This window comes from Zootoca vivipara, chromosome 7 (assembly GCF_963506605.1).
Source record: "Zootoca vivipara chromosome 7, rZooViv1.1, whole genome shotgun sequence".
NCBI lineage: Eukaryota > Metazoa > Chordata > Lepidosauria > Squamata > Lacertidae > Zootoca > Zootoca vivipara.
Window position 1 is genome coordinate 75,367,557 of NC_083282.1, and position 72,089 is coordinate 75,439,645.

Below are 72,089 nucleotides of genomic sequence, written 5' to 3' on the forward strand. Positions count from 1 at the left end.
GGCTCCAGTTGCAGGTACCAAGCAGTGAAAGGCTTATAAAATATGGTGCCATAGACAGACAGCAGGTAGACACCAGGGTAGTATTTTTTCCAGATCAGATTACTTAGAATTCATAAGTCGCTGAAAATGAATTTGGGAAGCAGGAGTGATGACATTTTGTGCCTTTCCCACTTGCTTTTTCTACTTTAATCAAATTATATTGTAAATTGGAGGAAGAGGAATACATTATCTCTGCCCAGCAGCCCATGTGTTGGAAGAAGCTTCAGCAAAATGCTTAGCCATGTTTGAGGAACATCCGCAAAACATGGGATAACAATTTGCCCAGCCTTGGGTTTTATGATTACTTTTTCTCTTCTAAAGGTGTTTGTAGCAAATAGGCTGTTATTTGCTTTTAAAATGTGACAGCCTGTTTCCTGGCTCCCTAGCTGCCAGATGTCCAATTTCAGTATGCAAACTGCTTTATAACTATGTATGTATTTTCTTTGAGAGACCTCGGTGGCCTTTATTTATCATGAAGCACAAAATCTGGTCCTTTTGAAAAAGGCAGAGATTGTTGCCAACCCCATCCCCACCCCATAAACCCTGCTTCATACAAATATGTTCTGCTGTCTCATTCTTGTGCTTTGTTCCGTACAATGTGATGGGGGAAAGTAGGTAGATTTACTTTATGTGGCATATATAAATATATGAACTGGGATTGACAGGGCTTCTTTAGGTATTCCCCAAAGCCTGTGTGCATCCACTGTGGGGTTTGTTTGTTTTTTAATTCATTTGAACATCTGAAACTCCATGCCAAATCCCAAGCTGCCTTTGAAACTCATCACTTTCATGTGCAGTTTGCCATTCGGCACGTCATGACTGCAGTTTAGTGTACAGAACTGTTCGGGCAGTTCTCTGGATCATAACCGTATGTGTAGTATGTAGATCCTGAGGGCTTGTGCAAACATGGTTATCCCTTGGTCGCTACAACATGTAGTAACTGCTGTGTTTACATACAGGTAGCCACAGGCCTACCTCCAAGAAGTAATGATAAGTAATCCAGTAGAGCAAGAACGGGTTACGTTTGATAATGAGCTCCCAAGCACTTTCATATTCCCTGCCGTATCTTTCTAGAGTCCCGAGAACCCCAGCCTTCTGTGTTTTTAAAATGGCAATTTTCTAGCCCTCGTTGTTCCAAAGATGAGCTTGACCGTGACAAACTTTTAAAATGCACAAACATCATGCCTCAAATCCAGAGCCCCGTGTGAGCTCAGGTGCACAAATGATGGAGACTTTTCATTTGCTTCAATGGAAGGGGCTCTGTGTACATGCATTCGTAAGCTGTCCTCTCTTTTAAAGTGAGTGGAAAGGTCTTATTGGTAGGGGAGCTGCATGTGCGCAGCATAGTGCTGGCGTCCTCAGAGAACCAATGGATCAGAACAAATGTATGCACAAGCCTGCTGGGTTTTTTGCTTCCCAGCACGAGCAGGAACAGGTTTACCTCAAGTTTGCATGCCTTCAAAAGTAGGTTTCTGTTGTTTAATTTTTCAGGTCTTACAAAAACGGAAAATGTCGTCGCCACCAGCAACACACCTTAATCACAAGTTTTTAAAAAATAATTTTAAAAGTGTATGGCAATTTGTATAATATCGTCCAGGAGTTTTCATCAGTTGTTCTGCTGGATTATGTGCAATAATAAAATGTTTTCTTTTGCTCACATTACCCACTGTAAATTTTTAGATTGGTGGCTGTTAGAAATGGTACATCTCTGATATTATGCATTTGAAGTTAAATGTTAACTAGTCTTGTTCCACAGAAACTGCAAGCCACAAATCTAGGTGCAGCCCCGTCAAAGTTAAGTCGTTTTCAGTACCGTAGCTTTCAATAGGACCATTTGAATACATAATAAAACCTCTCCCGTTGAAATAAATAAGGTGGAATCATGTCCCAAGAGATTTGGGGTTCAACCGATTTGTGTGTCAGGTTGTTATATAAATTGCAAATTATAACATGCTAGTGAGAACTTAAGTCAGAATGCGTGAGATCTGTTTCATGGTGACAAAGTGGCTTGATCCCAGCTGAGAAAGTAGGTGAGTTAAAACAAATGTGCGAGGAGAGGGTAAGAAAGGCGCATTTATTTATTTATTTATTTATTTATTTATTTATTTTAAAAGGTCAGGCAAATTAGGGCATAGTAAGGTCACCGTGTGCTTGAAGCAAAATTATGTAAAAACGTAAAACTCGGGAACTATATTCTAGGGGTTGGAAGTCTGTAGGAAAGCTACTATTCAGTGCTACCCTAGCAGGGAAGGACAAGTTTAGCCTTCTTTAAAAGCACACCCACCCCACAAGCTCTCTCCCCCCCTTCAGTTATAAAGGTTAGGCTGTTGTTGCCGGAAAAAAGATTCAGCTAAAAGTTCCAGCTGCCAGTACAGATTAAAACCAGCTAAAATCTACCCTAGTATGAAAGGTAGAGCACAAAGTACCTGCAGGGTAACTGGAATGTTAAAAATTGTGTTGTTGCCAGTACATAAAACAAAAATAAAGTAAGATCTAGTCAGTCCTTTTCAGTAATATTACTAATAGTGTGCAAACAGGACCACAAAGAAGGAAGGTTGGAAGGTCTATCCGGTAAGACAGGGTTTCGAAAACTTGGGTCTCTTCCAGCTGTTCTTGGACTGCAATTCCCATCCTCCCTGACTATTGGGTCTTGCTAGCTAGGGATGGTGGGAGTTGTAGCCTAAAAACAGCTGGAGACCCAAGTTTGGGAAACCCTGCCCTAAAGAACCAGCTGCCATTGTCCACTCCCCATTTAAACAACACCCATTGTCCACTCCCTGTTCCCAGGGAGATCATAGAATCATGGAAGAGACCACAAGGGCCATCCAGTCCAACCCCCTGCCAAGCAGGAAACGCCATCAAAGCATTCCTGACAGATGGCTGTCAAGCCTCCGCTTAAAGACCTCCAAAGAAGGAGACTCCACCACACTCCTTGGCAGCAAATTCCACTGCCGAACAGCTCTTACTGTCAGGAAGTTCTTCCTAATGTTTAGGTGGAATCTTCTTTCTTGTAGTTTGAATCCATTGCTCAGTGTCCGCTTCTCTGGAGCAGCAGAAAACAACCTTTCTCCCTCCTCTATATGACATCCTTTTATATATTTGAACATGGCCATCATATCACCCCTTAACCTTCTCTTCTCCAGGCTAAACATGCCCAACTCCCTAAGCCGTTCCTCATAAGGCATTATTTCCAGGCCTTTGACCATTTTGGTTGCCCTCCTCTGGACACGTTCCAACTTTTCAGTATCCTTCTTGAACTGTGGTGCCCAGAACTGGACACAGTACTCCGGGTGAGGTCTGACCAGAGCTGAAGCTCTCTCTCTCTCTCTCTCTCTCTCTCTCTCTCTCTCTGTGTGTGTGTGTGTGTGTGTAGTCGTTTTGGCTACATAACCAATGGAACCTGCAACCTGAACATCGGAAAGAGAGGGAATGATTATCTGATTCCCATCGATGTCCAAGCCACCACAAAATTCTGGAGGAACATTGGGGGGGGGGGGGGATATAGATGAAATAAATAATCACATTTCTATGTATGCTAATTTGTGGCTGGAGTAACTTGAGCAGATTTTAAACCAACAGGAATGACCAATAAATCTTGTCAGGCCCCCTCCAGGTTGGCTATGGGGTAACTTCAAGCAAGAGGAGCACTTGAATGTAAAGCGAAGTAACAATTTCAGTCAAGGGCTTTTGAGTAAGTGCTGTATAGGCAATGAAGGGGTGGCAGAGGCACCCGGTCGCCTCATTCAAGAGCATAAAAAGCAGGTTCATGTACTTGCAGCCTTCAATGACTGGAGAGAAGTCTCCAGGTGCAAAACAAGGAGATGAACTGCAGTGGCTGGTGAAGGAACATGGGAGACACTCCAACCCACTGACACATCTGATTGCTGTGAGATGATACGACAAGGATAAGATTCCATGCTTAATGCCTTGAAGAGATTCCAGGCCAGAAATACTAGCTGCAACAGAGTATAGAGAAGCTATAAAATAACGACTCCTTGGTAGAAGGTAGGTCTTGCCCAAGACAGCTGCTATTCCTAAGTAGCCTCATAATTTGTGCTGTGGGGGCCCCTAGTGGAAATGAGAGGCCATTTCGTGGCTCCTCCAAACGGTCTGCTGATTCAGCATTCACCCTGATTTGCTTGCACTCAGGTCACATGCAGACCATTTAAAGCACTTCTGCCACTTTAACCATCATGTGACGGCAGCACCCTTAAAAAACTACAGTTCCCAATATTCTTTAGGGGAAAGCCATGCATGTTAAAGCACAGTGTAAGAGTGCTTTAACATGTATGGTGTGGGTGGTGGATGTGACCAAAGCTTACATGTTTTAGATTGTTTGGCCTTTATTTGGCATTTGTTCTGATTTGTTTATGGTGTGGTTATATGACATGCTGCATTCCACACTTTTCAATGCATTTCCCCGTCACTTTCCTAACAGCAAAAGAGTCGTTTTCCCCCTTGAAGTGGATTTTTTGGGACAACGAAGCATTTTCATCCACTTTGATTGTACAAGTCCAAAGTTCCAGTATGTATTTTAATCCCTCCTGCAAAATACTGACTGCTTTAATAATATTGGCTTCCCCCGAGAAGACACTCACAGAAAGTGACATTTCAAGCAGGTGTGCCTTACCTCCAACTATTCTTATGCTTCGGGGCTAAATTCATACCTCAGTTATTCAACTCTCTTCACACTCTTCCATCAGCTTCCATCAGAGGGTTTGAGTCACATTTCCTGGTCTTGAAACAACCAATCTCCCATCATATCCCATTATCATATCTCCAGATCACCAAATATTTTTTTATTTTAATTTTTTAATAAATAAATAAATAACATTGTGTCAATACACAATGCAATGTAATATGAATTAAGAAATTACTAGGATGTAAAGGAAAGTCAACTGAACAGGAAGGCAAAATAGAAAAGGGGATGTCATCTATATAAGATGGAAACAGATATTGTATTACTAGCTGGCCTGGCCACGCGTTGCTGTGTGTTTTTGTATAAAATGGACCTTTTCCTGTTAAATGAACCTTCAGAGTCTCCCTTTAGAGTCCACTCACCTGCCCTGTCCCAACCCTGACTCCCCTACTGTAAGTTTCAAAAATAAGACTCCCCCCACCCACGCGTGTTCCTGAAAATGTCCCCACCCCCCACTGCTTTGGCTGACTCAGGGTCTTACCCCCATGGCTATGTGTTTTCCCCCTCCCTTTGTTGTGCCTCATCCCTGTGAGCCCCTTCCCTGTTCCAACCCACCCCCCACTGTTTTGGCTGACTCAGGGTCCTCCCTTCCCCCCATGGCTATATGTTTTCCCCCTCCCTTTGTTGTGCCTCATCCCTGTGGCGCCCCCCCCCCATTGTAAAAAGCCCTATTCTGTTTGTTTTCCCCTGCTTAACAAAGCTGCGGTCTATTGAAAAAACTGGGCCTTCTTGCTGCAAAAGGACTGTTTACAGTTGGTTGCTATGGAATTTTGTGATGTCATCTGGTGGCGCAGCTTTGGAGGCAGCAGCATGCGATCTGCCTTTCTATTGGATGCTGCTGGAGTCTTCAGAGCTTCTGGTGGTGACGTCTAATTTGGGCGCCACTTTTTGTGTTTAATCATTATTTTAGGTGTGGTTTTTTTGGGGGGGGGGGAATTATGCCAGATCCCTCCGATGGGCATGGAACGTTGTGGCCAAATTTGTTACATTACGGTTCAGCAGTTATGGAGAAAGGCTGTGACCTCCACCCGTGCAATGCCTACATTTATATATATATAGATATAAACGTACCTTGCATCCGACCTCATGAGAAGAGAAGACTCCCTGGAAAAGACCCTGATGTTGGGAAAGATGGAGGGCACAAGGAGAAGGGGACGACAGAGGACGAGATGGTTGGACAGTGTTCTCGCAGCTACCAACATGAGTTTGACCAAACTACGGGAGGCAGTGGAAGACAGGAGTGCCTGGCGTGCTCTGGTCCATGGGGTCACAAAGAGTCGGACACGACTAAACTACTAAACTACAACAACACCTTGCATCCCAGTACCATATGAAACAATCCTATTCCTCTTCTGAAAGATTTTCTTTAGGTGCTTCCATGTTACACCAACAACACCCAGGTTAGGTCCTAACTACACATGATGCTCACTGTGTTGCCTTGGAAGGATCTGTATCTTGAAAGGGGAATATAAAGAATTGTAATAATAAACAAGCACCTACCCACCTTCTTACAGTAAAAGTTCCTCCTGCACTGCAGTCAGCCTTGGGGGAAAGCTTCTCTATTAATAATACAAATAAACAAATGAAAAATAAATCAACAAATCCTTCACGGATCCTTCACATTAAGTGATGATGCCACCCCTTAAGTGAAGTTCACCCCATTTCTGCATCAGTTTCGGGTTTCTCCTAAAAGGTCTGCAGAAAAAAATTGTACACTTTTTGTGTGTGTGAACATTTTACTGAATATACACATTTTTATATGCCATTTTCCCTAATGCATGCATATTTGCACACAATTTTCTCAGATATATATATATATATATGTTATTTTTACCCTGCTTCTTGTATACATTTCGCCCTCGAATGTACACATTTTCTTACGTATTTCTTTGGTAGGAGAAGTGCATCCTGAAATTCAGAGAAGTGCAAATTGTCAAGCTTATCTGCATTTCGTTTCAACGTATTGATACCGGAAGTGTGCATTAGGGAGGTCCGCATTAAAATCCAAATTTCTCCCCCACTATGCTCATGATTTCCAACCTGTGCACTGGTATCCTCTGCTTGAACAGGGTGACGACAATGCTTTATCTGTAGATTTTAAACCGCTTCAGCATTCACATCTGCAAAGCTAACAAATGTTTATAGGGCATATGCACTGCAACATACACATTGATGAGAGCTCATCCCAAGTACTTTGCACAGAGATTTCTGATTGAAGCACACAAGAAGGCTCATCAGATCACAATTCCAAGCCCTGGTGAAAAGGTCCTTTGTGAAGCCTACAGTGGTTGTTGTTGTTGTTGTTGTTTTTGATGTATGAATGAGCTATGAGATTGGGTGAACATCCATTGGTCACAGAGCAGAGGAGTATTCACAAGATGCCTGTCACCTTGGTGTCTAGCTTCCATGAAGGGATATTGTTTTAAAGAAGGGTTTCTAAGGCAACCTATCTATGTTGTCTGCCTTATCTATGTTGTCTGACACCACCAGGTGCCATAGAAAAGCACTAGACATATCAAGAGATCCAACGCACCCTGGTCACCATTTCTTTCAGCTCCTGCCATCGGGACGGAGATATAGAACTATGCAGGCAAGAACGAGCCGTCTCAGGAACAGTTTCTTCTCTAGAGCGATTTTGGCCTTAAATGGAAAGCCTGGACTTTGAAGTCATCTTATTTTATTTGTTATTTGTATTATATTTACTGTTTTTAATTAGGTTTTGTAATTTTTGGATTATGCGGAATGCTTTATCTGAGTGGATGTAGCAACCGAGTAATTTTGTTGTTCCCGCAAGGGGAGAATGACAATAAAGATATCTTATCTTATCCTTGCCTCATTTTTATCTCTGGTTCCCAGAATGACAGCAGCACCTTAAGCAATTGGGGAGAAAAAGAAAAACATTCCATAGAAGAGAAGACACTACAGTGGAAATATGACAACCAACACACATATTCTAGAAGTGTACTGGAGTATGCCAACTCCCATCAGCCCCAGCCAGCATAGCCAAGGATGAGGGATGATGGGAGATGTAGTCCAGTAACATATGGAGTGCCACAGGTTCCCTGTCCCAAAGTTAGTATTTTGGTATGTGACTCACATTTAGGTTTTGCACCAAGCAAAGGTGGGCTACACCACTGGTAGCATCACCCTAGGAAAGTGGTCTTTCTTTAACATTAGCCCCTAATGCCTCTGTTTTCTGGAGAGAGAAGATTGCATAAGATTGAGTCTGATGAAGGCAACCCTTGAAGGAGCTGCCCAGATCCTGGTTTGCAACCCTGGTTCATATGGAGCACTTAAACCACAGTCTCCCAGTGTGGATGTCATGGGAAACTGTGGTTTAAAAAACCAAGAAAAGCCAGGAAACTGGGGATTCTAGTTCAAAACATCTGGAGGGACTAGGTTGGTTAGAAACATAGGCAAGAGACATTTCTGATACAGTCGTACCTTGGTTTTCAAACAGCTTAGTTCTTGAACATTTTGGCTCCCGAACTCTGCAAACCTGGAAGTGACTGCTCCGGTTTGCGAACTATTTTTGGAAGCCAAATATCTGATGGGGCTTCCACGGCTTCCGGTTGGCTGCAGAAGCTTCCTTTGGTTTCCAAACATTTTGGACTTCCGGAACGAATTCTGTTCGACTTCTAAGGTACAACTGTATTTCTGATAAACCTGCTCTTAATCCACTATAGCATAGTCAAATTGTCCTCATGTCAAAACGTATTTTAAAAACGTTTGCCACCCTTGGACAACAGAGCACAAAAGCCATGTCCCTGTCTCTCAATCATTCCTGCTCCTTTAAAAGCTTGAATATTCTTGGGGGGTTGTGGTGGGCAGGGATGCAATTCTTCACAAACAGAACTTCCTTTCAAGTCAAATTTTTGTCCTGATAAAAGGCAGACAAAGAATTGGCTCCCCGCAGCAAGCCAGACATGAAGGAAGGCTTTTGTTTCTCTACGAGCCCACAATGGTCATTGTTCACCAATAATACTATGCAATAGAGCAGACTTACAAGATACAGAAAGGGAATCCTCTTCTTATGTTTCCAATTCAATAAAACGACTGGAGCAGACTTTCTTCTTCATAATAATAACTCCCCTGCCTGGGTTGATGGTCTGGAACTTCAGAGATCTGAGGCCGATGCATTGCACTGTAGGAATCTAAATCAGCATGCTTTTTTTCTTTAATGAAGAAAGCTCTACACAGGAACTACCCAAGTGGGACTACCCAAGTGGGAAATAAAATAAAATTGTGTGCAAAAATAAGCTTAGTATATTGGCTGGTGGTGTAGACTCTTTTCATAATTGTTTAACTTTTAGTCCATGATCTTGCCTCCTTTAAGTGGGGTTGTCAAAATTGCTGCAGGCCCTGCTCCTATACCAGGAGTTTAGGAACCATGTGCCTGTGGGCTAAATCAGACCTGGCATGCTTGTCTCCCGATTGCTCCTTTGGAAGCAAGGCATGCTGTCAGCACCAATCAGCTGATTGGTGGTGGTAGCAAACCTGGGTGGGATCTGCTGTGCTATGGGGTTCCTGATTGGAAATGCCCTTAGCACAGCCAGTCCCTGCCCCTGATCAGCAAGGACAGCAAGCCATGCTGAGATTGCTGCCTCCAGTAATCTTGTCCCACAGCTGTTGAAACAACCCTAGAAAGAAGCAATACTTTTATGGTTTAGCTTTAGCGGAATCACATATTGCACACAAACAGAAGTATTTCAACAAAAAAGGAAGCTTGTTTGGTATTTTCACACAAGATGAACCCAAACCATTAGATGAATTGCTCTATCAAGAGCCATTACATTCTCATAAATGAGTTCCCAGCACTCGAGAGTCTAAAGTCCCTGAATATAATGGCTGCTGTGACTAATCCAGAGCAGCAATCTCTCTGTATGAGAGCTTTTATTGGCTGGATCTATTAAGACAAAGAACAGCAATCACTGGTAGAAACTAGTTACAGGTAGGTAGCTGTGTTGGTCTGAGTCGAAACAAAATAAAAAATTTCTTCAGTAGCACCTTAAAAACCAACTGGTCATTCAAAATCTTCAAGCAGGGATAGAATGGAAGGGACAGAGGGAAGCAGCAATAACCAAATCTACAGTAGTAATATATGTCCCATTGGCTACTTACCTACTTTGGATCATCTCTATATATAAAAATGTAAAAATCATGAAAGTGTCAGCCGCACTTTTCTCCGTAACCGCTTGACCGATTGTCCTGAAATTTTGACACAACGATCCAGGCCACTCCCCGAGCGTTGTTGGGGACAAAAATCCCTCAAATTTCGCATCTGGGCAGGTAGAAACCTGGTTTTCCACCAAGTCAAACAGCACCCTCAAGTGGCGTTATACCCTCCTCCACCCCCTCCCTTCCTGTGAAATCTAAGCCACACCCACAAACCAAATGACATCATCAACCAAGCAACTGAAACCACCAAGGCGGCCATTATCAGACCCCTAGGCTTCTGTCAGGCTGCTAGGCACTGACGTGTCTTTTTTAAAAAAACAACAACCATGCACTTTCTATCCCCAGTTTAAGTCCTCAGATATTTGCAGTGGCTACCCCCCACCCCATTTACAATCCCCTACCTTCCCCTTGCCACTTCCTGAGTTTTTTATGGAACTGAACAACTTGGGTGCTTCAGAACGTGCCTTCTGTTGCCAGGCCCTTGCAGGGCCAGACAGAGGCCCGGGCCAGGTGACCGAGCCCCCATTTGGATTCAGAGGCCTGCGCCAAGTGGCCCATATGACCCCCCTCCTTCTGTCTGGGCCTGTCTGTTGCTACGGGGCTGTGGGGCTTCGCTATTTGACCCCCCCCCCGGTCGGGATTTTAAAAGTATTTCTCTGCGTCCCAGGGCACAACATTACCCCCGATCCTTAATCTAAATATATAGAAATGTTCACAATGTGTGCGCAGGGGCCAATGAATGCAGATACAGGGGGGAGGGGACAACAGAGGGCTCAGACAAAAGTAAATACTGGGAAATGGAACCCAGAAACTGACATTTCCTTCTCCAAGGGTGGAGGCCAATGTAGGAAGATACCGGGGGTAGGGGCCAACACTCCCCAGGGACAACAGAGGGCTCAGACAAAAGTGCATGCTGGGAAATATAACCTAGAAGCTGACAGTTCCTTTTTGAAGGGTGGGGGGCCGGGGCCAATGTATGGAGATACAGGGGGAGGGGCCAACACTCCCCAGGGACAACAGAGGGAAGGGTATCCTACCAAAACAGAGGGATGAGCCAGGTTGGAGGGAGGAGGGGCAGGATATGTCATGGATCGGGACAGGGTGGGGTGGGGAATCACAGGAAAGAACCACAGCAACGTGTGGCCGGGTCAGCTAGTAATGTATATAAAGTCAAAGATTTGGGGGAAAATTCATTCACTGTTTTACGAGCTGCAATAAGGAGCGTATAATCACTATGCGACTCCGAGTATATTTCACCATGACTGTGTAAAGTGTCATGGTGCTGCTTTAAATGTATCTCACAGGTGGGGCCATAGTCTGAGAACAGCAGGTCTGAGTACAGATGGTAGGTTTCTAAGGGCTTTTGTCTACAGCACACAGGGCCGTCTTAACCTTATCAGGCGCCGTGGTGCAGCGATCCCTCAGGCGCCCCCCATCCCACCCTCACATTTCCCTCCGGAGGAACGGAGACTCCATTTTCCAGAGGCGCCGCTCCCCCCCCCCGACGCTGCCATGCCGTGCCTTCTGCTTCTTGCCCTCTGTGGGCGGCAGCGGCGACGCCAGACTCGTGCTCCCCCGGCAGTGCCAGGCACGGCAGGCCATTGGAGGGGGGGGCCTGATGGACGGGGACGCTGCCAGCTGTGCTCCACCTCTGCCTGCTCTGCTGAAATGGCTGCATGGCGCTGCCGTCCTGGGAGCCCTGGCTGCCGCACCGATGGGAGGCTCGCGGCCGGCTTCCCCACAATGGCACCCGCAGCCCAAGAAGAGGCGGGCGAGGGTGGCCCTGCCGGCGGGGCACTGCCACTCGAGCTGGCGTGCAGGGAAAGGCTGTCTGGCAGGCACTGCAGCGCGCCGCCCCCTGGCGGCCCGGCGCATTGCGCCACCTAGCCTTGCCTTAGGGCCGGCCCTGACAGCACAGTTGTATTAACTCCTTTAATAATTTTGTCCTCTTCCTAGGCAATCCTGGAAACTGTAGTTCTAGAAATGTGGGTCTCTAACTGATCTTTTTGTGGGAAGGTTAGACAAAATGAATTTGCTGGTATATGATTGAATCCTACCTGAAAATAGAGTCAGTTTTTTCAGTGTTAAATCCTGACAGGTAATCTTTGAAAAGTGTTTCATTCTCCTCAGAGTAACTGGAATTCCAGATGCTGTGTGCATCCTGTATTTAATTGAAGTATAAAGTTTTAAACTTGTGCAGAACCATCAGCTCCTCCTGGTGAGAATGGTCTGCAGTCCAGCAGGGGACTGACGATCCCTGAGAAGAGATTAATGAAAATATACAGAGACCCTGATTACACAACACAATTATGCAAAGCCAGCATTAATTAATGAAGTGCTTGGGAAAGTTTCAAACTTTTGCTTGTTATTTCTGGAAGGAAAATTTGAACAGCCTTTTTCTTCAGTATTGATCCCATTCATTATCTCATTATTACTAGGAATCCAGAAAATGTTGATCCCAGTTTGTTGCATTCAGGGTCTGTCCAAGATGTTTCACTATCTGAGATAGAAAACAATATATCCTGCCCTCATTTCATGTGCTTTTATACTATTGTTTGACTGGTTTCATGTTAAATTTTTGTTTAAATGATATTATTAATCTGCTTATAAATTTTATTAATATGCATTGATTGATCATAGACACCTTACTAGACCCAGCAGAAACATTTCAACTAAAACAGAACTTATCAAACCCTAGGGAGCCTATGAAGTTTATTTTGGATGGGGGTTGGGGATTCTCAGTGACAAAATCCGGTTTTTTAAATTCGACACGAAACCAGTCAAATAGTAGTCTGTATGAAAGCACATTAAATAGTTGGCTTCCCCCTCAACTGCCATGTCCTTTTGCGACATAAGATGCCTTCTGTTGCTAATGGCAACAACTGGGGGGGTATCAGCATAACCTCCCTAGGCCTGACAATTGTGGAGGCACCTCAACAGTGATTTGTTTAAAATTATTTACAGCTCCTCCTTCACATGCAGAGTGTGTGTGTGTGTGTGTGTGAGAGAGAGAGAGAGAGAGAGAGAGCATAAATTCAAATATTTCCATTGTCTTTGAAGAAAAAGAACGACTACTACAGTACTACAGAAAGATGCATTTAGAAAAACATGCATTTCCACTAATTTCAGCCTGGCAACTTGAGTTTCATCTATTCATGAATATCCACCAGTTCCCCATCACATACCACATTTATACATACCATTTGCCTTACCTTCATTTGAAGTCTCCCATTCATACACACAAGCATATGTCAGCCAACATCTGTGAGGAATGCCGATGGACATATTCACTCATCTTTCACTCTCCGTTCATTTACATCAGTGCCCCAGTTTTAACCCACTGATATCCACCTGTTTCTGCCCACCAGCTTCCAGATGCTAATGCCAACCAGCTTACATCTGCAAACACCAACCTCCTTCAGCCTCGTGGCATCCACTGGTTCCCAATGTGATCTCAACCACCTTCCACCCGCCAACACCAGCCAGCTTTTGCTAGGTCCATCGCTAGACATCAGCCAGCTTGCAACTGTGAATAGCAGCTGCCTTCAAGCTGTGATCCTGCTCAGGAAGTAGACTTGCTTTATGGTCACACCACAGCACCCCACAGCCAGGTGACTGCCTCCATCCACCTGCCACTTCTCCCCCAGGTGGAAGAAGACTGGGCAGTGCTGAATGTCAGAGCTGTTGCCCACTGTGTTCTGATGGGGGAGAGGAACAGGCCCACCTTCATATCCACTCAGCTGCCATGTTCTTTTGTGACATCACAGGTAGTCCGTAGCCAACGGCAACATCTGGGGGGCATCATCATCATCATCTCCTCGGGCCTCACAATTGTGGGGGCATCTCAGCAGTAATTGATATGTGTGCTTGTTTATTATTTAAAACATTTAAAGACCTACGTGGACTGATATCAGGGAGGGCACACTATAAAAATGTTATTGGGGACCTCTTTCAGCAAAAGGGCCACATTCCCCTTCAGAGAAACATTCCCTCCCTCACAGGAGGGAGGGGCAACAGGTGGGGCCACAGGTGGAGGGGACCAGTCAATGTGTCTCTTACCTTGTACAGTAGGCTCCATTTCAACTATGCGGAAGTCAGAGGTTTCTACGGCCCCCCCAGCTCATATTTCAATCCCCTTAAACAAGAAGCACTATGAAAGTTCAAGGAAACATTCCAAACAAGCAAAAGCACTTGAGGGTGTGGAGTACAGCTGTTGAGGGGTTTGACTTGGAGAGAGGGCTGCACTTGACTCATGGGCTGGAAGTTACTTACCCCTGTCATAAAACCCAAGGCTTATATCCAACATTAGTTGTATTCAAAGTTGCCTTCTTTCTTCTTTGGCGATCACTCATAGCCGAGTAAGATTGTCTTCCATAAACACAGTTTTAACAGTAAGTCCATAGGGGTGATATGATAGCCATGTTTAAATATATAAAAGGATGTCATATAGAGGAGGGAGAAAGGTTGTTTTCTGCTGCTCCAGAGAAGCGGACACGGAACAATGGATTCAAGCTACAAGAAAGAAGATTCCACCTAAACATTAGGAAGAACTTCCTGACAGTAAGAGCTGTTCAGCAGTGGAATTTGCCACCAAGGAGTGTGGTGGAGTCTCCTTCTTTGTTTTTTTATAATATTTTTTATTAGTGTTTTCACAAAAATAACAACAATAGATAAAAAATAGAAAAAAGAAACATAAGTAAAAAAGAAGAGAAAAAGAAAAAAAAGAAAAAACACATATAGTAACAATTCTCTTATCATCTCACATGATATAATGGGACCTCCTCGGGCTTCCCTCCCTGTGGTTCTTTAACACATTTATAATTAACAAATTCTAAATCATTTTCATCACCTTACCTAACCTTATTTTCTAACTCTCATGTCACATATTCCTAAATTCCACAGTTTATTTACAACTTAATTTCTGATCTAATATGTTACTTTAGCATGTTTTTTAAGATACAGTTTAAAATCTTTCCATTCTTCTTCCATCGCTTCCTCTCCCTGGTTGCGGATTCTTCCGGTCATCTCAGCCAGTTCCATAAACTCCATCATCTTCATCTGCCAGTCATCAATCGTTGGTAGTGTTTGTAGTTTCCAGTTCTTAGCAATCAAAAGTCTCGCTGCCGTCGTAGCATACATAAAAAAATGATACATTCTTCTTTGGAATCTCTTTCCCTACAATGCCCACTAGAAATGCTTCTGGTTTCTTAACAAATGTGTTTTTCAACACTTTCTTAAGTTCATTATAAATCTTATTCCAGAAGTCATTCACTAGTGGACATGTCCACCACATGTGATAAAATGAGCCTGCTTCTTTCTTACATCTCCAACATTTGTTATCCTGGTTGTGATATATCTTTGCTAGTTTTACTGCTGTAAGGTACCATCTATACATCATCTTCATTAAATTTTCCTTTAGTAAACTACACGCAGTAAACTTAATATTCTCATGCCACAATTTCTCCCATTCCTCAATCATAATATTATGACCAACATCCTTTGCCCACCAAATCATAACATTCTTTGTTTGTTCATCTTTCGTATGCCACTCAAGCAACAATTTATACATTCTGGAAAGTATTTTCGTCTTAGGTTCTAACAATTCTGTTTCCAACTTTGACCTCTCTGATTGAAAACCAAGTAATCTATCCATTTTGAAAACTTCGTTTATCTGGTGATATTGGAGCCAATCATCTAGTTTACATTTCAAATCCTCATAAGTCTTTAACTTAAATTGGTCTCCTTCTTCAATCAACAAATCTCTATATTTCGGCCAATTGGTTTCCATGTTTACTCTTTTACGAACCTTGGCCTCCAATGGTGATATCCATTTAGGTGTTTTTCTATCTAACAAATCTTTGTACCTGGAACAAACACTATACAGTGATTTTCTGATTATATGCGTTTTAAAGCCTCTGTGGGCCTTTACTTTGTCATACCATACATATGCATGCCAACCATAAACATTATCGTAGCCTTCTAAATCCAAAATGTCTGAATTTTCCAACAAAAACCAGTCCTTCATCCAGCAAAAGGTAGCTGCTTCATAATAAATCTTTAAGTCCGGCAGGGGCGGCGCGCTTACCTGAGGCGCGCTGCGGGAGGCGGCGGCAGAAGCCTCTTCCTTCTCCTCAGGAGAAGGGAGGTGGAGGAGGCCGTCGCCACTCGGGACAGCGGGAGGAGGCGGAGGAGGGGCCGGTCTCTGTGCTCCAAGTCTCTGCGTCCGTGGGGCACATGCACAGTAGCGCGGACACAGGGACACAGGGACTGGACGCAGAGACACAGGGACTTTATTATATAGGATGTGGTGGGAATGTAGAGAAGTCAAAAGGTTTTGGGAGATGATATATAAGGAATTGAAAAAAATGTTCAAAATTACATTTGTTAAAAAAAACCAGAAGCATTTTTGTTAGGGATCTTAGGACAAGACCTGCCAAGGAAAACAAAGAATTTATTTATGTATGCTACAACAGCGGCAAGAGTCTTGTTAGCACAAAGATGGAAGACGGACAAAATCCCAACAAAAGAACAATGGCAAGAAAGACTGGTGAGCTATGCGGAACTGGCAAAGTTAACATATAAGCTACGTGAGAAGGACAACTGTGACTTCAAGGAAGAATGGGAACTTTTTACAAATTACTTAAAAAGGCAACAAAAGGATTTGGACTCCTTGGCGGGTTTTGAATAAACATCCACAAATTTATTAGTAGAACAGGTGATAGATAAGGTAATGATATGTACAATTTTACAACATCCAGAGAACAATATGTATAAACAAACCAGAGAGGGGAGTTGAGGGGAGTCCTTGGAGGGTGGGAGAGGGAGGGATGGGAGGGAATAAGGGGGGGATGTAATTGGGCATATTGATTGACAAACTGTCTTGTTAAATTTATTTCAATAAATTATTATTTTTAAAGAAGAAAGAAGCGTCAGGTAGGCAAATTCGCCTTTAAATGTGAACTGAATCAAATTTCGCCCTCGCCCTCTCTCTCTCTCTCTCTCTCTCTCTCTCTCTCTCTGTGTGTGTGTGTGTGTGTGAGAGAGAGAGAGAGAGAGAGAGAGAGAGAGAGAGAGAGAGAGAGAGAGAGGGAGAGAGCTTGAGACATAATGCCCCTCACAAACGTATTGAGCTGACAAATCAATTCTTATAAAAGGGCCATGTCCTTGCGGCCAGCTGGAATGTAGAAGGAGGCATTTGGAACGGGGAGTGCAATTCTGGGAGCAGCTGTCCTAATAATCTGATCTATTTCTGAGGCTGAGAAGTGTAGCAAATCCCTCGTGCTGCCTACTTGAGATAAACATTTCTTTTAAAGAACTGATGGTATCAGTTTCCTCACTGCCTAGCCCATATCCTCAGTCCCATTGAACTTGGGAATTTGCTCCAGCTGGGATCTCATCCAGTTCCCGCCGGTTGACCGGCCAATTTATCTTTGTGGTCAAGTGCACAGAACCATGGCTATATTAATGGCTGTTTTGTGGCAGGCACTCCACCCCCAAATCGAAGGCCCAAATGGAGAAAATTTAGATGTGCTTCATTGATCCTGGCTTCAATATTTGAAATTTTGAAATGCAGTTTAAAAAATAAATAAATTCTGGTAGGGAGCATGATGGTGGCAGGTGGAGAACCATGGCTATGAGAGAGGTCGTAGAACTACATACCACCACTTATCAAATGTGGCTGGAAACCATAATGCAGGAATTGGTAGCCATATAGGGCATCAAAGGTCCAATCCTTTCCCGTTAAAATCCATGTAGAAATGGGAGGAGACAGACATAGTCCCATCCCCAGGTAGAACTGGGATGGAAATGATCGTAATGGCCCCGTCCATCCCTATTAATACATGAATACAGTTGTACCTCGGGTTACAAACGCTTCAGGTTACAAACTCCGCTAACCCAGAAATAGTACCTCGGGTTAAGAACTTTGCTTCAGGATGAGAACAGAAATCGTGCTCCGGCGTCGCAGCGGCAGCAGGAGGCCCCATTAGCTAAAGTGGTGCTTCAGGTTAAGAACAGTTTCAGGTTAAGAACGGACCTCCGGAACTAATTAAGTTCTTAACCAGAGGTACCACTGTAGAGATTAAGTTGCTTCTGGAAGCAAATCCCACTGAATAGGTAAAAGGTAAAGGTCATAGCTGCCAAGTTTTCCCTTTTCTCGCGAGGAAGCCTATTCAGCTTAAGGGGAAATCCCTTAAAAAAGGGATAACTTGGCAGCTATGGTAAAGGTAAAGGACCACTGGATGGTTAAGTCCAGTCAAAGTCGACTATGGGGTTGTGACACTCATCTCGCTTTCAGGCTGAGGGAGCCAGCGTTTGACCACAGAGAGCTTTCCGGGTCATGTGGTCAGCATGACTAAACTGCTTTTGGCACAACAGAACACCGTGAGGGAAACCAGAGCACACAGAAACACCGTTTATCTTCCCGCCAGAGCGGTACCTATTTATCTACTTGCACTGGCGTGCTTTCGAACTGCTAGGTTGGCAGGAGCTGGGAAAGAGGAACAGGAGCTCACTCTGTCGTGGGGATTCAAACTGTTGACCTTCCAATCGGCAAGTCAAGAGGCTCAGTGGTTTAGACCACTGCGCCCCCCCTGTCCCTACTGTATATTCTCTCCATGATAAAATAATTTTTTTTGTCCTGAATCTCCGATCATTAGTTTCATTGGACAACTCCAGATTCTAGTATTATATATATATATATATATATATATATATATATATATATATATATATATATATATATATATATCACTTCTCTGCATCCACTTCCTGCTCATTGGTTTTGCAAAGATGAGGAGCTGCTTCTAAGCAATCTCTGAACAGAAAACTTAGGATGCCCTCCCTCAAGTATGTGCTGTTTGAGGAGCTTCAGGGGTTCTTTCAAAACATGAATTGCAAAATAAACAAACAACTTTGACAAATTGCATTAATATGATGATGAAAGGTGGGTAGGAGCTCAGCACTGCAGGATTCCACCTCTTCATATTTGCTGGATGTCCCTGACTCTGTAGCAATTTACCTTGCCCACTAATTGCCATTCTGCACTAATTAGTGAGGAGAGTCCTGAGATTCAGGGTAGGAGAGCAAAACAGATTGAACTGGAGAAAGAACTAGTTTATATCAAGCCGATCTACAGCCCCTCAGCAACTCTCAACTTACTATGACTTTTACAGTGCAATCTTCCCAGAAGGAAGAAAATGAGGATAGGATTGTGGCCTTTATATAATATGCGGGAAAAGTGCAATAGAAACATATCTTTCTTTTTGATAATGTCTTGCTTCCTTTTCAGGAAGTCTTTAAAAATGAGATTCATGTTTCATTTATATTCTCTCTCTGTCTTTCTGAATAGTTGCCATTCTGTGACATTTTGGATTGCAAAGTCTTATTAAATCTGTGGCTGTTGCCCTAGGGTAGGAATGAAAAACACCTTATTGCAAGGGGAAGAGATGCACTGCTTTGTCACAAACTCAATCACCTCCTCTGTCATTAAGGGAATTTTGAAAGCCTGAGCTGATCTATATCCTCAGTTTCAAGCATTTTTAATAGTTAACATTCCACATTTGCTGAAATGACTTGGTGAGATTTGAGAACTAGTTTTAGAAGGGATTTGAGAATTACATTTTAAATGTGAGTTTTAAAACTGCCCGTTTTGTATTCAAATATAGAATATGTTGGCCAAATTCAAAATTGGTAAAGAAATATTTTATATGTAACATTTAACCTCAAGAGTTTTAGGAACTCTTGATTGGTGGTGTTTACAGTTCGCAGGGTAGAAACTGCCCTGGCCAAAATGGGGTGGTTCTCAATTATCTAACTTTTCACTCTGAAATGTCTTCAGGTTTCTAGGGTGGAATCTGCACACATGTTAAAAACACTTGTGGAAATGCTTGCTTTTTTTTTTTACAATCGTTTTGAAAAATGCATTGAATTTGCCATAGGTCACAGTTGCCATCTAGTGTCACAATTGTATATTGCACATTACAACACATTCAAAACGTTTCATTTGCAGCTGTATAGCTGAGTCCTAGATCTCATTGTTGGTGAGAAAAACTTGACAAGGTGTGTGGCTGGCATTTTGCTCACGCATCTCTCCATTCTGTGGTATGGAAGTGCCCACTTTCCCTTGCCAAAATCAAAAGCACAACCCTGACGCCTCCGGGCCTCATGCATTGCATCCCCTACCAGCCCAATCCTTACCAAAGAACTTGCAACAAATGTTGCCATATATCTTTGCCTCCTTGCCAGAGAGTTCTTGATCAGCAACATTCCATAGCTACTGATCATACTCTCTTAATTGCATTGGTTTTTGAAACACCTTTACCCTCTTCAAAGGGTAATTTACATTATTTATTTTGTACTTGTGCAAACTTCAGAATTCCCTCAGCATGCTGACACCTTCCTCTTGATTCCCAGGGGTTCTGTTTGGGCTACAGTCATACCTCGGTTTAAGTACGCCTCGGTTTGAGTATTTTCAGTTTAAGTACTCCGCGGACCTGTCTGGAACGGATTAATCCACTTTCCATTACTTTCAATGGGAAAGTTTGCTTCAGGTTAAGTACGGACTTCCGGAACCAATTACACTCATACCTCGGGTTAAGTACGCTTCAGGTTGAGTACTCTGCGGATCCGTCTGGAACGGATTAATCCACTTTCCATTACTTTCAATAGGAAAGTTCGCTTCAGGTTAAGTACGCTTCAGTTTAAGTACTCCACGGACCGTCTGGAATGGATTAATCCACTTTCCATTACTTTCAATGGGAAAGTTCGCTTCAGGTTAAGTACGCTTCAGGTTAAGTACAGACTTCCGGAACCAATTGTGTACTTAAACCGAGGTACCACTGTACATTCTTTTGGCACTGACCACTTGAATTCCCTATTATTTGAAAAAAAACAAACCTTGCAAGTTGCTTTTATAAAACTGGGTGCCTCTTTTCTTCTCATAACTTACACTTCTTGCAGATCTGACGTTTGCCGGCTGCTCAGTCTGAGGATGTCTATTATAAGAGCTCGGGATACAAACTTCGTAAAGTTGAATTAGCAAATTTAGTTGCCACCCCCCCAGTGTTGCAGTGCTGGAAATAACCAAGCACCTGTTTCAGCTAAGCTGAAATCTTTCCATTAACTTTAACGTAGGCTATGATGAGCCCTCATTTTGTAATTTCAGATACCCAATTGACTTGCATGGAAGTTTGATTACAGCAAAGATTCTAAAGCTCTGGCATGAATTAAAGATAACTAAGAACCAAAAATACATGTAATATGCCCACATTAGTGTGGTTAACAAAACAGAGTATCTTTCATTTATGTTGTCAGTTGCTCTGATAAAAATGCCAAAGCTATCAGCAAGCCTTCTGTTTATAGCATTTTGCCAATCTCCATAACATATCTATGCAAACCATAAGTGGGAGCTAGACTTGAGCCATGTATCAGCAACCCTGGATCTCCTCCTTGCAATTCCAAATGATGCATCACCTGTGTGTATCTCATGGAGACAGCTGCCTTCAAAAGCGCCAGGATGGGTACAACATATTACATTACCTGCATGTACTGAAATATTATCTATATGCCACGGAATGCAAAAAAGGGGGGGGTGTCAGACACGGTAGGTATGGTAGGTAAAACTGCAGCTAACCTACATGCTTTAAAAAATACAAATCGGCAGTTTTGGGTGAAATAAAGTAAAAAGTGAAGGAAACAATTTATTTCTGAGAACTACAGGCTGGCTGACTTATCAAGAGTTGCTACAGAGATGTCAACAGACCCAACAATGTTAACAAACAGGGAGAACTTCTGAATGTACTCACTGCATGGCCTCAACCAGAATCACTTGGCTTCAGCAACTGAAGCCTCTGTAACTGCCACCTTGGAAACAGCAGAATTACATTTTTATTGGAGCAAATGATGATGCTGGACGCTGAAACGTTTTGCAAAATGGGGGGGGGGGGAATAGTCATCACAGCAATGTTTGTGCTGTTTTAATGATTAATTGAGTAAGGCAGAAGAACAATTGCTTGGATGTTGAAATAGTTAGCCATGGTAAACTCCCATTTTGATTGCTGCAATGTAATACATGTGGGGTTTCCTTTGAAGGAGGTTTGGAAGTTTCAGTCAATGCAGAATGAAGCTGCCAGAATTTTGTATGGGAGGAGTTCATTTGGATCACCTCCCACTTGTTTTAAAAAGTGCCTCACTGGCTGCCTACTCATTTCACAGCCTAGTTCTAAGTGCTGGCACTTACCCTTAAAATCGCTGCTGGCCTGGGATCCAAATACCTAACGGAGCGCCCGTCTGCGTACTATCCTGTCCACATTCTGAGGGCCACTGTTGATGGTCTTCTCAGAGCGTCTCTTCCATCTGAAGTGAGATTCATGCCAACTAGAGTGGCAGTGAGGTCTAATAATAATAATAATAATAATAATAATAATAATAATAATAATAATAAATTATTTATTATTTCTACCCCGCCTATCTGGCAGGGTTTCCCCAGCCACTCTGGGCGGCTTTCAACAGAACATTAAAAATAGAATAAAACTTCAAACATTAAAAACTCCCCTAAACAGGGCTGTCTTCTAAAAGCCAGATAGTTGTTTATTTCAGGCGCCACTACTGAGAAGGTCTTCTGCCTGGTTCCCTGTAACCTCCCTTCTCAAAGTGAGTGAACCACCAGAAGGCCCTTGGAGCTGGATCTCAGTGTCTGAGCAGAACGGTGGGGGTGGAGATGCTCATTGAAGTATACTGGGCCGAGGCCGTTCTGGGCAGCCTTTTGAGGGTCACAAGCCAGTAGCGGACAGAGCAGAGACAAAAGTGAGCTGAACAATGAGTGGAACATCCATCAGTACTATGTATCCAGGCAAGCAAGAGTTATTATCAGAGTTCAAGAGCACATTCTATCCAATAACAGTCAAGGAGGATGTGAAGCAAGGCCAGTGAGGGGTGTGTCCTGGGAGAAGGGCTATGTCCTACTCCGGGGGGGGGGTGATCTGGGGAGAGTCCAAGGGCATGAAAGAGAAGACTGCGGTTCTGCATTTGGCCTTGGGTCTAAGGTTCCCCACCCCTGAAATACAGAGAGGGCTTTTTCAGCTCCAGCTGTGGAACATCTTCCCAAGAAGGCTTACCTGGCACCAATACACCGGGCTAAATCTGTCTTGCTGCATCAGGCACTGTATTGTCACCTGGCTGTTGTGTGTGTTTAATTATTGCATGCCACCCTGGAATCTATTCTGATAGTTTCTTCTGTATTCTGAATAGTTTAAAAAAGCAGTTGGAGGAAGAGTCACAACCCACCAGCGGTTGCCTTCAATGCATTGAAGGGAACATTTGGGTGACACATCAGCTGAGGTTACAATGACCCATTAAGGCAACAGTCTTAAGGTTTTCTCCTTTGGAGATCACTCATAGCCGAGTAAGATTGTCTACATAGTTTTAACAATGAGTCTGTAAGTGACTGTGGAGGCCAATTCTGGACTGACATGTCCTTCCACAGTAGGGACATTGGTTCCTGGGTGGGAGTTGATCATGGTGTGGATTTGCCAAGTGTGCCTTCCTCTTAGCATGTTTCTCCCTTGCGTTCTGAGTTCGAGTCTTAAGGTAGTGCTCCTATGGAAACACACTGCGTGGGAATCAAATGGATCGCTGTCAAAGTTTAATACGATGGTGATGTTAGTCACATTTCCCAACATTTGTGATCATTTCTGAAGATCAGAAGGTGGGGGTAAATAAAGCCTTGTCTTTAAGAAGCCAGAGCAAGCTTTTAGCACCCCTCTGACTGTTTCATGAGGAGATGCATGAGGATCTGGACTCCAATGGAGACACTAATGGCCCTCTTATTACTTATCAGGAGTTTCAAGCATAGAAGCCATTTCAAATGGCTCCTAACTTAATCCACTGTCTGTATCTCCTGCATGCATATTGTACGGACTGTCACTGCTTCCACACACACTGACAATGAGGGACAGGAGGAGCAATTCAGTCCAGTTAAGATTTCAGCATAAGCCTACTTAAGTCTCACTTCTTGAAACAAGACGTGAACCAAAACACGGCCACCCGTCAAAATTCGTGTTTCTCTTAATGTTGTGATACAGTTGTCCAAACAAAATAAATAAAGTGTAGAAAAACGCACATATTAGGGGGGAATATGCATATGTGGAAGTGCACCCTGCTTGCAAAAATGTTGTTTGTTAGGCAAAACTGCAATGAAAAATGTGTATATTAGGTGAAATTCACAGTAAGCTGATGATGATCTTTTTGCGAGGACCTTGTAAGAAAATAATAATCACATCTGATGCAAAAACGGAGGACTGAAGTTAATATAGGAAAAATGAGAAACTGTAATTGACATATTCGCTCCACCCTACTGATAACTGCCTGCTTTCAGCATCCTAATGAGCATCTCCTAGAGTGAATAAAAATTGCACGGCGCTTTTAAAGGTGAACAGAAGCAGGGCCGCTACTGTCTTTTGAATTCTGTGTTGCTAGCATTTAACAACAAAGAACTTTGACAAACAGAAATGGCATCAATTCACCGAAGTTAGATCTGTGCAGCAGATTTTCTGTCTGTGCGGTGCACCCCTGCTGTGCATTTGACCTTCAAAACAGCCTCCACAGCCCCCACCGTTCACACGCCTCACGTTCAGCTGCGCTGCAGGTGGGACCGCATGTTCAGTCAGCATAGCAGAGGAAGGCACGGACAATGGCAGTCTAAAGCTGGTCTGTGGTGCTACATCTCCGCTGCTGCAAAAGAGGCTGCTCAGCGTGCCGTCGTTCGCTTGGCTTCAGCTAGAGCCAGGAGTGCCACGGTAGCAATATGACGTGCTGTAGGCAATCAGCAGTGCCACATGGTGTTCACTAATTACAGTTTTAGAGCGGAAAACAACTTTGAAAATACGATTTTTTTTCTCCACTTCTCACCAAAATAATGATTATTGAAAAGTATGCCCTTTTCTAAACCTACTCACTGCCATAGTTTCCCCTGGTGTTGACACCACGCTACCCGGAGATTCCAGAGAATAAACCCAGGGCCTTCCACCTGCCAAGAAGATGCTCTTTTGATGAGCTATGACCCTTCGCAGCCATTTCCCAATTCTACCATGACTAGATAACCATGGATCAGTCATCATTTCGCAGCCTCGCCTAGCACACGCATGAACTTACCTAGGGTGATCTTATCTACCTGCAGTAGTGCCTCCATCCCCATTGTTCAGCCCAGACACTGAGATCCAGCTCTGAGGGCCTTCTGGCAGTTCCCTCATAACGAGGTTGCAGGGAACCAAGCAGAGGACCTTCTTGGTAGTCGTGCCCGCCCTGTGGAAAGCGCTCACATCAGATGTCAAGGAAAGAAAACAACTCTCTGACTTTTAGAAGACATCTGAAGGCAGCCCTGTGTAGGGAAGTCTTTAATGTTCAATGTTTTGCTGTGTTTGATGTTTTAATTTGTTGGAAGCTGCCCAGAGTAGCTGGGGAGATCCAGTCATATGGGTGGCATATAAATAATAATTTATTACTATTATTAAGTGGATCTTCTAAGTAATCCAACACTTCATTCCTAGTCCAACCATGGGACCACACTGGTTTTGACCAAAGAGGCCTCAGTGGCCACAAATTTCCTTTTAAAAAGTTGAGAAATACTCATGACTGAAAAGAACCACTGTCACACAGTGCGGATATTACTGAGCTGTATGGACCAATGCTCTGATCTGGTATAAGGGAGCTTCCTACATTTCATGAAGTTCAGCACAGTAGTGGACTTGGACTGCTATGTCACAACCTAACCTACCTCAAAGGGCAATGGTGAGGGTAAAAAATGGAGGTGAGGAGAGAACTGTGTATATCAGTCAATGTAGACAATATTGAACTAATTGGACTACTGGAGGAAAGGCAGGATACAAACGTCATGAACCATAGGTAAACAATGGGGTGTCCTCCAGATATTTTGTACTATAACACCTCTCATCACTGGCCATTGATTATGCTGGTGGCTCCAGCTGCATTCCACAAAGCAAGCACTACGTTGGCTACAAATTCAATAAACCAATAAACAGTGGCAACTGTGAAACGTGCTTCATTTTACAACTGGAACGCAGATCAGTCAATTTACATTTCATGGTGATAGATTCAATAAATGGTACAAATTGGAGTACTTCCCCCAAAGCACATCAAGCCACCACAGTTGCAAATATTTACAATTTACAGGTGCGCACCAGGAAGACCTTTTAATTCATCGCCGGTATAGCTGCCTGTGCAGAAAAAAATGACAATGGACAGCAACCCACCCATACAGCAACACAGCACGACACACCCAGCAGTGCAGGATCAAAATATATGCTTACTCCGAAGGAGATTTCCTGTAGGGAAACTAAAACAGCTGGCAAATCAACTGCAACAATGAGGACAGCAGCCAGGTGAAATCTTAAGGGAATGCCTTTACTACTGCTTAGTGATTTAAGCCTTTAAAAAAAAAGAGTCTTGTGATAAAGGGGCTACCCTGGTGCTGTCATATGGGTCATTAACCTTGTAGCTTGAGATATGTTATAAATGACACATGCTACAGTGGTTGTGCATCAAGGTCATGTGGCCCAAACTGATGGCACCCTGACAGACCTTTCTCTCTGATCACACCAAAGCCATGCAGGGAAGGACCACCATAAAGTAATAAGAGAGAGTGTTTGTTTGTTTTTTTAAATGCAGAAGGCTTTACCACTGGTATCCCCAATTCAAATGGCTTCCCTGGTAAAGAAGGACAGGAAGACGTCTCTGCCAAAAACTATGGAAAGCCACTGCCGGTCAGAACAGACGGCACTGAGCAAAATAGACTCAATTTGCTTAATGTAAGAAACATCCTTGGGATAAAGTGAGTTACAGTAACTTGGATATTCTAGTAGCTCTTTCTGAAGTCTTCATGGTGACCATTGTGGGGCCTAAATGCCCAGTGAAAGCTGCTGCTGCAGGTAACAACCAAGCGTAACATACTGCAACTATTAGCTTTATTTTGGCATTCACTCCCATGTGATTACACTCGTGTGAAGGGGAGAGTGGGGCCATACATGTTGGCCAAGTTCTCTCAATCACATCCCTATTGACCTGGCCCTCCCCTGCAAGGGGAGGTTGGAAGAGAAGGACCTGCTTACCCCTTCGGACCATTCCCTCCAACGTTTGGACAGCACTGGGGCCAGGCCAACAGGGAGGGTTGGGGTATGCGAACACTGCCTTCCGTCTCCCCTGACACAATTGTAATTGCACATTGGTTGCAATTATGAGACGCACACATCACAGGAAATTCCATTGTGCCACAACAATCTTTACAGAACGCCTAATGATTCAAAATGCTGACCCAAGGTTGACCCGAAGTTAACATTATAGCACAAAACAAACTGATTGGCCTTGTATAAATATTACGTACAAATGGCAAGAGGGAAACACCGGGCCTGTGGCATGCTGTTCACACATTCTTGGAACTACCGTACTTGAGAAGGTAGTTGCCATGACCAAAGCTGGTATTGTGTGATGCGTTTATTTGGAAGGTTTACTCCTCCTCGCTGATGATGGGTAGCCATTGAGATCTTCTTGTTCTGTGATGTTGTGCTCAGAACTGTCATGGGAATAGTCTTTCATGGCGCTGTAGAAGACAGGAGCGTTGTACTGGGTGGCAATCTCTGTCCTCTTCCCCCCACACTTGCATAGCTTTTTGAAGGCAGCTCTAAACTTTTGAGACATCACATTGTAAATGATGGGGTTGATGGCGCTGTTCAGGTAGATGCAGAGCCTACAGAAGAGGACGAACCAGATGTTCAGGTAAGGAGGGTCCATGAAGGAGTTGACCACCACCAGGGTGCGGTACGGCATCCACAGGAGGGCAAAGAGGATCACCACCACAGCTAGCATCTTTGTCACCTTGGAGGTTGCAAGCAGAAAAAAGAAAGTGAGTGAGTTTACATCTTTGTCCATAACACTAAGAATCGCTTAATAATCTGTGGTGGAAGGAAGAGGAGAGAGTTCAGTGCCAGGTCATCTAATAGAAGGTTCAGAATATGGCACAGATTACGTTTTAGTTTAGGATGCCTAAACTAACCCTGAACACTCTTAAAGTTCTAGAATTCTCCAGCCAATCACCCTAACTGGTGCATTTTCCAAGTGGTGCTAGTTTTTAATGAAATCTTACCAGCTCTGTCTCTTTAGATAGTCCTATAATGAGACCCAGTTAATTTTCGGTATTGCCTTCTACCTTGTCATTTGCTGTTGCTCTGTTCAAAGTTTTCTTTCTTTTCTGAGATTTCTTCTTTGGCAATTGGAATAAGCAACACATAATCTTTCTTCAGTCACCACAATGGAGGTTTCCAGAGCACTGAGCATTCATTTTGATTTGTCTTTGGGGAAATTAGGCAACAATGGCTCTTAAAACTGAACTTCATCCTGATTTGTTTGTTGGGAGGTTGGATGCTGCTGCATCAAGCAACTGTCACCCCACCCTTATCACAAAAAGTTCAATTTGGAAGGAACTGGGCTTGCTGTGCAACAGCTCTAAATCAAATTTATTTGTGCACCCTGAATTTGCCAGTATGTGATTTACTCCTACCTGAAAATAGCAACAATCTGGAAGTGCCCCATAAGATAACTGACCATCAACTGAGCAAAGACTGGTACAGTCCATTAGCCCAAACCTATGTAGAGTTAGGGGCATGTAAGCCTACTCATTTTAATGGGCTCAGGTGTAGTTGACTATGGTAGCATTGAGTTACATATGCACAATGCCAAGCACTTGCCTTGAGACAAAAATCATTAGCATTTAGCACCAGCTGAGAGTGGGCCAACTCTTTAATTTTATTGACCTTGGGTTCGGACAACACAATAAGCCCAACCTTGGCTTAGCTGTCATTCCGTTTGGACCAGAGGAGGAACAAAAGTGAGTGCAAGCTCCTAGCTAGCAGCCAGCATATTTGCATGGTCACAGTATGCCATACTGTGCCTCATCATGATGTGTACAACCTAGTATGCATTGCTAATGTTTTTTACTTCTACCACATGACAGTTTATTATGGACTTCTTGCTGTTCATACACAAAACAGCCACATGATGTCATCCTCATAAAAAAACAAACCATTCTAGATTTGTTATTTTGTGTGTGTGTGTGGGGGGGGGGGGTTGCCTACTTATGGATGCTCTGCAGAAATAGTAAATCAGGATTAAACGAGAAAACAACATGGGGTGGCATTTTGCCCAGGATGATGATGTGTGAATGCTGCTCAAAATTTGCATGCAGGAACAGCACCAAGGCAATGATGAATTGCCGCATGGAAGCATCCACTGTTTCCACAGGTGATGGAAGGGAATGTGAGCCACCATCAGTCTTGTAAAACACAAGCAGAGCATTTTTCCTGAGCACATTTTTTTTCCCTTTAGAGAAGGTTGGGAACTGGGGATGAAGGCCAGCAAATGTCAACATTCATTTTGGGCAAATGCAATTTTGAAAACTGTTCTCTCCCTCCTCTCTGCCCAATAGTAATGGAAAGGGCGCTGGTGGTAGCACTATAAACAAGGATGCTTGTTTTGCCTTAACTTTGAAGGTGCCGTAATTTCTCTCCTCCAATTTATTCTTTGTAGATTTTGAATGTTTTTTCTATTCTGTGGAAGCCTTGTAGAATCAAATAGAACTACCGGTGGCTCGTATTAAGCATTCCCAGACACAAGCATGAATTCCAGATCTGGCCTGACAAAAGAACCTCTCCACCCTTCTTCTTTCTTTAATATACAGCGTGGCTAATGAATACACATATCAAGACTGTAACAGTACCCTGAGAACAATGAAGTGCTGTGAGTTAAGATGTACACTGCTGTTCATCTCAGCTGTGCATTCAACTCCCCTTTTCTTCTTAATGCATTCCCCTCGTATTGAAAGTTGATAATCATTGTAATCTTTACAAAGAGCTGTTCAGGGGATGGTTGATTATCCTCCCCCTCAGCATGTAATTCATTGAATTCAAAGGGGCGCACTCCCTCTGTTAGGAAGAAAAAAGTGCTATGTGCATGCTGAAAGGACATACACTCTTAAACATAAAAGGGAAGTTAATACATTTGCCAGAAAACCGACTTTTGTGCTGTAACTTGAAACACAATTACTAGGGATTAAGCTCCATTGAACTCAGTGAGATTCACTTCCATGTAAACATGAAAAAGAAGACTAGGCTGCTTGTCTTATTTCAAGCTCATATCGCCTTTCTGCCATGCTTGCTCTGCAGTTTAAGGCTGGAGGCAAGGAGAAATATGGTAGCTCAAAGATGGTAAGCTTAATAAAGATGTCTCACTTGAGAGCCTGGAGCAAGAGAATGACTTTCTAACAGACCTCTGTGGCCAGCTATTAAGCAGGCAAGAGAATGAAGGGACAAGGACATTTTCTTCCCATCGTGGAGGACTGCACTGTGAGTTGTAGTTACATTACAGCTAAGAACAAAGCAGACCTGCCATTTGGGAAATGCATGTCAAAACTTCAGTGGTGGAGAATTAAGCATGAAAGGATAGACTATAACAGTAGATAGAGAAAGAACATCCTTCAGATCCTAGCTCAGTCTCAGATCCAACCTGTGGCTGGGTATCATGTCTTAGCTGTGGTTGTGATGTGGCAGCCTCAGATAAGGGGCAGAAAGGCCTCTGGTCTGAATCAATGATTCCTCTGAAAACAAAAAGGAGAGGTGTGAAGGAGGCTGCTCTTGCCTCACTTGAAAACAGGGGACAGAAGATTCCTCTCAAGGCATTAGATCCAAACTGACCTAAAATATAACACTTTTTAAAAACAACAACAAATCATGCGCAATATATATATATAGCCCTCATTCGCATGTCGCAGTAAGACATAAACAATGGCTTATCGTAAATAAGCAGATAGCCTCTGCCTTGCTCTTGCCCTAGCATAGTTGGAAGCAATAAGCCACGAAGTTTGGCTTGTTGTGATGTGCAAACACTGGATCATGGTTTGTTTCCCTCATGTAAGCCATGATCAATAAACCAACAAATGGCTTCGTGTTGTTCCAGGGAAGAAAAAAACCATGATCTTGCATTCACATGTGACAACAAGCTGGTTGTTCCCACTCAAGCTAGGAGATGAGCAAAGTGGGATACAGGAAGATAGGAGGTGCCGGGAGTTGAACTTCAGCGTACAACCCATGTGCTCTACCACTGAGCCACAATCCTTCTCCTGATTGTGAATAAGCAGAGTGACATGCTAATGTCCACATGCAAATGTGGCTGCAACGTAATTCACCCAAATCAACAGCGTTATGTGATTGCATAACAGTCAACAAATGCACTTTAAGTTAATGTAGCAGGAGCTTACAGGCTAAGATATTGAATGCATGAAATGTCATCTCAGATGTTTGTGATCACCACTGTTGGAGGCTGGGAGACGTAAGATGACTTGCTGGTGAAGATGGTTTCTCAGTTACCAGAAAAGATGCAGGTGGCAGTCTGGCTATTGCAACTAACAATGGCAATGATGGTGAAGCTTGGATGCCAAGGATGTTTTGATGGTGAAAGAGAAAAAAAAGAGAAATAATGAGTGCACACACACACACACACACACACACACACACACACACACAATAGAAACAATTAATTGGAGTGAAAAATTGATCACAACTGATATGAAACCTCATTATAGAACATTAGCAGTCAGCAGAGCGCAATGCTGTTGTGAACATGTAGTCGGGATGAAATCAGGCAAGATACATGTGCCATGAGCCAAGAAGTTCTTGGTTCAACTCTGATCTTTGCCAAGAGCTCATTCACCGGAAGACAGAAAGCTCCCTTGTACCAAATAAGATCTAGCTCAGTATATCCTACACAGATGAGCTGTGGCTCTCCAGGAAGATTAAGGCAAGTTTTCCCCAGAGATGCTGAAAACTGAACTTGGGACTCCCTGAATGCAAGGCAGATGTTCTGCTGCTGAGTCTTTGTTGCTGTTAAAAATTGACCCAGCACACCAGCCGTATACCCAGCCCACCAGGGTCCCATCACGTTGTACAAATGTAAACTCTTGCACTGATAGGGCACTTTAGTTGGGAACTGCCCAGCATGCTGGATGAGACTGGTCATTGGTCGGATCCAGAAGGGCTCTTTTTATGTTCTTAATCCAAATTGAACTCTGCTTTTATCATGTGTGTGCTGAGCGGATTTTGTACTATTTTGAAGTAGGGCTGTGAGGGACAGGAGCTATAGACTACCCCCTCCCATCGTGACAACCAGTTCTTCCCCGAGCACAAGCGGGAGTGGGGAAGGGGATGAGTCTAGCAGGGAAACAGGAAGTAGAGGGCAGGGCTCTGACAGGGTCACAGAGCCCCTGCGCCGATCGGGAGAGGAAGGAAGGGAGAGGGAAAAGGGGAGGCAGGAAAACGCGGCTAGAAGACCTCTCCCTCCAGTTCCGGAGCTGCGCATGAAGAAAAGGGGGAGGAGATTGGGGGTTCCCAGACTACTTTGTTGGAAAAAGACGCGGGAATCACCATTCTGGGGTACTGACCCAGACTGAGAACATGTCTGTTGTACAGCTTCTGCACTGTAAATAGTCTGCACATAATAAAAGCATGAAAAGGCAGCATGTCGGAGAGTCGTTACTCTAGTGTAGCCGCCAGCACCCCTGTGACAAGGGCTAAATCACATAATTAAGTGCCACCTTCAAATATCTAAAGGGCTGCCACATGGAAGATGGAGCAAGCTTGTTTTCTCCTTCTCTGGAGGGTAGGACATGAACCAATGGCTTCATGTTACAAGAAAGGAGATTCCGACTGAACATCAGAAGGAACTTTCTGACAGTAAGGGCTGTCAATAAGACAGTGGAACAGTCTCCCTCAGGAGGTTGTGGACTCTCCTTTCTTGGAGGTTTTTAAACAGAGATTGGATGGACATCTTTCATGTATGATTTAGTTGGGATTCCTGCATTGCAGGGGCTTGGACTAGGTTCCCTTGGTGTCCCTTCCAACTTTACAATTCAGTGATTCTATGAAATGTGCTTTTAAAAATCTCTCTCTCTCTCTCTCTCTCTCTCTCTCTCTCTCTCTCTCTCTCTCTCTCTCTCTCTCTCTCTCTCTCTCTCTCTCTCATATCCTGGCCGCTTCCATGTTGAAGAAAAACTAACCCCACAGGCCCCTGGTCTAGAATATGCTTCTGTTCTAGTTTGAGGCCCTGCACACATTTCCTGCTAAAAATCCCTCCCCCCCCCCGGCAATTTTGACAGAAAACTAGTTCAGGGTCCACAATGTAGCCTTTAGTTTGGCTCTTCAAAAACACAGGAAGACAGAGAATGAATCAAAAATGCTGTAGCATGTGAGAATCGGGAGATTCTGTTTCTCAAGCTGTATTCATCACTGAGAAAGATTCTTTCTGGCCTTTTCATCTTTTGAAGAAAGTAAGCACACACCCATCGGCCTTCCTTTGAAATAGCTTCGTAGAAAAATAAACACCACACCCCCCCTAAACATCGAGCAAACCTCCTTGTAAATATCTGCAAAGTCTACAAGATTTCCCTCACTGAGCCGGAAACTATTTGCCATTTTGTCATACTGTATTGGCAAAACAGAGTTTCATTGGGTGGCTTTCTGCTGACTCGAGAGGTTTTCATTTCTATGTAAATGCCAAGAGGTTGAATTTTGAGCAAAATGACATAGCAATACTGAATGAAAATTGCTGAAAGAGGCAGCAATCATATTGTGCCTTTAGGGCGGACCTTAAAGGCTGTTTGAATAGGTTCCTCAACTTTTAATATCCTCATGGAATTCAAAATAGAACAAAATCAGCTCAACTAGATCGAGTCAGGTAACAGCTTTTAAGGGAGCTGAAAGCAGCTGAAGAGAAGCATTGTTTCCCATGGACAACAAATAATTGGTTTTGCCCCATTACCATCCCTAGTCAAACAGTGTTTCCTTCCCCCCCCCCTTTTAAAAAAACCCTTTAAAAACTTTTAACTTCAGTCTTTGAAAAAATACAGAAACCTGTTTGCCACAGGTGACAGAGAAATGAGAACAGACACTAAGAGTGCACACTTTTGAACCAACGGCCACATGTCTCCACCCTTCATTGGACAATGGCCAGAACTCAGCAGATAGGACAATATCCACCAGGTACCATTTATAACCCACTAAATGGGGGTAGAAGACTGGTGGGGAAGAGTCCAAAAGTGTTTGCTGGCTTATCTACCTGAAGTAGCGCCTCCACCCTCATTGTTCAGCCTTTAGGGTCAGACTCTGGCATCTCCAGGTAGGGCTGGGACAGAGACCTTTCTGAAATCCTGGAGATCCACTGCTAAGTCAGTGTAGACAACGCTGAGCTAGAGGGGCCAATGGTTTGACTTGGTAAAAAAGGCATCTTCCTATGTTCCTAGGTTTTGACCATAATGTTGCAAAGAAAGGAAAGCACATCAAACCTAAATGTCAAACTCTGGATAAGATGAGATGTGGACTGCATAAACATCTACACACACACAATGTGAAAATCTGCTGGTACGCACAAACCCTAAAATACCATCAGTGCATCTACATTAGCAAACACAGCATGGGATTCTTTTCTTCTGTGACTCCCCAGCCCATCAGTGAAATAAATGCCTCATAAGATCACCACTGAATTTATTCTAATAAAATGATGTGTGTTTTGGAGTACAGCCCACCGGTAACAGGGGTGCTGTTTTTTTTCCATTTGACTTCAGTGTCCTTTAGATTATTCAATTACATCCAGCAGTACTTCGATTAGAAAAAGCAAAGTAGACCAACATTGCCAAAGTAGATATATAAGCAGTTCCTCTAATCATGGCAAAATATGGGCGATTTTGCTCATTGCTTGAGGGCAAGCTTGGTTTTGCTAAGGGCGATTTTGCTCATTGCTTGAGGGCAAGCTTGGTTTTGCTATCACATCAGACAGTTTCAGCTCCAACAACTACAGCTAGCTGTATGGTACAGACTAGTGAAAATGGCCTGCAAAACATGTTATCAGCTGCATCACTTCAGATATGGACATTGTGACTATGTGCATTTCTTGCTAGTTTAGCTGGAGAAGGTGGCCGTACTGTGGATGGCTGCTCCCATACAACACAGGAAACTTTTGTTGAAAAAAAATAAAAGAGGAACGAATATTGCAAATACATGAATACTTACCAGATAGAAGACAAGATTGGGGGTGGGGTGGGGAGGGTGTCATGATTATGTTTAGTTGTCTAGTTTTATTTTGTTATACATCTATGAAAACCAATTAAAACTGCTTTTTTAAAAAAAGAAGAAGAAGTGAATTTGTATGATGTCTCCATTTACAGACACAATGGTGACTTTCACACCGTGACTGGGTCCACCTGTCACATTAAACCATAGTTTAAAAACAAACTATGGCTTTGCAAGGGGCCAGGAATCAGATTCCTCTTCATCAAGAGATGGAGCTGAAGATTCCAAACCAAAAGGTGAAAAACACACAAAGCCAGCGCCGGAAGCAAGGCTAACAGATGAGCCTATGGGCCTAAGATTGTGACACTGCCCTCCCTCCTCATATATGGACTCCATTGCAGAAGCCCCAGTGAGCCCAGAGGCTCCTAGCTCCATTACAGCAGGAGATTCCCGGAGGGGTTGGGCTCTTTTAATTAAAGCAGCACCTTCCAGTGTGGGCGGGGCTAAACATTAGTATGCAGCTCCTCCTCCTATGACAGTGATGGGCAACCTTTTGAGCTTGATGTGTCAAATTTCGCCAAAAAACCGAGCATAACTCAGGTGGTGTGTCACTTCGAGAAAAAAACCATAATTTCACAATATTTATAGTTTAAATAACAAAAATGTATAATTGTAATATATAACTGCATTTAATAAACCAAAAACTAATTATTTAACCAAACTAAACCAAAAACCCCTTATTTATCACAAAGTGCCCAGAGTTGTTGAGCTTTTTTGGGGGAGCTGCTGACCAAAGTTTTGGAGGGTTTTATTGGGGGGTGCCCCAAAAGCTACTGCACTTTTTTGGGGGGAAAGAGAACAGAAATAAATGATGAATAATACCTTCGCTGGAACTAACACACAGCACCGACATAGTCTGCCAAAGCGCCAAAAAAACCAGCACAGAACGGGTTAAAAAACGAACGCTGCTACACCCAATCATAGTCTGCCAAAGCGCCAGAAAAACAGCACAGAAAGGGTTAAAAAACCAATCTCTGGCTACCAGCAGCAGCAGCAACAACAACAACAACAACAAAGGATCCGCGTGTCATAGGTTCGCCATCACTGTCCTATGATATAGGGCTCAGTTTGAGATTATTTTTTGGTGAAGCAAGACTAGAGCTCCATGTTCCTGGAGCCCTGCCCCTGAACCTTCCCTTGCACCTAGCAGGGGCCTTGCCTTACCACACAGCAGGCTAAAGTTTCATGTGAGTGCAAAATGCACTGCTGAATGGTTCTCACTATACTCTTCCCCCCTTCCTGTTTGGTTTATTTGGATAGAAAGGAATGATAAACTCAGGTTCAGATGCCATGACCAGTCAGACTGGCATAACAGTTGTGGGGCAGCCAGGAGCAGAGTGGATCAAAGACTTTTCAGCAGCATGCGCTGGCATGATGCAAGTTCACATTAAACCATAGCTTAGTTTTAACAACAGCAGTTGAATGTGGTGTGTGAACCAGGCATTCGTGCTCTCAGTAGTATATTATAAGGAAACACCAGCAAATACAAGGCACGAAGAAGCTTTAATTTTTAGCTGAAGATTGGTGCCTTCGACTCATGACTAGGTCAAGGAAGCAGTTGCTGAATTTGGGGTTAGGGGTTCTGTTCATAGCTCTCTGTCTCTCTAGTACAGTAGAAAACCTTGGATGGGTTAGTCTGCAATTGGAGTTGTCTGAAATTTTGCCTAGGATACATACAGGCTTTACTTGGGATTTACTTCCCTAAACTTTCTTGCCTACTAGGCAAGAAAAGATTTGACAGCCAGGTTTGGTATTTCAGGATTGTGTGTAAAACAGAACCTTCAAACAGTCTTACAAACTGGTTCTTCTGGCAGATTTCCAATAAATTTCAGTGAGGCAGTCAAACATGGGAATGGAAGAGGGGCAGGCTAATGAAATAAAACTGATGCATTGGATCTGAACCATTTCAAATTCAACAGAGTCTATTAAATTAATATTTTGCCTCAAGACTTCAGTGACTGAATGAGCAAAGAATTGTGCTTTTATTCACTTCTGCCGTCCCTCTGGGAACCTCTTATGGAATCCAAAACATATACTCAACTCAGTACCGGTAATAAGGAAGAGAAATTACCAATTTCAAGAGGCCCTTTCTATTACTATAGGTTTATCAGGATTATAAAATAATGATCCAGGTTTCCACTTAACACTAGTGCAGAGATGTGCTCTGCAGATGTTGTCTGGCCACAACTCTCATCATCTCTTCTGGCTGGGATTGCAATAAAAGAAGAAAGCTTGCCACATGGTCAACGAAAGATAAAGTAGGTTTGCTCTTGGGAACAGCTGAGAAAAATTGTGGTTCCTTTTAGTTTTAGTGTGAATACTGGAAAACCACACAAAAGATTATTAACGTGTCTCCATTCTTCATCCAGAAGAACAATACAGACATTCTTCTGGAGAATAGATGGGAATAGGCGAAAATGGGATTGGCCTTTTGTGCTCTTGGGGACCATCTGATTCTTTAAGTGGTCTGTGCTTGCAGTATAATTGGCAACAAACCAGGATCTACACTGAGAGTTGGGCTCCCTTGTGGGCCTCTCTATACCAGATGGTAGAAATCACAAGTGGGGAAGAGGGCTGTTGCACTCAGCCAGCCATAGACATCTGACTGGTCACTGTAAGAACAGGGTTCTGGGTAAGATGGGCCTTTGGGTTCTTATGTTCTGCAATAAAGTTAGAACTACATAATAGTCAGGACTATGTACAGTTATGGAGCACAAGCAGACATGACTGATGTGGTGTAGTGGTTAGAGTGTTGGACCTGAGAGACCTGGGTTCAAATCACCACTCAGACATCACACTCACTGGGTGACATTGAGCCGACCTCTCAGCCTAATCTACCTCTCAGTGTTGTTATAAGGATAAAATGGGGAGAAATAAATACCCTGAGCTCCTTAGAAGGATCTCATAACACATTTTAACGAACCATGCACATATGTGTGTGAGCATGAATTTTACATGTAAAATCTTTAAAGTGTGGCACATAATTTTTGCAACTTAAGAACAGCCCCTGGAACAAAACAAAACAAAGTCTTTGCCAAAGACCCTTCTGGCCATTGCCTTCACTGTATAAAAATGTTGAGAAGGTTACGTAGCAAAGACATTTTTCTGTTCCTTGAAAAGGTGTTTGGCTATATATTCTGGTATGGTTCAGACTAAAAAAGTTGTTTTCATAAGCAAGAGGCTATAAACATTTTAAATGATTGGTTTACAGCCACTATTCTTTCAGTACTTGCAGATAATATCATTTTTAATCTGGGACTGAGAGCTCATAATGTACTCAGAGCAATACTTACGGATGGGAAAAGTGTGTCTATGTTCCATTGAAAGCTAAGGGTACACTATGGAATTAAATATATTTTTTCAATAATAGGATAATGAACCATCTAAATGGAAATAGGATTTTGGGTTCTGAAAACCCAGGGAAAGTATAAAATGGCTTTGGATGAGAAGATCTACCTTTTTTGAAGTACAAAATTTAATTAAAATATTTTAAAATGCTGTGCAATTGATACTGGGATTTAAAATGCATGGCACAATTATACACCGTTGCAAGTTGTGGAGATGGGAACTTCTTTAAAAGGATCTCCCACCTGCCCCATAGATGTCTTAGAATTGCCTTATTCAAAAATGCCTGGAAGACATTTGGAGAATCATTTCAGTATCAATGGATTGTAAAATACAGTTTCCTTTACCAGAAATAAATAAGGGTTTGGTTCCCAGTGAGGAAGCAGAGTTCAGTTTTCATAGCTGCAAGGCCAATTATTGCTAAACATTTATATCCCAAAAGGCAACTTTCTATCTGGGGAATGTCTAGAATACGTCTGTGCCACATAGTCCTGTCCTGGCTGCTCCAAGCTCAAGTAACTTCCTATCATTCATCTCCTACACATTATCCCTTTCTTTGCATTATGTTCTTGCTCAGCTCTTCCTTAAGTCTCATTTAATTTCTGTTGTTTTCCTCTCCGGGCGGATTTGTGTGGAAAATATGCCCGCCAGGGCTATCAGTGCTGCCTGCTGACTGCGAAAATATGTTGTTGCACACACACCACCGGCTGGCACTCGCATCCCTGTTGGGCGGATTTTTGTGATTGGTCCGATCGTCGTCATGAAAATCTGCCCGCTGATCATGAAAATATGCCTGGTGTGCGACACTTGGCACGGTTTTGTCTTTTTTGCGGGCAACTCTCCCTAAAAAAAGCTCAACAACTCTGGGCAACGTTCCCAAAATTTGCAAGGTGTGTATGGGGTGTGTGTGACAAAAAGTTTTTCGCAACGGGTACCACCTCTACTTGCTACGCCTCTGCTCCCAGGTGCTTCTAATTTAAATATTTGAAAATGGCTATCCTACCTCCTCTCAGTCTCCTCTTTTCCAGGCTAAACATGCCCAACTCCCTCAGCCGTCCCTCATAAAGCTTGGTTCCAAGACCCTTGATCATCATTCCAGCTTGACAATACGCTTCTTAAATTGTGGTGCCCATGACACAGTATACCAGGTGTGGTCTGATGAAGGCAGAATAGAGTGATACTATTACTTTCCTTGATGCTATATTTCTGTTGATGCAGCCTAGAAGAGCACTAGCGTTTTTTTGCTGCTGCACCACACTGTTGACTTGTTAAACTTGTGGTCCACTAAGACCCCTAGATCCTTTTCACATGTACTTCTGTCAAACCAGGTGTGTCCCCCGCATCCTATATTTGGCCAGCTGTTTCTTCCTGCCTAAGGACTTTCCCCACAACACACCCTCTCCCCAGGCCATGCTTCTCACTGACCCCGCTTCGCTGCCTTCTTTTTGCCTGGCTGACATGTGTCCTCAAACTCTGATCATGCCTCTTGTTCGCCTGGAAGATAATGAGTGTGCATGTAGAAACTAGCCTGCTGCACAAAGGTAAAACTTACAGTCATTGCCCCTCACCAACTTTTGCCGTGGACCCCACCAACCACTGGAAGGTGGCCCCCAGAAGGTATTCCATGAGGGAATGCGGCCCTCTGGCTGAAAAAGTTTCCCTACATTTGTAGGCATTCCATACTGGCATCCAATGATGTGTGGGCAAGTTTAAGCAGAAAGTTGGAGAAGCTGAGCCACTGCAAACAGGAACTGGGCAGGAAAAGCATGCAGTTTCTCACGCATTATGGATTTTTGAGGGCTTTTGTGGGTGATGTAGTGGTGAGCACACTGACGCCCGTGGGCATCACATTGGTGACCCCAATAGATAAAGGGTTTGGAATTCCTGGCCCTGTGGCTCTAGTTTATGCTGGGAGCTCACCTAGCATTATTTATGCCATCATGGCGGTACACGGCACCAGCTGTGGAGCTGCGCAATTCCCCTCTTCTGTAATTGCTTTGTTTTTGCAGGTCTTTTGGTTGAGGTGTCAGTAAACAAGCTCTGTCTGGTATTTGGTATTTTGGGAGGGAGAGATGGCTTTCCACTACCTCATCATTCACGACCACAATTACTGGCTTGCCCTTCCGCAGCTAAAGACTCCCACACAGTGAAACATCAAATAGCAAGAACGATGGTCCAGCTTCTGGAAAACGAAGGGTTTCCTATGACATTTTCACTCGATTTTCGGCAGACCTTTGGGCGGTTTTAAGAAAGAAAGGAGCAACAGAAAGCAGGCTGGCCTTAGCTGCCTTAATGAGCCCTGCAAAATCCTCTACTGGAGAAGGGCAGACAGGGGGCACATCTTAAATCTTTAATCGCACTGGAGGAGGGAGGAGTTATCAGCCTCAAAGGAAGTCAATAAATGCATTAAACCTTTTCTCGAGCCACAGAATGGAGGAGAAAGGAATATTCTGCTCCTTACGAGTGATTTCCCAAGACCCGTCCAGCTTGGAAAGCGACATTCCGTGTTCAAAATAGGCGACCCCCAACTTACAAGGGGGTTACGTTCCAGGCACAGTGCACAAAGCCAAAATTGCATATAGTCAAAACACACTTGGTGCAATGGCAGGTGGGATTGCCAAAGATTTGATTTTGATTTTTTTCTAAAAGCATCTTGATGATTGCTGATAGAACAGGGACTATCAAAAGTACACTGTTAATAAGAAAAGATGAGTCATAATTATATCATCAGCTTTTACCACTCAACCACTCTTAAAAACCTTTGCATCAGAGTTCTTCATTATAGCTAATGATCCCACAATTATCATTGTTATTATCTTAATATCACACCGTATGTTAAGATTACAGGGTAAAAATACAAAATACATAACATAACAACAACAACAAAATAAATAACACCCCTTTTTTCTATGTGTTAAGTGATATGTACCTAGAATTCTCTGATCACTGTGTTTCTTGAAGATAGTATTTTATTCGCATAGTTGACCATTCCTTCAGGGCAGTATTTTCTTCTTCTAATGTAATCTGATGTGGTTACTAGCGCTGCTGCTGCCCATTCAAATGGACACAAATTTCCCTCTTGCTCAGTCCTGGATACTTGAGAAGCTCTTGAAACTGCAGTGCTTAATTTCAGAATTTTTGGAAGGGTTATTGATCCCACTTCTGTTCTTCGTACAAGTTGTTCTCATTTTCACAAGAACCAAATGCAAATTTGACCATTACAGTTTTGTCGGGGAAGAATAATACGAAGGCTCTGGGGATTCCTACAGCTCAGGAAAGGTCTGGACGAGAGTGTTTTAATGGCAATTTCCTCTAGAAAATGAGTATGTCCTCAAATCTCTTCTTTATGCAAGAATGTCACTCATTAAAATAGGCATGAGGCTTTCCAGGTCTCCTACTTCACATAAAACAGTATTTCAAGGACTGTAGAAGACAATCCTTTATTTAAAGGGGTGTCCAATCCAAGTCTGATTCAAGGATCAAGGGTCCTAAGAAGGGAGAGAGCAGGGGGGCTTGAAGTTGCTACCAGCAGTTAGTACACAGACAAGAGACTGATCGGGCACAGGGGCTACCAATTCCCAGTGTGCTGTAGTGGTTAGAGTGCTGGACCAGGGTTCAAATCCCTATTCGGCCATGAAGCTCACTGGGCGACCATTGACCATACTGCCTCTCAACCTATCTCACAGGGTTGTTGTGGGAATAGAATGGGGAGAAGTTACGTACATCACATTGAGCTCCTTGGAGGAAAGCCAGGACATAAATGTAATTAATAAATAAGTAAATAAATAAGTAAATAATATGGCAAAATGTGCTGTATTTCTATCTTAATGACAATAAATATTTCTAAATTTGCAAAGGCATAAATTAACAGATTAATAATGCCATGTAAATCTGTGCATAAGTGGCTGACCTAGCAGAATGAGTGTATCACATGCATACAGAATAGTGATCTGTTCTCTTTTCTTAATAATAGCAACAACAACAACAATAATTGCAAGTTGCTTTACAGTGTTTCTAACATTGTGTTTTAATTGCTGCAACTCCCACTGGGACCTTAGGTTGAAGGGCAGGTAACTAACAACAACAACAACAACAACAATAATAATACTGAGAATGTACATTTTCATTGCCTTGGACTCAAAAGTAACATAAAGGAAAAAGACAGTCTTATCATAAACACAAACAAAATTGAGGAGAGCTTACATTTGCATCTCTCCTTGTTAAATTCATCAGTAAAGAAAGGCTTATTGAAACATGCTTTATTTAAATAAAAAAAATCCTTCAGTAGCACCTTAAAGACCAACTAAGTTTTTATTTTGGTATGAGCTTTCGTGTGCATGCACACTTCTTCAGATACACACAGGTTAATAAAAACTTAGTTGGTCTTTAAGGTGCTACTGAAGGAATTTTTTTATTTTGTTTCGACTCAGACCAACACGGCTACCTACCTGTAACTATGCTTTATTTATTCAGCAATGTTTTGCACCTTCTTATTTCAGTCTTATAGTTTGTGCTGTTATTTTTATTCCCCCCCCGCAATGTTTTCTCTTGCAATTTAATATGACCTGAAAATAGTAACATGATTTTCAAATGGCAAATAATATTACTATTCTCAAGTTTTAACAGTTAAGCCTCTTCCCGGCTCACAGGGAGGAGGGGTTGTGGGCTGAACGCGGACTTCACGCAGGGGGGGAATGGCTAGCATTCCCCCCAGCCCATTGGTCAGCCACCCGCCGCGGTGCGTCCAATCGGGGCGCACCTGGAGGGCGGAGCTCGCCTATATAGGTGAGCCACGGCGGGAGCTCGTCCTCTTCCAGTTCGGACCCACCTTACCTTTTCGTCTCCGCTCGTCGCATCGTCGATCGCTGCAGACTTCGCTGCAGTCCTTCTCGCTACTAGCTGAAATCACACAACGGTGTTTTTAAACGCCACCTTCCTTTCTTTTAGCATCGGGCTTCTTGCGCTACTACGACCCGCGTCGCTCGGACCCTGCTACCGCGTAGCTCCTGCTACCGGCTAGCTCCTCGCGCTGCGGCGACCCGCGCCCCGCGCTGCGCCGACCTTGCTACCTACCGCCGCTCTCGGCTGTGCCATTCCTCGTGGGACCCGCATCTTACTACTTCGCCCCCCTTGACCCAGGAGATTCCACGGTGGGGGTCGGCTACAGCCCCGCTGCGGGAACCGTCCGCGCGCAGGGCCGGCACGCCTGGGACCGGGTTCCTGGGGTACCTCGCCTCCGGTCGGGGGATCGGGTCACAGAATTTCCTGCCTCGGATCGTGGCGCCGGGGGCGTTCATAGCGTCCTTTGCAGCGTTCGTCACCAAGGACCCGGGGCGCGGCTAGCACCTCTCCGCCGCAGTGTTTCCTCTCCGGAGCCTCGCGGACTCGGTAACGTGCTATTTTAAGTTCTTTTTAAGTGTTAGCGGGCTTGCAGGCTACTCGGTTATCAGCGGTCTTTTGCCCGCGGTTTGCCTACTACGGCTGCTCCGCTGTGGCCAGATCGCACGTGGGGTTCGTTGGGCAGTGTTTGTTTTCTTGGGGTTGCCATAGCGACGCGCATCGCAAGTCTGCGCCACTGCGGCTGCGCTAGGGCCGATCGCCATACTGAGGGCGGCCACGTGAGTCTGTCCCGCGGCCATCTTGAGGGTGGCCACGTGCGCGTCCAGCGGCCATTTTGAGTGTGTCCCGCGCCCTTCCCGGGCCGCCATTTTGTGTGGGGCCAAGTGCTTTGTTCGGCGGCCATTTTGAGGAGGTCTAGAATTTTAATCCCGGCATACGCTCCTCCTTCTTGGGCCTGTACTTTGCCGCTTGCAAGCCACTTTCAGCGAGCCCCACGCTACCGCTCCCCCCCATTAGCCTGTACTTTGCCGCTTGCAAGCCACTTTTAGCGAGCCCCACGCTACCGCTCCCCCCATTAGCCTGTACTTTGCCGCTTGCAAGCCACTTTTAGCGAGCCCCACGCAACCGCTCCTCCCCATTAGCCTAGAAGGGATATCAACAGGGGTAGCTGCGGTACCGGGCTGGGCGGGGGGCTTCTGGAGCTCATTTTGCCCTTGCGGTGATTGGCCTCACTCCCGAAGGAGAACCAATTTAATTTGGTCAATTTAGACCCTCAGCTAGGGTCATAATTATTTTCGCTCCAGATCTAATCGGTCTGTTACAGTGCTAGGAAAGGCCCTTTATAGGTTGCCTTAGTGGCCTCATTAGTCCATCAGAGGAACTCTTTAGCCTAGCACTGCTGTTTCTCCTGACCATCAGGGCTTCAAGCCAGTTTTGTTTTGTTTGTTTTTTCTTCCTTTCTAAGTTAGTCAGCAGGACGTTTTATTTTGCATAGCAGTTAGCAAACTCTGACTGATTCATAGATAGATACATTAACGCAGGTATATTTGCTGGTAGGTTTTTCTATCAAACTGCTTGATTGCTTAGTTCTTGTTACTAAGGGCTCGATCTTTAGCCAATCTGCTGGCACTAGCAACTCGGTTCGATAAATAGATAGTTGCATTAACGCAGTTGTACTTGCTGGTTGGCCTTTGCTATCGAATTGCTAGATTGTTAATTCTTGATACTAAGGGTCCTGCCTTTTAGCCAATTGGCTGGCCCTAGCAACTTAGGCTCTCGGGTTGCTTTGCTACTCCCCCACCGGTTAGGCAGCCAGTTTGTACCATCATTCTACGAGTGCCTTAGTGGTCCTTGTCGATCAGAAGCCTTGGGACGCTGATTCTACTGTCTCCAGTTCATTCATCGGTGGGGGTATCTCGGTTCCTTCCCTTAAGTCATACGTTACTATACTTTGTAATTCACTATAACTAGGTGTTATGGCCCCTAAGCGTAAGCAGGCTGATTCCGCAGCCGCACCCGCAAGGAAGCGCACCGCAACGGCTGTTGCTGCTGCCAGTGCACCTACATTCACTACTATCTCCGTTTCCCCAGAGGCAATAGCTAATCTTTTCTCAGGCATCCAGAATTTTTTCCAACAGGTATCGAGACCAGGGGTTCCTATACAGGAGCCTCCCGCTGAGGGGTCTCAGAATGTGGTCCCTGACACCCCAAGGGAGGACGATGCCCGCCCAGGGACTTCTGCTTCCTCAAGCACGGCTGAAGCCCGCCGCATTGGAACCAGATCCCAATCAGTTTCTGCTGCGGCCACTACATCCTCTGATCCAGTGGGCATCGGGACATCTACGCCGAGTGGTAATAATTCGGCTTCCCAGTTATCCTTAGGCACCCCCACTTGTTTGCGTAACCTTTCCCAAAGTTCTCAGTCTAGGTCAAGGAGTTTGTCTTCAAACACCACTTCCGATGGCGAGAACCAGGATCCTGAGCCACTCACGAATTCCAAGAAGAATACTGGGAAGCACGACAAATCGGAGAAGGAAGCGCCGCAGAAAACCAGCAAAAAGAAGACCAAGAAGACCAAGCATACAGACCCGCACGATGACTCAGGTACTTCTTCTTCTAGTTCGGACGATGAGGACCCCACCTTAGAGGGTTACTGGGGCGAGGGTGAGGATCTTGTGGGCCTGCCAGTTTGGGCGCACGAGCGGCGTGCCAACTCGCACCGTAAGACTTTCAATGGCACGCTGGAGTGGAAGGATGGGGCGTTAGTACCGGAGATAAAGAAGTCCACATTCGAGTCGTCAGATTTTATTTTGGGAAATCACCTGTCCAACAAAAAGCGGAACAGGATCCTTAATGGGGATTATGTGGACATATTTACTCTCCTTCCCCCAGCTAAGTTGAAGGGAAAAGGGGAAAAGAAAAATAACTACGGCAAACGAAAATACAGGGAGCCTAGGGCCGAGCGGACCTTCGAAAACTGGTTGGACGGTTTTCAAGTCTATATGGGCACCATTGTGGCCTGCTATCCCAAGAGGGCAATGCACCTCCTGGCCTACATGGCCCATGTTAGAAAAGCTTATGCCCTAGCAGGTGAGGGTCCTGCATTGCTGTACGACGAGGATTTTCGTAGAAATGCCTCCTTGTTGTCCAGCACTAGGTGGGATTTGAGGGACCAGAATTTCTGGGGCGAGCATGTGGGCCCTTACATCGAAAAGAAACAGCCAGAGTCATTTCGATCAGCAAAGACGGAGTTTAAAAAGTCTACCCGACGCCTTGTGTGTTGGGAATATAACAAAGGCACCTGCAGCAGGGCTTATTGCAAATATAGTCACGAATGCGAAAAATGCCAGGGTTCACATCCTGCCACGGCCTGCTTCAAGGGCAGGCAGTCCTTTCGGGGAAGGCGTGGTAACTTTCAGCACGGGACAAGGGGCGGATCATCAGCCGGCCAGGGCGCACCAGGTAACCGCTACTAATTTGTCTTTGGCTTTGGCTTACTCCCCGATTAAACTGGGCCCCTTAAGATCTATGCTACAACTTTATCCTAATTGCACGGCGTCCAATTATCTATGGGAAGGTTTTTCCTCAGGTTTCAGAATCCCTGTTACTACTCCCCCCCTGTCAGGCGAACCGCCTAATCAAAAATCGGTTAGGGAAATGCCTGAGGTTGCTAGAAAAAAGATTTCTAAGGAGATTTCCGCAGGAAGGGTCGCCGGCCCATTCAGCACACCCCCTTTGTCAAATCTGCACATCTCACCGTTGGGCGTCGTCCCTAAAAAGAGCCCTGGAGAATTTAGACTTATCCACAATCTTTCTCATCCTAAAGGTTTTTCAGTCAATGACGGCATTCCCCAGGAGCTGTGCTCCGTCAAGTACGCCTCTTTTGACCAGGCTATTAAACTTATTAGAAGGTTTGGCAAGGGTGCCCTTTTGGCAAAATGTGACATAGAATCGGCCTTCCGCCTTCTCCCGGTACATCCTCAGGATTACAGGTGGCTGGGTTTTAAATTTGAAGGGGCGTACTTTGTGGACAAGGCCATGCCCATGGGTTGTTCCGTGGCGTGTTCCGCGTTCGAGGCCTTTAGCACCTTCCTGGATTGGGCCCTACGCTTCAAAACAGGTTTGGAGGGTGTCACACATTACCTGGATGACTTTCTTTTCTGTGGGAGAGCTGATAACCAAGATTGTGCTTACCTTCTAGAAGCCTTTGCCTCTTTAACGGCCCATTTGGGAGTACCTTTGGCAGTGGAAAAGACGGAGGGACCTGTGTCTACTATAACATACCTGGGATTGAACTGGACACAGTCGCGCAGACTTCACGGTTACCAAAAGAAAAGTTAACAGCCCTAAAGCAGACTATCTCCGAGTTGCTACCCCTTAAAAAAGTGACCCTTAAACAGATCCAGTCTCTTCTGGGCCATCTTAACTTTGCTTGCCGGGTGGTATCCCCCGGGCGCCCCTTCTGTGCTAGATTGGCCAGATTATCTGCAGGCCTCAAAAAACCTCACCACAGGGTGCGCCTTAATAAGGGGGTCAAGTCAGACATGGAAGTATGGTTGGAATTCCTTGAGAATTTTAACGGGGTGTCTCTTTGGCAGGACAATTTGAAACTCCAGGTGGATTTCCAGGTTCAATCGGACGCGGCCGGCTCCCTTGGGTTTGGGGTTTATTTTCGGGGTCGTTGGTGTGCTCAACGGTGGCCACCCGATTGGCAGAATAAGCCTATTACCCGCGATCTAACCTTCTTAGAATTCTTTCCAATAGTCGTAGCCGTGCACTTATGGGCAGAGGAGTTCAGGAATCACCGTGTATGCTTTTGGACTGATAACCAGGCTCTCGTGGGCGTACTTTCCAGGCAATCCTCCCGCTCTCCCAGGGTCACTACCTTACTGCGTGCCTTTGTCCTTCTATGTCTGAAATTGAACATTTATTTTTCATCCAAATTTGTACCAGGTGTTAATAACGATATCGCGGACGCTTTGTCTCGTTTCCAGATGGACCGTTTCCGCTCTCTAGCGCCAGAGGCTCAGGAGTTGCCGGAGACTTTCCCGGAACACCTTTGGAATCTTGGGAACGAGATGTCTTAGAGGGAGTATTGGCGTCGGTTGCCCCCTCCACTCTTAACACCTACAAAAAAGCTTGGTCTGACTTTAGGAGTTATAGAAATAAAACATTGGGGTCGGCGATTAATCATCCTCCCAATAAGCACGAAGTTCTGATGTATCTAACAAACCTTAGGCGTTTGGGCAGGGCAGCAAGGACCCTTCAAATTCAAACTGCCGCCCTTTCCTTCTTTAGCAAGCTCTGCTATTCTATTGACCCTTGCTCAGATTTCTTAGTACGAAAGGCCCTAGAGGGTTGGCGCAGGCTTCAGCCTCCGCGTAGGGATTATCGCAAGCCAATAACCTTCGATATTTTGATGCAAATCCACAAAATTCTCAGGGGTCTTTGTTGGTCCAAGTATGAGGCTAGACTATTCTCCGCAGCCTTTTCAATAGCCTTCTTCGGCGCCCTCAGGGTTGGCGAAGTAGTTTGTGAATGCCCTTCTGGCAAGTCTAGTAGGGGCATTCTGTTAACCGACGTGTCACTGTCCAGCAATGAATTGGTAGTCTCCATTCGCCAATCCAAGACTGACCAGCAGGGGAAGGGTGCCCTAATGCGGTTACCCGCTACGGGGCAGAGTGGTCCATGCCCAGTGAAGGATACCAGGCGCTTCCTCCATCTAAGGCCCCCCTCGCCTGGCCCCCTATTAATTCACGCAGATGGTTCCCCCTTAACGCGCCACCAGTTCACGCGCGTCATGCGCAAGGCAATTTCGATTTGTGGCCTACCTCCCTCGGAATTTGCTGCCCATTCCTTTCGAATAGGTGCAGCTACTACTGCAGTGCACATGGGGTTGTCAGCTGAAAGAATTAAGGATATGGGCCGGTGGAAGTCCAAAGCATACAAGGGATACCTACGCCCCCCGAAGTAATATCCCCCCCCTGCCTCACGTGGCGGTCGTGCTTAGTGTTTTTCTTCTGCTTTGCTTTCAGGAATGCTAATTAAGATTTGGATGGTGGGTCATAGCATCATGCACTGGGCCCGCGCACGCGCTTGCGACCGGAACTTGGGTCCTAATCTCGGGCTGCCACGCCGTGTCAGAATTACTTGGATTACTAGACGGGGCATGCGCTGGTCCGAATTCCTGCCAGCTGTGAAGGCCAAGATTGCCTTGTATGGTCCCCCTGACGTCTTGGTGGTGCAACTTGGTGAGAACGATCTGGCGTATCGCAAAGGCCAAGATTTAAAATGGAATATATTTCGGGACATTGACGAACTGCTGGTGGCTTGCCCGTCCTTGACCATCTTTTGGTCTTCGCTGCTCGAGAGGCGCATTTGGCGCGATTGCGTTTCACCGGCCGCAGTGAACAAAGCTAGAAAGTTTTTGGATTTGGCAGTGGCCAAAAAGGTCCTGGCCTTGAATGGACTTGTGATATCACACCCCGCTATAACCTTCAGAGAAGAACGCTTTTACCGCAATGATGGTGTGCATCTTTCGGATGATGGCAATGACGTCTGGCTGGCTGATGTCCTGGTGGCTCTTAGGTATTGGTTGCGGAGGTAGAGGTATTGGCGGCGAGCCCTTTCGGGCCCGATTGGCGGTAGGCATTGGATTGGCTCTTGAAGGTACAGATGTGGTGGGGAGGTTGCTGCCATCACCTCCCCAAAATGCGGAGGGGTACTCCCTTAAGGAGTCCAAGGGGCGTTGCCAAGTCCGAAACCGTGGAAGGTGAGGGCCTGAGGGCACGTCCCCGAATGGTGGCCCCAGGATGGGTACCTAGTTGATGTGCATCGCAGGACCCATCCAATGGTGGTTAACCCTTCACAGACTGCCAGCAGAGCGGGCTGGAGTCAGATATAGTCGGTTAGATCCAATGCCTATGCCAATACCTCTCTTCTTCCGTAATCAATAAAGTTGTGGCCAATTCGACCCATTAACCTTGAGCTATGTGTCCTGTGTCTTTATTCCTTCCGGGGAGTTCGCGTGAATTGCCACACAAAGCCTCTTCCCGGCTCACAGGGAGGAGGGGTTGTGGGCTGAACGCGGACTTCACGCAGGGGGGGAATGGCTAGCATTCCCCCCAGCCCATTGGTCAGCCACCCGCCGCGGTGCGTCCAATCGGGGCGCACCTGGAGGGCGGAGCTCGCCTATATAGGTGAGCCGCGGCGGGAGCTCGTCCTCTTCCAGTTCGGACCCACCTTACCTTTTCGCCCACCCACCTCCCCCGTTCAGGCAGGGTTTTTTCCGGCTTTGACGTTGCCTCCGGACTTCGGTTGGTCGCCGTATTCGGGGCCTGGTAGGAATTTTCCCACCTGGCAAATTGGCTCTGGCCAGGTGGTTTTCGCCTACCTCGGGGTAATCGTCACAACTTGGTTTGGCGGTAGGCATTGGATTGGCTCTTGAAGGTACAGATGTGGTGGGGAGGTTGCTGCCATCACCTCCCCAAAATGCAGAGGGGTACTCCCTTAAGGAGTCCAAGGGGCGTTGCCAAGTCCGAAACCGTGGAAGGTGAGGGCCTGAGGGCACGTCCCCGAATGGTGGCCCCAGGATGGGTACCTAGTTGATGTGCATCGCAGGACCCATCCAATGGTGGTTAACCCTTCACAGACTGCCAGCAGAGCGGGCTGGAGTCAGATATAGTCGGTTAGATCCAATGCCTATGCCAATACCTCTCTTCTTCCGTAATCAATAAAGTTGTGGCCAATTCGACCCATTAACCTTGAGCTATGTGTCCTGTGTCTTTATTCCTTCCGGGGAGTTCGCGTGAATTGCCACACAACCTAAAACATTGTACGTGCTGTCTATGATTTTCAAAATTAAGCTAGAGGAAAACAAGTAAATCAGGCATGGCTAATAAAAGAGTGATACCTAAGGGTGTATGTGTATTCAGGTTACTCATGCACCCCTGAGTGCTTTGATCAAAAGTATTGGTGTTTTTTTTTTTATGGAAGTAAAGGCATAAAGCAATATTAAGTTCCCTAATTCTGAATCTGATCAATGCATCTGTCTCTGTTCTCCTGCGTGAACTACTCTCCAATAAATGTAATGTGATCTAACCAATTTGTCTTCAGAGTCAAACACCGTCTGATTTACGTAAAACAACAACAACAACAACAACAACAACCCACAAGTGTCCAGGGAATTGCCTAATGAACAAAGTATTGGAAACGCAGACTGGATGTGCATAGGGTTGTACTGTGCAATTCTAAGAAACAGAACCCTTCTGTCTCCTTGAATTAGATTAACTATATGAGGTGTAACCAATGTAGCCCCCTCCAGACACTAGTGGACTACAAATCCCATCATCCCTGGCCCCTGGCTATGACGGTAAAGGCTGTTGGGAGTTGGAGTCTAACAACAGCTAGAGTACCGTATATTATATCATGTTGAGGGCCTTTCTCTGTTCTCAGTGGACTTTCAGTTATCTAAATATATTGTTTTTAGGCTCTAAACCAGGCATCACCAAACTGCGGCCCTCCAGATGTTTTGGCCTACAACTCCCATGATCCCTAGCTAACAGGACCAGTGACCGGGGAAGATGGGAATTGTAGTCCAAAACATCTGGAGGGCCGAAGTTTGGGGATGCCTGCAGTCTAAACTAAAGAAACTGCAATCTTTGTGAAATATGTTTGGGTGTCTCTGTGATGTAACTCCTTGAAAAAATGTACTTTATGGAACAATACCATTTACCTTAATATCCGGGCTGCTAAACCTCATTCTTCAGCCTTCGATAGGTTTGCCTCTCCAGGGAAGTAGCAATGAAGGAAGGTTTCCTTCAAGTGGTCTTTGTTCAGTGCAGCCTACTTGAACAGATGGTTCTGCCTGTCTAGACCAGGGCGCTGAAGCTTAACCTGAATTGAAAGGTGTTTTCCTGCTCGTTGCTTCCAGGTTGAAAGTTCCCATTTCACTTTTTCAATAAGGAGAGATTGATTTTGCCCTTGAGTCTGTGTTTTCCTTATGAACTGGATTCCCTTGGTGCTAGCAATCTAAGACATTTGCTTGCATCTCACTTACCGCAAGCCAACAATCAGGCCGGGACCTGAGGCACAAACAGCATCTAACATCTTTACTTGTGTGTGTTAGCCAACTGAACAAAGTCTAGCTGGGGACTTTTTCTTGTCATTAAATTTGGCTTGAGCAAGATGTGCCACTGGAGGGCTTCATAACAAATGCCTCATGCATCATGGCAATCAAACCACATGTCAACGAGGAAATCCCCCAAATTGACATGTTGAGAGAGATGTCCAAGCTCTGTGGTATTAAGTAGTAATCCCCTTGATAGGCTGTTGATTTCGTCTGTGAGGCAGAAAACTCAAAACAGTGACTACTGGCGATAGGTTTTCCAATCCCACAAGGGCAGCGAAGGATTTTATAACGGCAACTGGCTAGGCTCCACTGACTGCCAGGAGTACAGCTCACTTCTGCTTCTTGCCCTCTATCTTGTTGGCTCCAAGAAAAAACAAAAAGCTCACAGAATATGAACCCCAGGAGGCAGGCTGTCTGACATCAAACTCCTCAACAGCCCCCAAGCAGCCATCTTAACGCAGTGCTTGCTCAGATTCCAAAGCAAGAGGCCTTATTCAGACTGCATACCAGATATTTTAGAAGATCTAGGATAGCTCTCCCCAACATGGAGCCCTTCAGATGTTTTGGACTCCACCAGCTGTGCTGTTTGAGGAGGTGCAGCCCAAAACATCTGCAGACCACCAGTTTGGGGAATCGAACACATTTCCTCCATCAAATGAGTACAATGAAGATTCATAACAAGGAAGAAGGAACTTGTGAACACCAGATGTTGGTGGACCGCAATGGCCATCAGCCACAGCCACCATGGCCAGTGGTCTGGGATTATGGGAATTGTAGTCCAACAACATCTGGAGGGCCACATGTCTCCCCAGTCCTGATTGGTTGGCATCTGTCTGTCTCGGGAGACAATGCAAGAGTGCACCTTCAGGGGGGAAGTCAAACCAGTGGAACACCTGCCGTGGCTGTATATAAGGGAGAGACATGTTGAAGCAGATGAAGGCATTGCAGGTGTACCATGGCATTTCTTCGTTCTGCACTCCTCCCATCAGTCATTTCTCCTCTGGTCATACTGGACTGTGCTGTGCATGTTCTCATGGAAGGACACAACCATTTTCTGCACATCCTATCTTGTTGGGCAGTGTGAAGAGTCATTTTCAGCTGGCAAGGTCCAAGGCCTTCATCAGGTCTATGAAGGCAATGAACAAGGGGCATCTCTGCTCTCAGCATCTCTCCTGCAGCTGGCGCAGTGAGAAAACCACGTTGTCTGTTTGCCTCTAATATCTAATGCCGCATTGTTACTCAGAATATACCCTGCCGGTGAGTGACCATAATCTGTTGAGAACTACATGAACGAAGGCCTTCCCCACAGTACTCAGCAGGGAAATTCCAGTCAGGACGGTCACCATTTTTCTTGTAGAGGTTCACAAGGCTGGAGTCACCCATGTCTTTTGGCACGGATCCCGTTTCTCAACACTGCAAGAGAAGGCCATGGATGAGCATCAGGAGGGAGGAGTTGAGGCTGGCTTTCAGCCCTTCTATTGGGGTTCTGTCCTGTCCTGGGGCTTCAGCCCATGCCTGGGATTCGATGGCCTTCTTCTGCTCCTCAAGGGACGGAGGGACATCCAGCTCTTCCAAGACAGGCAGAGTCTGAACACTGTCAACAGTGACCATGTTTTCCCACAATTACAGATCTTGATGGTGCTCTGCTGCTCACTTCATCTGCTTGCTGTGGTCTGGGATGATCTCTCCAGGCAAGGTTTTCAGTGGTGCAGTTTTCCTGACTGCTGGTCCAAAGGCTGCCTTCGTGCCTTTGTACATTTTGTGTGTGTTGCCACTGTCAGCAGCGAGTGGAATGCTCTCTGCGGCTCTAATGTATCATAATATGATCACCAACAGTGCCATTTCAGGCAGTGCAGCTGCAGTTAAATCTAAAATAAAATCCCATCGTTTTAAATCTGCAACAAATGTTCTGTTTGCAGCTTCCATTTTTTTTAAAAAAAGGTAATTTACAGACCCCTTAAAGAAGAACCCTGCATGGGGCAATTTAAATCCACCAGGTACTGTATTTCCAACTCAACTGTAGCAAAATGAACATTGCCTTAATCATGGGTCTTACGGACTGCAGCCCAAAGGACAGAAAACTCAGACGTAGTTTTAGTTTATGGCATAAAAAATTACTTTTTGCTATACAAAACACATTTTTGTTTTGCCAAGCTGCCCTTTACAATTGGTAATTTGGGGTGGGAGATAATTTGAGGAATATAGAACCAGGACAAAGATGCTAAGAGAAAGTGGGAGGCTTCCCCCTACTGGCTAAAAACTGCCATTATGACCATTCAGAGATTCAGTTGGGCACCTGCAAGTGAAAAGTATAGACTAGTATTACTAGTACGCCACTTTCGTTTTTAGGGGCTTCCTGCACAAATGTCTATCTATAATGTGGTCATTCTGTATTTTAGAATTTCTGTTTTTTTGGAAGCCGCCCAGAGTGGCTGGGGGAACCCGGCCAGATGGGCGGGGTATAAATAATAAATTATTATTATTATTATTATCCCAACTATATTTCAACCTTTGCAAGACACTCCTGCGCTTGCAGGAGGGAACAACACTAAAACACTATTTAGGTCGTAGGCCTGAACTGGCCATTCCCAGCAAAACCACCTGCTCCACTCCAGCTTTCCATCTTTTAAAATCACCAAGAATCCACAACCTGGTCAGAGACGCACAATAATAAGGCTCACAGATCATGCTGCCTTCGAAAACAAGTTCTAGAATCACGGACGGATAAAATGTCAACGCCATGTCCACATCATACATATAAAGCACACGGCTTCCCCTGAAGATTCCTAGGAACCATAGTTTGGTAAGGATTCTGGAATTTGCAGCTCTGTGAGGGGTAATCTAACATTTGCCATGTTTCCTTCGGGGAAGCTATGACTGTTGAAGTGCTATAAATGTGCTTTAAATGTACGGTATAGTATGGGTGTGGCAAGTTCCTGCTGTAGAGGCAGTGAAGAAAATAGCCTTGAAAACAGACAATGTGATAACAGCAGTATATTCTTGAGAAAGAGAGTTAACCAGCAGATAACCGGCTGATCATCTAGAAAAGCCCTCTGAAAATCAAGCTCTTCTGCTGTCCCTCTTGGTTATTTATTTATTTTTTCATGCATTAGCAATGATCCCAAATTAGAGGAGTTAATTAAACATGATCTCAGTTTGGGGAGAGCCACTCTGGTGAGCAATGTGTAATCTAACACTCTCCTAATCAGGTACATAATTAGCAATTACACGCCAACAATAATTGCCGTTGCTCACACACACACACACACCCAATTCTCTTCCTTCTTCTTTTTCTTTTGAGGAAAGCACCACTTTGATCATGATGAGCTGCAGAAAATCCATGTCCTTTTTGATTGAAGTACCTGCCTGCAACGCATTCAGTCTTAGCGGGGTTCTGATTGGGGTGGGTACAATGACTGGAATCTTGCGCAGAAGCACTGCGCACAACAACATTTTGTTGCAGGGCAACACGTTTTAGCCATGAACTTAAGGACAGTGCATGTGGTCTCTCTCCCACACCCCTCATCACAACAATCTTGTAAGGTAGGGTAGGCTAACCAAAAATGACTGGCCCAAGGCTACCGAGCGAGTAATTTTAACCTAGCAGAGGCTTACTAGTTTAGAAGAGCAGATACAAGCTAGGAATTCCACTTCTGCTCATGAGGAGGCCTAGAGAAGACTCAATTTCTTCCTCAAACTCCACAATCTGCGACATGGGATGGTAATAATAATAATAGCAGCAATAACCTACTTTAGAGGGAGGGTATTGCAACCATGATAACTAAGATAAAACTTTGCAGAGATGTCGCAAGGATAAAAGTATCTCACAAATTATATCCCTATTATTATTACTTCCTATCTGTTTAAGAATCCTGTCATTTTAACAGGAAGTGCTATATAAATACAATCTTTTACTATTTTATTACTATTTAGGAGACCCCACCACCACCACCAATCACCACCCCTACAAGGTTTGCACATGTTTCAGAGGCTATCTTTTAGCCAGGTAGGCAGTGCCTGGCCTGCCATTTTATATATATTATGGATCCATTTTTAGGCATTCATTTTGTTCTATTTTTATATACTAGGTCATTTATGTTTTTGACCTTTGTGAGTCGTTTTGGAAAAGTTTTCATGGGGGGGACCAATAAACACAACAAACAAACAAACAATACAGTTTTAAAACTCTAGCTTTCTAAATGCACTTTCAGAGTTGAACCCTGCCATTTCAATGGAGTCCAGGGCTCAGATCAAGCCCTTAATTATATTTAAATGACTGACAATGGAAGTGAGCAGAGGTCTGCATCTTCATAGGGTCCTCCTATAGCTGCTTACTCAGAAGGAAAATCCCATTGTGCTCAATGGGGCTTTTTTCCTAGTGAAGGGGAAGAGGTGTAGTTCACTGGTAGAGAATCGGCTTTCTGTGCAAGAACTGCCAGGTGTAATCCTCAGCAACTTCAGGTAGCGCTGGAAGAGGCACCTGCCTGAAACCCTCGAGAGCCGCTGCCAGGGAGACCAATATAAGGCAGCTTCCGAAACTTGTTCAGTTTTTAAACCAGAAAATGACCTGTTTGGCCATGGTTAACTGGAACAGTAATGTCATCTCAATGGCCTTTTCATCCAGCTTCCCTAAGGCAGGCAGTATAAATCATCCTTAGATAATGACACTGTTTTGGAGTAAATGAAGGCTATAACCAGGAAAAATCATCCACGGTCTAAAAGAAGCAAGACTGAATGGATCAAATCTAGAGAACTGCTCATTTTTATATTAAAAAAACAAACAAAAGAAAACCCGGGAAATCAGTCATGGTATCCTTGTTTATCTCGGAATCCCTACAGTCATGGGTTCAAGCCCTCGTCCACAAGAGGTCCAGAGCGTGGCAGCACAAGAACGGGCCTTGTCTGAATTATATAAATTTAGGCACCAGACAAAAATGTTTCCCTATAACCAAGCCTTCGGCTGATTAACATCATATATCTCATTTACATGTGTTTGTGGAAGGGGTGAGGAGGGAGGTTCATTAGTGTGTGTGTGTGTGTGTGTGTGTGTGTGTGTGTTTGTCGTGACCTATGACTTTTCCTTAGGCTGTTCTATTTTTATCAGAGAAATGTTGCAGGGCATGGAGTTATATGTTTAGTATTTTATTATGTTTTTATATATGTTGGGAGCTGTCCAGAGTGGCTGGGGCAACCCAGTCAGATGGGTGGGGTATTATTATTATTATTATTATTATTATTGAATAAGATGTCCCTATTTCCATTGGAGAAGTGTTGGAATCCTAGTGCTGCACCAGATACCAACCAATGATTCTGAGGTCCTGGGGTGCAGCTGCCCCCACCCCACCCTCCCTGCCATGCACCTCTTCCATTTGCAACCACCCCTGAAGAGCATTAAAAAGAAAGACCTGTTTCCTGGAGCTGAGAGCCCCCTTGTTCCCCCGGCAGGAGAGTTTCATGGAGCTGGAGGCGCTGATAGAGCCGCCATGTTTGCTCGGCTGGCCAGCGTGCTGCGGGGTGGCAGGCAGTGGGTTCGTGAAGAGGATGCGGGCGATGAGGCCGTAGAGGACGGTGGCCAAGCCCAGCGGGATGATGTAGAAGATGGTGAAGTCCAAGAAGTAGATGGGCATGTAGAGGTTCCTGGAGACGCGGTAGCCGCACTTGACCTGCATGCCGTCTGCGAACGGGACTTGCGACGTGTCCACCAGGAAGAACCACATGAGGCAGTAGAGGGAGGTGAACAGCCACACACAGGCGATGATGCGCTTGGCCCGGGCCACGGTGCAGAGCAGCTGCGCCTTGATGGAGTGGCAAATGGCGATGTAGCGCTCCACCGTGAAGGCCGTGATGGAGCAGGCCGATATGTTGATGCCCAGATACTGCAGGTAGGTGATGCACAGGCAGCCGGCGTAGCCGTACACCCAGGAAGCCACCACCTCTGAGATGTTGGGCAGCCCTGCGGCCAGCAGCACAATCAGGTCGGCCACGGCCAAGCTCACCAGGTAGCAGTTGGTGGGGGTCACCATGTGCTTGGTGCGGAGGACCACCAGCACCACCATGACGTTGCCGGCGATGCCCACCCCGCAAATCAGCAGCACCAGCAAGATGGTCACCACTTGCACTTCCAGGGGCAGCTGGGGCATCTTGTCCAGAAGAGTCTGGTTGGTGCTGGCATTGCCCACCGGAGCCCCAAATAAGTCCCAAGACTGGTTCTCCATGGGTGGGTTGTTTTCCTTGATGCTGATGGTGACTGAGCCTGATTAGGGCTCCCAAGCCAAGAGGAACTTCAGCAGGTACCCTAAGTCGGAAATGGGGGTGGGAGAAAAGGGAAGGTTAGTTGGTTAGACCAGAGTCTAATAGTTAGGAGAGGGATATTCAACTGGGAGTTTGGGTTCAGGTTACAGCTCAGCTTGGAGCTCATTGGGCAGTCTTAGGCAAGCTATTACATCTCAGCCTCTCTCCCACACTTCTTAAATGGAAACAACAACAGTACAGGATGGTTGTAAAGATTACTGACTTGACAATTTCTTGCAAATCATCTTAAGACTTGGACAGGTGGCAGAGAAATACTCAGACTAGGCCCACTGACTTCAATTGAATAATGAGAGATCCTTTCCAGCTTGATTTCAGTGGATCTAGAATCACAGAATTGTAGCGTTGGAAGGGAACATGAGGATCATCTAGTTCAACCCCCTGCAATGCAGGAATCTTTTGCCCAATGTGGGGTTCGAACCCATAACCCTCAGATTAAGAGTCTTCTGTTCTACCAACTGGTAGACAACAGTAATACACCGCATATAACTAAATCAATAGCCACGATTTCAGTGATTCTATTCTGCAATGGTTCTACTCTGGGAGTGATTTAGTCAGATACAACAGCCATTATAATTAATATTAATTTATATTTGCAAGTTCTAAAACCCAACAAGAAGACAGAAAACTGATCTCTAGGGTTTAATCTGACCCTGGGAAGTGTGCCTCTGAGCATGCACAGACTGCACCTCAGCACAAAGTAATTACAGCTTACCACACCCACATCTAGAATAAGGGCACAGGGCTCCAATATCAGAATGTGTGATCGCCATGAACATTTCACACACACACACACACACACACACACACACACACACACACACACTCTCTCTCTCTCTCTCTCTCTGCTTTTGACAGTGGCGACAGCATCTTCTTACCGCCACAGACTAACACAACTTCTCTTGAAGATAGACAATGAAGCTTCCGTTACTCCATTGTAAACTAAAATAAGAAATGATTCTGTCTCCACCAGCAGCACTGTCCTGCTCTAAAATCAATGCTAGAAAGTGTGTTTATTATCACTTGCACATTCTCTGTGAATGATTTCTGTTAACAACTGTAATTGTCACTGTCTGTACCTTCTGCACTTCCTTGCCTTCTGATCTCACTTTCGCAACACCCCATCCAGCTTTGTATTTATGCACCTGAAATTCAGGACAACATTTAATGCATCTGATGTAAATGGACTCGAGTTCTCAAAAGCTTATGCTGCAATAAATTTGTTGGTCTTTATGGTGACACAAGACAATGTTGATTTTGCTGCAGTACTAACTCCACTTACTAGGGAATCCTAACCCCTCTTAGCCCCATTGTATTGAACAGGGTTTATTCCTGAGTAGACATGGTTAGGGCTGCAGCTTCATACTGCAGCTGTCTGTGAAAAGTGCTCCATCCTAGTTGAAGGCAGTCTTTCTGAATCTTTCCCTGTCCTGCACCCTTGAAGAATTTCTTTAGCTCTATCTGGAGTCAACAGAATCTCCCGGACCCTTTAAAAAGTGTGTCCAGAGTGCTGTAGGACCAGCAAATTTCTGGTGATGTTACGTTTCGTAAGGAAGAGCCAGCATCCATCAGAGGCTGACACATGTCGGCAAGGAACTTCCCTGCCTGTAGGACATCGGAAAGAGCCATTGGGCAGCGACAGAGCACAGGAGGGTCCGAAGTTCAGACCTCAGCATTTCCTCTGCAATGGCCAAAGGAGTCAGCAACAGAAAAGACCCTCTCCCTGAGACCCTTGAAGAGAGACTCTGCCAGTCAGAACAGATCGGTGGTCTTCAAAAGATGAGCCGGGACCCATTGCCAGATCTTTAGTCTGATCTATGGTGGGTCATTATTAATTACTTAATTAAATTTATATACCGCCTGTTGTCCATAGATCTCAGGGCAGTTCACAACATAAAATTACAATATTACACAAACACAAAATATGTAATTAAACAACAACAACAAACCAACAATTCCTCCTTATAACAGCAGTACCACTCCCACTTTGCAAATATACGGTTTATGCTTATATATCTGTGTATATACAAGAGAGGTTGGAGGAGAGAATGAAAGGAATAGTTATGTCCAGTCCTCCCCACCCTAAAAACGTTTATTTAGGGGTACTCTCATTTTCCTACTCATATCGAAATACTGCCCCTCAATGAGGCCAAACTTAGATTCACAAAATGTTTAGGGGTATGCGTACTGTTCCCCCAGAGAAAAAGCACTTGGTATGTCTAGGTTCAAGTTGGGTTTGAAAAGGCTGGAGGCAGCTGGAACAGACAACGGACCTATGGCTCAAACCAACAGAAGGCAAAAGCTCATGATATTGTCCCTAAGCTCTCACGTCACTCGACTTGTGTCAGCCTCGAGGGTGCCACAGAGCTCTTCTTGAGCTGCAGGAGAGATCACGTCGGGGGTCTGGTGGAGCGCGAGCTGGTTTTGGGACTGGCGCGCACATGGACGCACGACGGAGGGAAGGACGCGCGTACCTTGGAGAGACCTCGCCGCGCGACGCGCCTCGCTCGCCGCAGCCCTGAACCAAACTTGAGAGTCCCAGATGCGCACAGAGGAATGCGAGCAAGTAAATCCAAGCGAGGAGAGGGAGAGAAGTGGGGATCGGAGGGGGAGAGAGAGAAAGGAATGAGATGTGGGAGGAGATAGAGAGAAAGAAAAGGTATCAGACAGGAGAAGGAATCCAGGAAAAGTGAAACTTTACCATTGGAAGGCAGCGGCTTCGGCGCGGGCATTGGAGGGCACGGCTGCGTCTTGGAGCGACTTCCTACCTCCCCTAGTCTCGTCCTTCTGCCTGTCCGCCCGCCTTTCCCTTGCTTCGGGTATTTACAACGACCCGGAGCTGCCGCAGTCTGCTCAGCCTCTGCCTGCCAGCCATGAGTGGGCACCCAGGCACCTTTGCCAGCAGCGGGGTCCTAGCGCCCCCTCGATGCGTTCGGGGGCGGGGGCGAAGGATGACGATCCGGGGCGAGGGGAAGATCCTCGAGTGAAGATCCTGTTGGTCTCCGTGGCTGGACCCACCTACCTACCCGCGCCTCTTCCTCCTACCCCAGGGCACAAGACCAGCTCGTCTCCAACGCCGCCCCATCCCAACCGTAGCTGGGAGGGAGTTGTGCGCCTTTAACAGCCGCAGTGCAGGCAGATGTGCAACAGGGAAGGCTTCCCTCTGTCTCTCCAAACGAGGAAAACGAGGAAAAAACTTCACCTGTTGATTTTCGGTCTATTTTTCAGCTGATAAAGGCACAAATGGGTGGGGGAAGGGAGGTAGCCTCACACTTGTGGCATTTTGGCTAGGCTAAGTAGGTCTGGACGTGGTTCGTGTGCCCTGATGGGAGACTACCTGCTAGATAGGAGCCAAACTGCCTTGTACCGAGTCAGGCCTTCCGTCCATCTAGCTCAGGGCTTCAGGTGGGGGGGACATTCCCAGCCCAGGTTAGGGATTGAACCTGGGAACTGCAGCATGAAAAGCAGATTCTCTACAGCTACCGGTATTGTCTTGCCTCCTCCTTGAAAACATGGGCATTGATTTCATGCTCTATAGTGATTTCGTGCTCTTTATTGTGCCTTGTAAAACAGTGAATGAAATTTTCCCCAAAACGTCTGCTATATACATATGCATCATTTATACAATGGGCTCCGCATGATTGGCTAATTCTGGGCTTCTCCTGTAGGCCAATCAGGTTGTGGATTCACTTCCTCCCGAAGCCTGATTAGCTGCTCCTGCAGGCCAATCAGCTTGCTGATTCACTTCTTCCAGGGGCCCGCATGATTGGCTAATTCTGGGCTTCTCCTGTAGGCCAATCAGGTCACTGATTCACTTCCACCTGGAGCTGGCTGGATTGGGTGGCTCCTGCTGACCAATCAGACTGCTGCATTCTGGATCCTATTGATCTAGGATTCAGCTCAGTACATAACAAACATACGCCCCTTGAGCTCCTTGGAAGAAAGGTAGGAGCCAAACATAAGAAAGTTGGGGATCTCCCAACAGCAGTTAGCTGACTTATGCTAGACCCTTAATCCATCTAGCTCAGGGCTGTCTACTCAGACTGGCAGTGGGTTTCAAGCAGGAGTTTTTCTGACCCCAAGTGGAGGCATTAGCAGTTGAACCTGGAACCTCCAGTCTGCAAGGCAGATGCTTTACCACTGAGCCGCAGTCCTTCTCCTTTGTTAGGTGAACTGATGGTTAAATCCAGGGTGGTTTTTTTTTATCAATGGGAGCTTATGGTTTTAACAGGGATTGGCAACCTGTTCCCTTGAGGGTACATGCAACCCAGGACCTGGTTATTTGGCTAGATTCCAACATATTGACGAGGCAGAACTTGTTTTGTAGAAGCCATGCTCATTCATCCTCGGCAAAGCTTGTTCTTCTTATATGCTTAACAGGTCAAGCTTCAATAATGTTGAATAATAATCAATAATCAAAGGACTGAGTGCAGAATTTACTAGGCTCATGGGTCTGAGGTGAACATGAAAAATGGCTTTTCCAGAAAGGTTTGCTTTATGATGACATCTCAAAATCCAAGCTCCTGGGCACAGCCAAGTTTGACAAAGCGTCCTTCTCCTCACCCAACATGTTTATTGAACGCAGGAAGGAAGGAGTGGGAGAACTTCTGCTGATCTCACTGGCATCAGCAGACCTGCTGGTTGCCTTCCCCACCCCGCTGTAAGGTGCAAGACGCATAGAAGCATGCTTGGTCTCCAGGCTGTCAGAAACTGCAAAATTGGGACTCCTGGTGGCATGAAGGAGCCTCCCTGTGTTGAATAGTTTCATGTTAGCACTGAGCACCTAGAGATTGGGGTGGACCCAGTAGGTGCACCAATGCTAATGGTTGTGCTGTTGCAATAAAGGTGGGAGTTGCGGGGGGGGTGGGCAATTGTCCAGAACTGAGATTTTATTTTTTAAGTTTTTTAAGTTTTTATTTATACTTTTCATGCTTATACATTCCATTAATTTTACAATCATTTTAACATTTCAAAGTTTGACTTCCTTCCCCCTCTTTCTGTGGTTCCTTAAACTTATTTTTTAAAATATCTTCTGCATACCCAAATTCATTTAATTTGCTCATTTAATTATCTACTTTAAATATATACTCTTACAAAACTGCAGATTATTACAATAATCCTGCCAATGTTTTTATCTGTCTGCAATTTATCTGTAAATATTCAATAAATCATTTCCATTCTTTTATGAAAAGTTTGTTATCTTGATTTCTTAGTCTTCCGGTTAGTTTCGCCATGTCCGCATATTTCCATAAGTTTTTGTATCCATTCTTTCTTTGCTGGGACTCATAGCTGCCAAGTTTTCCCTTTTCTCGCGAGGAAGCCTATTCAGCATAAGGGAAAATCCCTTTAAAAAAGGGATAACTTGGCAGCTATGCTGGGACTCCTTCTTTCCATTTTGGGGCGAGTAGCATTCTTGCTGCTGTAGTAACACACATAAATAATCTTCTATACAATGTAGGTAGTTCTGTCCCTATAATCCCCAAAATAAAAGCTTCTGGGTTTTGTTTTTTTACAAAGGTTATTTTGAAAGATTCCATCAACGATGTCTCTGAATTTTTTTACAGATCACTTGGGAAGACAGGCTAACTAATATCAGTGTACTGGTAGAAGATCACCAGTGTTGAAGCAATGATTCTTCAACATCAACTTCGTTGGACTGGTTATGTTGTGCGGATGCCTGATGATCGTCTTCCAAAGCAACTACTCTATTCCGAACTTAAAAATGGAAAGCATAATGCTGGTGGTCAACAAAAGGGGTTTAAAGACTGTCTCAAGGCAAATCTTAAAAAAAAAAGTAGTACAACTGAGAAACACTGGCCTGTGAGTGCTTCAGTTGGAGAACAACCTTTACCAAAGGTGTCATGGGCTTTGAAGACACTCGAACTCAGGATGCAAGGGAGAAACGTGCTAAGAGGAAGGCACGCTTGGCAAATCCACACCGTGATCAACTCCTGCCCGGAAACCAATGTCCCCTCTGTGGAAGGATGTGTGGATCCAGAATTGGCCTCCACAGTCACTTACGGACCCATTGTTAAAACTGTGTTTATTGAAGACAATCTTACTCGGCTACGAGTGATCGCCAAAGAAGAAGACTTCCCAGTAAGCTTTAACCTTACTACAAGACAATCATATGTGATTAAAAAACCCTTCTTTTTCTTCACATTTCTAACACTTGTTTGATTTAGATTTTTACATTTTGCAAAAATGGCAGAACTGAGATTTTGATCACCTAAAGTACGGTAGGAGTGTGGAGCCCTTCTTATCTTGATGGCCACATCAAGGGGGTGGGCACATGCAAATGGTAGAAAGAAATGGAAGAGTTGATTCAAGCAGAACTGTTCCCCAGGCTTAGTTTTGTCCATTTTGCACACCTCATTTTTTGTCAAAAAAAAAATCTGCACAGTGGTTCTTTATCCTTTAGGAAGCTGTTAGCTAGCAGTTTTGGTCCTATCTGAAAGGAATCAATTTTTCATTAAACAATAACTATGTTTGCCTCTCTTCCCCCCCCCCAAACACAGCTTTAGATAACAAACAGGATTTGTCTAAAATTAGTTTAAGTGAAGTTTTTGGTTTTTTGTCGAAACAAAAGGTATACATGACAATTTAATTTGGAGTGTAGTTTCCCTCCCACCACACACATAGAAAATTACACAGTTGTATTAAGAACCGCCTACTAAATCATCAACGGTAATTGAAATCGCAAATGCCACAGACTCAGTCTTTGTGGCAACCTTCTCAAGTATAAAACATGAAGTTCTCTTTGAAGAGTCTTGTCCTTTCTTTGACTTAAACAATTTATGAAATATAATTAGGTTGGTTTTCATTCCTGAAATTGGAAGTGTTTGCTTCTTTTAACTGTAACTCATATTCATAGAATCTGGTGATGAAAACCTTTTATATATATATATCTGTGATGAGTTCATCCTTCCTAGTTTTCTTGGTTTTCATTCCTGTTGCCCAAAGAGAAATCTGCTTAGTAGGTGAGGAGATCATCATGATAATCCTGGCATATACAAAACAATGGACAAGTAAAAACAAAACTCGGGCATCATCTCTATATGAAATGCCACCCATTTCAATAAGGTGCAATCTGAAAGCATGTCGCTGATCCATGAAGTAATCTCCCATCATTTTATTCTTTCTTAAAAGGTGGTACACAAAGTCACAAAACTCTTTTGTGATAAAAAATACCCCTGCCTATCTCATGTTGATAAAATTGCTAGCCTTATTATGAAGTATTCCTTCTAACAGGCACAAAAACACTCTAGTGCGGTGGTTTTGAGGGGAGGTCAATATAATTTGAATATAGATTAAGACTCTGCCACATTCCATATGGGTCTTTCATTTCCGTAACTTTGAGTACCTTTTGGTCCTGGAAACATGCCATTATTCTTCCCCTCACATGAGTTTATTGTCTTTCAAACAATAGTAAGATCCCAAAGCAAGGAAGGCAATTATCTCTTTGCTGATTTCTGTTGTTGCACACCCTCCAATACTATCCATTTACCCAATTCAATATCCGTTTTGGAGATGTGACGCTACGCAAATGGATACATATTTGAAATAAGGCTGGGCACCATATAGTGCAGAGACTGGGAACCTGATGCAAAATAAGGAATAGTTATCAAAAAATGAACATGTATCTCATACCCGCCAAGTGTCCTGGGGAAAAAAGGGTGTCCCATTTTTTTGCATGAGAATGCTGTAGCAATTTTGGGTGCTGCACTCTCGCCCTGAAAAAAGCAAATGGGTCATTTGACTCACTCAGGAGCATGTCTTGGAAGACATCCTGGTATTTGATCTGAAAAAGTTGGACGCTATGATATCTACATCTTGTGGCAATCAGGAAAAGAGCCTTTTCTGTTGTGGCTTCAACAGAATACCCCACCCACCTGCCTCCAAAAAAGAGATATTATAGAATCCTTGAATTGTAGAGTTGGACAGTCCAACCCCCTGCAATGCAGGGATCTTTTGCCCAATGTGGGACTCAAACCCATGACCCTGAGATTCATAGTCTCATGAACTACCAGCTGAACCAGAACAGCAGCACGTATGACAAATGCCATCTTATTCCTTTGTCAAGGCTGATTTGAATACCTAGCTCTTGTGGGTATGTCCTATCATTATGTACTGCGGTTTGTTGTATTGATGATTCAGAGTTGTCATTTGGTATATAGGCAGGTCAATTCAATGCACTGGTTTTGATGCAGATGAAAAACCACTTATTTTAGTCAAACTTACCCAGATGTGCCATCAAATGCCAACAGTGCCCTTCAGCTCTCTATATTGGACAAACAGGCCAAACCCTACGCCAAAGGATAAATGGACATAAATCTGACATCAGGAACCACAAGACAGAGAAACCAGTAGGAGAACACTTCAATCTCCCAGGACATTCTATACGAGATCTCAAAGCAGCTGTTTTATTACAGAAAAATTTCAGAAACAGACTGGAAAGAGAAGTTGCTGAATTGCAACTCATTAGCAAGCTTAAAACCATGGAGCCACCTGGGATGAACAAAGACATAGGATTCTTATCTCATTATACATGATCAAGCTTTCCTTAGCACCTCAGCCCTTGCTCCCCCCCGCAAGACCAATTGCAGTCATTAACAGTCATCAACAGGTTTACCACTCCTATCAGCCCATCACCCATTCCCATCACCCCCACCCTCTGAATATACATAAGGGTCTGGTGGATTCTGTCTCAGTGTATCTGACGAAGTGTGCATGCACACAAAAGCTCATACCAAAATAAAAACTTAGTTGGTCTTTAAGGTGCTACTGAAGGAATATTTTTATTTTGTTTCGACTCAGACCAACACGGCTACCTACCTGTTACCCAGATGTGTAATTTTATTAACTGCAGAGTTTTGTTTTGTTTTTTGATCCATTGATTTTGGGTTGCATATCCAGGACTGTGCTTGTACTCGCACAACAAACTTTTGTTTCTGCAACACAACTTCCTCCTCCTCTGCTTTCCCCAGCCGCCCGTCGCACACCATCAGAATATGTTCCAGAGCATTGAGATGAGGATCTGGGAGCGCAAAGGGAGAGGAAGTCCTGTTGTGCAAGCACAACACCACTCATGCAAAACTGGATCTATCCCATTATCTAGATTTTTTTTTTATGTCCACTGCTTAAAAATTGGTTTTTATTGCTATTTTTTAATTTTGCACCACTTTCTGTAAACCAATTAGAATTCTTTGATTAAGTGGTATATATCTCTTACTGACATAGGAGCCGACTTAAGAGGGCTGTGGGTGCCTGGGCACCCACGATAATATAATTGTGGAGATCTGCCACCCATAAAATGAGAAAAGCCAGCAGGCAGCAGCTTGCCTCCGAGAGAGAAGCAGTTCAGCTCCACCCTCCGCAGCCTGCTAGCAAGGCACCATTTCTAGGGGGCTGCCTCGGACATGGTGGCAGGGTCTTTATGCATCCGAGTCCGAGCTCTCCCCAAAGAAAAGGGTGCCTCGCTGGCTGTGGAGAGGAGGAGGAAGAGGAGCTGTCGTCGGCCGCCACAATGCAGATGTGCGACTTCACATGCACATGTCTGCATTGCGGTGGTGGGCACCCACAATCCTGAGGGCGAGATGGCACCCCTGCTTAAAGGTAAAGGTACCTGTGACAGTTAAGTCCAGTCGCAAACGACTCTGGGGTTGCGGCACTCATCTCGCTTTACTGGCCAAGGGAGCCGGCGTACAACTTCCGGGTCATGTGGCCAGCATGACAAAGCTGCTTCTGGCAAAACCAGAGCAGCACACGGAAACGCCGTTTACCTTCCTGCCGGAGTGGTACCTATTTATCTACTTGCACTTTCACGCGCTTTCAAACTGCTAGGTGGGTAGAAGCTGGGACCAAACAACTGGAGCTCACCCCGTCGCAGGGATGCGAACCACCAACCTTCCGATTAGCAAGCCCTAGGCTCAGTGGTTTAGACCACAGTGCCATTAATTTGAATGTGTTTTGTAAACTGTCCTAGATTTTGAGAGTGGGGGTCAATATGTAAACATTTAAAAATAAGATAATTAAACAGGGATAGCTGGAAACTGACACTGGGAACTTTCTAACACTCAGGAAACAGAAAAGCCAGAGTCAATTCTTTCTTCTCCCCTAGATTTGTGTGTCTCTGACCAAATCTGGGCCATGCTTTGGCTGAAGTCACACCCACAACATGCATTTAAAACCCATGGCTCCCCACGAAGAATCTTGGGATCTGTAGTTTGTTAAGGGGGGCTGGGAATTGTAGTTCTGCAATGGGTAAACTACAGTTCCCAGGACTTTGTGGGGGGGGAGCCATGTGCTTTAAATATGTGTTAGATGTGTGGTGTGAGTGTACCTGGTATGAGAGAGCATGCAGCTGTTCCATTTAGTTCAATCATAATTCCAAGGCGTATCTTACCGCTTGCTGTTCAGGCTCTCGGTCCTGGGTGTTTTAAGCAGTTCTATGTATCTGGGAGAAAAGAGGCCAGGCACATTCAAAGAATCTTTCTCCCATTTTGGAGAGCGATTTCCTTGGGCACGTAAACGTGTTTACAAACAGGAATTTACATGTATATCAATGAATTGCTAACATTGGGAGTGAAAAGGGCAAATGGGGCAAACAGATTTGTTTCACTGAGACATTTCAACATACTTTTTTAAAAATGCTTTGTTAAATGGAAAGGCTATCTAGCAACTCAAATGCAACATGCATCCATTGATTCAGTATGTTTTGAAGCATGTGCCTTATTAGCGCCGCTGCAAAAACACATTAAGGGAAGAAGACTTGCTAATTTAGGAGTTAGTGTGCTATCATATACTTATCATTCTACGCATGCAGATACCGTGTTTCTCATATTATAAGACACGTCTTATATTTATTTTTTCCTCAAAAAAAAACACTATGGCTTATTTTCAAGGGATGTCTTATTTTTTTCCTCCTCCTCCTGCCGCGGCCAGCATTGCTGCTGCTCCTATCACTATGTCTTATTTTCGGGGTATGGCTTATATTCCTTGAATGCTTAAAAATCCTGCTATGGCTTATTTTATGGGGATGCCTTAAAATATGAGAAACAGGGTACTTGGGACTTACTTTTCTGTAAAGATTTTGAAGATTGGCGGACTGTATGTATGCTTTCTTTCAGAAAGGCTTTTATTGTACTGTAATGGTTGTCTTTTAAAATTAAGCACCACCTGTGTGAACGATGCAGTTAACAACGTCCAAGATCACAGGGCCCTGCCCCAATGAGCTTACAACCCACAATCTGAAACAGGGAAAATGGCAGTGGAAGGACAGGGGGGAAAGGGAGAGGTATAAATGGGAAGATCGTGTATTTAGAATTGAAAACTGTACAGTGATGGCAAGCCGATCCTTCAAGTAGACTGCTCCCAAGCTGTTAAGGTCTTTATATACTGATAGTAAAATCTTGAACTTGTCATTAGTGGCTTTCTCTAATAAGGGTCTCTGAGTCAAATTTCCTCTTTCTCCCCACCTTCCCATGCTCCTCATATGTCAAGGAGTCAAGAGATGTATGGAGTTTTCTGCACTCTGGATGCCAGGGATCTTGACTTAGGAGAGGATGCTAGTTTAGAACAACCCCAAGTGTAAAAAAAACAAAAAACTGAAGGAGGTGGAGCCGGGGGGTAGGCGAGTGGAAATGAATGTCAAGTCCTTGTCACACCAGAGCCTGTAACAGCACCTGAAATGGTGAATAATTAACTTTGAGAAATATCTACCAAGTTAGTCATATACCCTCTTGCTTGTTTTGAACTCATTGCTCCTTCTGACACATTGCACATTCTGACACATACACAGAAACTGAGAAATTCCATGGTGAAGTGTGACTGGCTGAGGAAGGCAGTAAAACAAGGGGCGGGGAGGAAGAAATTACTTAGGAAATACAGAGACAGCAGCAGTTCATTTCTGTAATTAAATTGCAGCGTTCAGCAAGGAAATAAAATTTTAGAATAACATGCATGGAAGACTGGGACGTGAAGCAGCTGGTGGAACCATATTTACCAAGCTGCCCATAGGAACGTGAGAAGAAGAGGCAATGGAAAGTGTGGGCTAATGCTTGTCTTCCTTTCACTCATTTGAACTTCATAAAACGTCCCTGCCATCTTAGACAAATGGGTTGGACCATCAACAGACATGCTTAGAAACATGATGACGTGGGGGAGAGATTTTATTTAGTTTGCATTTGAAGCTGAATATATCAAATTTGCACTTTCCCAAACCTTATGAGAACCAGGTAGGTAGACGTGTTGGTCTGACACAGTCTATATATATATATATATATATATATATATATATATATATATATATATATATATATATTGTCCAGTAGCACCTTAGAGTCCCTTCATGGATCAGAGTCCCATGGACTGCAAGAAGATCAAACCTATCCATTCTGAAGGAAATCAGCCCTGAGTGCTCACTGGAAGGACAGATCGTGAAGCTGAGGCTCCAATACTTTGGCCACCTCATGAGAAGAGAATAATCCTTGGAAAAGACCCTAATGTTGGGGAAGATGGAGGAGGGCACTAGGAGAAGGGGACGACAGAGGACGAGATGGTTGGACAGTGTTCTTGAAGCTACGAACATGAGTTTGACCAAACTGCAGGAGGCAGTGCAAGACAGGAGTGCCTATGGTTCATGGGGTCACGAAGAGTCGAACACGACTAAACGACTAAACAACAACAGCAGCAGCACCTTAGAGACCAACTAAGTTTGTTCTTGGTATAAGCTTTTGTGTGCATGCACCATAGCTGCCAAGTTATCCCTTTTTTTAAGGGATTTTCCCTTATGCTGAATAGGCTTCCTCGCGAGAAAAGGGAAAACTTGGCAGCTATGGCATGCACACGTCTTCAGATACCATGAGATACTTATGAGAACCAAAATGCAACCATCCTTTGAAATTCACGCTTATCCAAATTTTACAATGCACTTCTCCAACCAACCAACATGCACAAAAAATGTGTATATTAGGGGGAAATGTGCATAAAATTGAATTTATTTGTGAAAATACCATGCAATAATAAAGACATAAAAATTCCAAGGGAAATGGCTTGGGATAAAATGCATACCTTAGTCAAACTTGCATATAAAAATGTGCTTATTTGGAGATATTTTCACTAAAATGCTGAATAATGTGGAGGGCTGGATTTAAATTGGGGGAAAATGAGAAAGTGTCCCTTTTAGAACTACCAAGGCTGAATTCATCTTGCAATCAGGAAGCCTGGTGATTGTGAAACCCCCGACAACAGTTTTGCTAATTTCTTTGAACTGCTTGAACACTGAATGTTTAATTTTCTGTATCAGAGCAATGAAAGTACCCGAGCAAGCATTATTCTTTCATTCCCTCTTAATTATTGCAATATAGCA

General features: G+C 44.6%; 2 protein-coding genes across 2 annotated transcripts in view; one reads left to right on the forward strand and one right to left on the reverse strand.

The window, feature by feature from the left end:
* JPH2 (junctophilin 2) overlaps positions 1-1,701 on the forward strand; it is a 62,475-nt gene extending 60,774 nt beyond the window's left edge. Inside the window, exon 6 of the mRNA XM_035121608.2 lies at positions 1-1,701. This exon is cut by the window's left edge and continues 1,201 nt beyond it. The gene's annotated coding sequence lies outside the window, so the exon portion shown is untranslated.
* A 25,720-nt stretch (positions 1,702-27,421) lies between these two features.
* On the reverse strand, positions 27,422-58,626 carry LOC118089337 (thyrotropin-releasing hormone receptor-like). The gene is made up of 2 exons (XM_035123916.2): positions 57,817-58,626; positions 27,422-27,802 (listed from the first exon to the last, which is right to left on the reverse strand). The coding sequence occupies exons 1-2, from the start codon at positions 58,624-58,626 to the stop codon at positions 27,422-27,424; spliced, it is 1,191 nt and encodes a 396-aa protein (XP_034979807.2).
* Positions 58,627-72,089: the final 13,463 nt, after the last annotated feature.

Bases quoted from the DNA above. Each gene is read 5' to 3' on its own strand.
- LOC118089337 (XM_035123916.2), bottom strand. From the start codon at position 58,626: ATGGAGAACCAGTCTTGGGACTTATTTGGGGCTCCGGTGGGCAATGCC. The intron at 27,803-57,816 runs GTCTTTCTTTTT...GCAACCTCCAAG, and splicing joins CTCTCAGCTCCAGGAAACAG to GTGACAAAGATGCTAGCTGT.